At 44.1% G+C, this 72,089-nt stretch overlaps 3 protein-coding genes across 3 annotated transcripts; all 3 read left to right on the top strand.

Annotated features, from left to right (window-relative positions):
- The first annotated feature begins 11,943 nt into the window (after positions 1–11,943).
- Positions 11,944–17,951, top strand: lman2 (lectin, mannose-binding 2). Its single transcript, XM_084468990.1, has 8 exons — positions 11,944–12,149; positions 12,887–13,005; positions 13,345–13,462; positions 13,960–14,042; positions 14,576–14,737; positions 15,644–15,758; positions 16,038–16,157; positions 17,049–17,951. Exons 1-8 carry the CDS (start codon positions 11,954–11,956, stop codon positions 17,207–17,209), a joined length of 1,074 nt encoding a protein of 357 aa, XP_084325116.1. The 5' UTR covers positions 11,944–11,953; the 3' UTR covers positions 17,210–17,951.
- Positions 17,952–18,743: 792 nt separating this feature from the next.
- shtn3 (shootin 3) lies at positions 18,744–39,611 on the top strand (the record flags this gene model as incomplete). Its single annotated transcript, XM_084469174.1, has 22 exons — positions 18,744–18,788; positions 20,287–20,347; positions 27,018–27,112; positions 27,310–27,460; positions 27,997–28,094; positions 28,331–28,412; positions 28,956–29,050; positions 29,818–29,964; positions 30,274–30,378; positions 30,882–30,977; positions 31,440–31,589; positions 31,636–31,823; positions 32,056–32,266; positions 32,592–32,661; positions 34,519–34,708; positions 35,124–35,194; positions 36,861–36,964; positions 37,490–37,504; positions 37,794–37,871; positions 38,156–38,306; positions 39,035–39,341; positions 39,503–39,611. The coding sequence occupies 22 exons, from the start codon at positions 18,744–18,746 to the stop codon at positions 39,609–39,611; spliced, it is 2,619 nt and encodes an 872-aa protein (XP_084325300.1).
- Positions 39,612–45,062: 5,451 nt separating this feature from the next.
- thoc3 (THO complex 3) lies at positions 45,063–51,004 on the top strand (the record flags this gene model as incomplete). Its single annotated transcript, XM_084469593.1, has 6 exons — positions 45,063–45,242; positions 45,570–45,726; positions 48,075–48,279; positions 48,781–48,942; positions 49,403–49,503; positions 50,668–51,004. 6 exons carry the CDS (start codon positions 45,063–45,065, stop codon positions 50,829–50,831), a joined length of 969 nt encoding a protein of 322 aa, XP_084325719.1. The 3' UTR covers positions 50,832–51,004.
- Positions 51,005–72,089: the final 21,085 nt, after the last annotated feature.

Genomic DNA, 72,089 nt, shown 5'->3' with positions numbered 1-72,089 from the left:
ATATTAAACTGATATTAATGGGACTACTGGTGGCTAGTGTTTTCTAGGTCCTTTCTTTCTCAACTGGTAGAGCATTGCATTAACAACGACAGGATTAGGAGCTCTATTCCCACTGGGGCAACCCGTGTTATGCATGGTATTTATGCAATTTATGTGTCCTCCGAATGGATGAAATGGATGAACGAATACGATACTTCTTTAGGGAGAGTTGTTTTGAGGGTATTGTTCATTTGACACATTTTATAAATAACTGCATCTTATTTACATTGTAGCTTAGGCCAGATGTAACATGAGAATGATGCAGTCATGTGGCAGACCTGTTGCTAAAGCTTGTTAGCTAGTCATGTGTTTTGTGGGAGTGACATTGGAGGGAGGCCTGAAGGAAGGAGTTGGATTTTTCTTTTATACTTTCAAAAATTGACCTTTGGCTAGATTATTCTCCAAATTGCCTAACCTAGCTTTAATCTCAGATCATATTATATTATCATAACTCTCTCTCTCTCGTCATCTTGCGGCTCTGAAAGCCACCCACATACATCGCTACTATTGCCATGACGTCTGCAGGGGCTTTAGCTTGTAGAACAGTGTGTGTGTGTGTGTGTGTGTGTGTGTGTGTGTGTGTGTGTGTGTGTGTGTGTGTGTGTGTGTGTGTGTGTGTGTGTGTGTGTGTGTGTGTGTGTGTGGTGCTTGCGCATTGGCCCGCCTGATGTTGGAATGACCAAACCAAATACATCTCCTGTGTTTCATGCTCCATATTAGGCAATTCATCAACCAGGCCGCAATCTCCAAAAATGTGCTGCTCTGCTGACAGAACCTGACAGATAAGATTACATGATCCAAGGAGAAGCAGCTCTACGGTGTAGTGGTAAATCCAATATGTGTCAACACAACCTTCTCCTAAAACTGTTTCGTTGTGAAAAAACCCTCTTTTGATAAACATCAAAGATAAACATCAGATATTGTGGCTGGGTCGACACTGGCTGGTTTGAGCAGCCTCACCTGGGCCCCGTTTCCCGAAAGCATCGTTAGCCTAACGACGTCGTTAACACCGTCGTACGATCATCGCAGAATTTTCGGACCGTTTCCCGAAAGCATCGTTACGTAACGACGTCGTTAAAACCCTCGTAGCTAACGACGCCTACAGGGGTACTCGTTAAGCACTAGGATGCATCGTTACTATAGCCTCAGTGGAGTCACCAGCTGGACATTCCGTGTATTGGATGTGTTTTATTAAAACACGTCATCCAATACCACTGAATATCCAGCTGGCGCTATTTCGCAATACCCCAAAAACAGTGGTTCCCGCATATAGGCCTATATTAGGCCTACTCGTAGACTACTGTTAGATTTAAACAGCAAAGACAGAAACATGTTAGAAGTCAACACAAATATAATTTATTGCAGCAATTTAAAATTCCAAAAATAAATGTACCGATGAAACGCCACGTCACAAGGCAACCCTATCACAAGGCATATAATAAAATCAAATGATTCCGTTGCTCGTGTGGGAGGTCGCTTGCGAGCGGCACTTGTCTCCCTCTGATTTTAATTCAACCATCGTGGTTAAAATGTCCTCATATTGATCAATGACAGAAGACATACTGTATATGAATCATGCTGAAACCAGCGGGTGTCGGATAATTTCTGCAGGCGTTTTTTGTTGCGATTGTTTGACATAAAGCACTGTAGGCGCGTCGGTGAGGCTGTGATGAAGTTCACTATTTATTGGACCGTGTCTAGACAGTTACGAACTCCACTGACCTTAGTGGAGTGCACAATCGCCAAGTTGAGAGAGTGGTTTTCTGTACGTAGACTGCTGCGGGAAACGGTGCTGCGATGCGTGCCATTCCCGCTTACATTGCCCGCACCATCATACCCCCTGCCCAACAATATGGGCAGGAATCGATCTAGACCAGCAACAGCAATAGCCGTGTCAATGCCTCTGCGTTTGAATGATAATGAATTAATGGAACGTTGCATTTTTAATGTTGACACCAAAGTTTCTAGAGAGTGCGCGGCGCGTCAATCACTGAATGAATGAATGAATGAAACGGAATGCAGGAATCAGAGAAAGTCTGCCCTCTTTGCGGCGCAAAGCATGTTTCAGAAATCAGCACATTTAAATAAATGCTATAGGCCTAGTTGTCACACAGACACATGCTATTTTTTATTTTTGTAATATGGAATTATTTCAGGGGAGAAAATGCCGTGGAACAATGTACGCACGGTGCGTTCGGGATTAGGACTGATATAGCATATGTCGGCCTAGACCTTATAAATTGTGTTTTAATATTTGTAGCGTTCATCTTAGTCTATTCTTTTCGTAGGCTTCTCTGCTGTTGGCCTTGATGGGGAGATATTTTTTTGCTGCCACAAAATATAGTTTAATCCAACAACATTCCTGCGTCTCCCCCTCCTACGGAGCCCATTTCAGCACCGTGTGAGTAGACAGCTACAATCCTACGACGTCGTAAGAGCAGAGCACGCGCGTTCATGTTAAGATGAGTTTCGGGAAACGCTCCCCTAAAATTAACGATGCTGCGTGAGATCCATCGTACGATGGATCGTACGAGCGTGGATCCATCGTTATCGGGAAACGGGGCCCTGGTCTGAATGGAGTCTGGGGCTGGGTGAGGCTGCACACCTGTTGCACATTGCGTAATCAATGTGCACAGGTTAATACAGCGATCTCCACACACCCCCAGATGGCAACAACACCAGGCCATGTATCATTACAATGAACCGGATTCCTAACAACACCACACCACCACCACACTGCATCCCTTATCTGGAGGAGCCAAAAGGAAAAGTCACCTAGGTGGCGTGCAACAGACATTGCTACACTGGCATCCAATGTGGGGCTCTCCAGACCGCTGGGGACCCAGAATTGCTGTCCAGGGACGCACTTGCCACCAGCTGGACAGCCAGAACCAGCCCTTTCCCCAGAAACGTGGGTGGAGGACAGGCGAGGAAGCCCAGCATTCGCCACAGGAGACTGTTTGCGGCTCGACGCCCCTGCATCCAGCCTGCAGCAGCCAAGGCCCAGCCAACCCTCGGGATAGGCCCTCTACCCAGTCATCATCCACACACACACTCCCAAAATAAAGCCATATAAATCCCCCTTCTGAAGGGTTGAATAGTTATAAAGTCTGACCTCATGGCTCAACATCATCCGGTCACTTTTTGAACAAGTCAGGGAGACAACTAGAGCACAAAAAAATAACTACAATACCAGTCATTAGGATTAAAAATAATATATTTAGATAATGAAGTTAAATGACCTAGCAAGCTAGTCATGTGTTTTGGGGGAGTGGCTTTGGATGGTGGCCTGAAGGGAGGGGTAGGATTTTGCAGGAGGATACGCTAGGATTTAATTCAGTAAAGACATTCTAGGTTCTTAGGTTAGGGTGTTTGCTTTGAGCTGAAAAGCAAGAAAATCTGGTGTCAACAGACTATCTGTAGACATTCCGGAACAAAATGTATAACCCCTACCTAAACTATTAAATTGTATATATTAATATAGCATGTATTGGTCAATTTCATGGATTCCATGTATAAATAATTCAGTTTAAATTAGCTGACAGTGATTAATGACCGCATTAGTAGGAACAATTGAATTACCCATTGTAACATACCATTCTCTCATCATAATTCCACAAACTGGCCAACAGCATTCCCTGATGGGTTTATATGTTTATGTGATGAAGCCACATTTCATATCAACTTTACATGATAAAAGGAACCAAAGTCATAAATAATTAATCCAGAAAGTACTTTCACAGAGCCCATAAAACATGAATATACATAAGCCGTCAAATCCATAATTTGCAGTTGATTCATTTAATCAGAATGTGGAGAACGGAGAGGAAAGAGCCCTTTCTTTATTCTCCTTTTCTATTTTTTGTTTTAGATATAGAACATTATGCTGATTATTTACCTGTTTTTCTAGTTCACACACACACACACACACACACACACACACACACACACACACACACACACACACACACATTCATACACGCACACACACTAACATTTTTAAAGATTGCTGCATGTTCAATGAATATCCTAATATGGTGCCTGCACCACAGGTGGTGTGTCTGGTTTGGTCAGCCAAGCCAAGGCACGTGCACACACTCAAACACAAACTGGTACACACATGCAGTGGTGCCAGATTAAGTGCACCATTGAATTGCCTTTGTAGCTTGATGGATAAAGTATGACAGTGCTGCTGCCAGAGATGCGATTCGTCTGAAGCCTTCCAGTCTGCTGGTCCAGTCTGTACCGTGTTATGGAGGGGATTGGACACCTGTCACCCAGCCAACAGACCAGAATCGCAAAGTGCTCAGCACCACCTCACTTAGAAATGATCTGATCTACAACTGGGAGAACTGCCAAATGGTTGTAGCTGCTTGTCTCTAGCTGCGTCGCAGCCCCCGGGCTGTTGCGAAGGATCTCTATGTGCGATGTAATTTACACTAGGTCTGCTAATAACATGCCTCTCCGGCATGCATCTGGCTGAGGTAGAGCCGTTACCCAGATCAGTGGGTGTGAACTGTGAACAGCTACACTGATTGCTACCGTGCTGCCATTTCCAATGCTGCCACTGTATACTGTATTGATACAATATAGATATGATATGTATAAACAAACAGCGCTGATACTACCATTCAGTACTCATGCAGAATAGGTTTCTGATAGGACTCATGCAAAGGTTTCTGATGTGTGAAGGGATGAGATGTATTTAATTTATACCTGAAAATACATTTGGGTGTCTCAGAAGAAATACAGGAAGGTATAGCAACAATTGAAAAGAGATCAAATAAAATCCCATTAGGATATAAGAAGAACGACAAAGTATGTACAAATAATTGTTGTTAATATTTTTTATTTAGACCTTTAAATTCCCATAGGAACATAGGCCATCGATGAGGCTCTTCCATCCTCTCCGCTCCAGATGTTGCCACGACAGCCCTTGTTTCTTCATCTCCTGTTCTGTGGTTCTTCTCCAGGTGGTTCTCGGTCTCTCTTCCTCCTGCCCTGTGGGTTCCACGTCAGCGCCTGTTTAGTGATTTCTTTCTTTCTTCTGAGTGTATGACCTATCCACTTCCATTTCCTCTTCCGGATTTGCATTTCTATTGGGTCTTGTTTGGTGAGCTCCCACAGGTTGGCATTAGAGATGGTGTTGGGCTGGTATATTCCCAGGAGGTGTCTGAGGTACCGGTTGATGAAGGTCAGCAGCTTATTGAGTACGGTGGTGGTAATTCTCCAGGATTATGAGCCATAGAGTGGTCTTTACGTTTGAGTTGAAGATTTCAGTTTGGTCTTGACTGTCAGGTTTTTTGCCTTCCAGATATTGTTTACCATGTTGAATGTTGTCCTTGCCTTTCCAATCATGGCTTGGACATTGTCCTCCGTGCCACCTTCTACTGAAATGATGCGCAATACGATTCGATACGCATTACTTTAGTTTTTAATGAGTTTATTTTGAGTCCGAGCAGAGCAGCAGGTTCCTCCAGTTTTCCAGATTTTTCCTGCATCTGTTGATGTGTGTGAGCCAGTAGTGCCAGATCATCAGCCAAATCTAGATCTTCTAGCTGCTCAGTCAAGCTCCACTGTATGCCAGTTTGTCTATTGTTGGTTGTTTCCTTCATCAGGGTGAAAGCAGGCACCCTTGCCGCACACCAGTCAGGACCTCAAATGCCTGATATACGTACATCCTTGAAGGACTTGACATCTTGTCCCTTGGTAGGTGCTCCTTATGATGTTGATGATCATTGCTGGGATCCCATAATGAGCCATCACTTTCCACAGCATTTCCCTATCCACACTGTCAAAGGCTTTTACATAGACAGTTTACATAGACAGAAGAGTTCCATTCGATGGACTGCTCGATAATGATCCTAAGGGTGGAAATTTGGTCTGCACAGGATCTGTTGTTCCACAGGATAAGAAGAACCACAAAGTATGTACAAATAATGACTACAATTAAATGTAAATGCAGAATGTAAAGTAACAGAACAAAATGAGTTCTAGTGTAATCAAATCTAATACTGTCTACCTGCTACCTGATGCACAGGGCGCTCTTTTATATATTTTTCTCACCCAAAGTAATTTGTCTTGTCAAAATAACCCCAGGTACCATAAATGTATATGCGGCGGTGCACTGTGATGTCAATTATTCCTCTGTTGCTATGTGGCAACTAAAGCTAAATAAAAGCGCATCATTCTGACTGATGAGCCGACTCTTCCACGCAGCTCACAGACTAGAAAGACCACTTATAAATCCTCTCTCCTCTCCTCCTTTATCTATCACTCCCTCTCTATCTCTGTGACGCATGTGGTGGATGTGACATAACCTTCTGCTGTAGATCTTCAGGTCATTACAAGGATATCTGTACAGACTCATGGTAAGACTGTGGTCACGACCTGACAGAGCATGAATTGAGGACCTTCTGGGAGGTGCAACTTGAAAATTCCCACACTTTTCTGTAATTTTATACAGTTGACTTTTTGCACTGCATAATATTTATTGGATAGTATCTAATTATTCACTACATGTATGTTTCCTATTTCAATAATGCAGAGAGAGAGAGAGAGAGAGATAATAGAGAGAGAGAGAGTCAGCAATACAAAGACAGAAAGAGTGTCAGTTAGTGAGAATAGTGAGAGAGACCGAGAGTTAAAGAGAGATCGAGAATGCAGAGAGTTGGAGAGATCGAGAATACAGAGAGAGAGGGGCATAGAGAGAGAGAGAAGAAGAGAAGGCGACTCATACATATATATTTCATACATAAGTCAGGGTCTGTTGTGTCTAATTCTCCTGCTTGGTCTCTGCAGTGAAAAGAGCTTAAATGTCAGGAAGAAAAGGGGAGTCAAGAGTTCCTTTCCCTCTGCCCTTCCCTCCATTTATTATTCATGCATTCCCTCTTTAACCAGGGCAATTACGGGGTGTTGGCAAATGTGCGGTTTGAGTAAAATAAATTAATTGAGAGCTGTGGCTGCACACAGAAATTACCTGTAACTGGACATTAAACACACAACAGAGAAGGGGAGAGGGTGACGGTGGTGGTGGTGGGAATTGGACACAGACAGTAGTGTTCTGATTGATATTCTGGGGCACTGTTGCACTGGTGACTTTTCTTTTGGCTCCTCCAGATAAGGGATGCAGTGTGGTGGTGGTGGTGGTGGTGGTGGTGTTGTTAGGAATCCGGTTCATTGTAAAGGTTTGATAATGATACCTGGTGTTGTTGCCATCTGGGGGTGTGTGAAGATCGCTGTATTAACCTGTGCACATTGATTACGCAATGTGCAACATTGTGTGTGTGTGTGTGTGGGTGTGTGTGTGTGTGTGTGTGTGTGTTTGTGTATCGGTGTGTGGGCAAGTGCATGCGTGTGCGTGTGTGTGTGGCTTATGGGCACTTCAGCACTAAGTGTCCTTGAGTTGTGGGCAGGGTATGGCTCTTATTTGACCAGCTCCTCTGGGGGTTTACACTCGTGGATTTTGTAGGTCATTTGATCATGTCCTCTAAGAGACACTCAATCTTTAAAGGGCTTCTATGTTGCCACCCAGTCTGATGTTGATTAGTCATTACAAGCCCTTTCAAAATCTGCCCTCGGGTGACATCACACATTGGAGGTTCCAGCCAGATGTATGACGGATAGATCAACCTGCCAACTTACTCAATGGACTGTCCCAGCTGGTAGGCCGGTGTAGCCATGGGTGGATACTCCCATTGTGATGTCACTATAGGGTAGCCTTTGAAATGGTTGGAAAACAGGGTCCCTCTAACATGAGTTTCCATAGCCTTACTGTACAATCATTAATAAAAGACTAGCATGGAATTCACGTTGTCAACTGCAACAACTCCATTTTGAATGGGAACAATTGTGTCTGACTTTTGTTAAAAGTAGATTAATTTGCGAAAACAAATTTGTACCACTGCACCCTGCAAGATTAGTTTATCTTTGCATGCCTGTCGCTATTGATATCGCTCTATGAATATCTCTCTCATATCCATCGCTCTTGCCTCTTCTTGCTGCCGCAGGGATCCAGTGTTTAATTCACCTGTAATCTGCTGGTTGTCCTGTTATGGCAACAGACGCAAAGGCTGTATTCCAAAATGATGTCTATCACGATGTGCTTTGCGCTTCCTGCTATCAGATATAATCTTCGATATCCTTTGAACCCGCTGTTCCAATTGTCAGAAGCTTGACATCAAACTTAATCGGCAGCCGAACCGGCTTTAAGACCTAGGATACCTAAGTGTATCCTAACAATTCTCCAACCACCTCATCAGACATTTACATATCACGCTGCCATAAGGCCACATGCAAGAAAAAGGATTAGCAACAGTATGTCTTACTGTGCGTTCACACCAAAAGACACATTTGTCGCCTGGTCGCGTTGTCGCCCAAGTTTTGCAGTGCGATAAATCATAATCCGTCGCTGTGCAAGTTTTATCAGGCGAACTTTGTCGTGCCACATCTTTTGCCCACCAACGGAGCTTCATGCCAATTCATTCTCAACCATGGCCGGGATGACCACCATTGCATGTCTTTACCTGTTGTGGAAGAGGGAGCGACGTCGGAATGCCCGTTGTTTATGGGTTCATAATATCATCCGGAGGCACACACGGCTTTTGGCCGTGATATTATATATTATATTATATAGATATTTCTATATTATATTATATAATATCATATAATATTATATCTAGAGCTCCGGGAGTCGCAAACGGCAACAATCACTTTCTCCTCCATGCTGCGGTTCACTGCGGAGTACAGGGAACGGTTGGCCCGGCCGGTTGAACGCTGATTGGCTGTTACGTTATGTCACTCAGGGAGTGAACGCTGATTGGCTGTCATCAATGTCATCAATTACTTCAACTCGAGCAAAAGTGTTGTGCTGCAAATCCTTGTGAATGCACTCACCCGTGACAGGGCATTCATGCCGCACCACAAGTAAAGTCTTGCTGCAGGTTTTTCTAGCGACAAATGTCGCATGATTCGCGTCTCTACGTTGACTTTGTGGAGTCGTGTTGCCCCGTCGCTTTTGGTGTGAACACACAGTAAGGGTTTGTGTTTGTCAGGTTATCAACAGTCTTAGCAGCTCATCTTTCCCTTCATCATCCTCCTACAGCCAAATATCCTACATCCTCCTACAGCCTCCTACTAACCCTACTCTATGTCGGGCAACAACAGCAGGGATAGGTGTTATGTCGCCGTAAATCTGTTCTTTGGTCTTGTGCACATGCCATGGGAGGTTCTGCGACTCATGAGAAGCCTGTTGTTTCATATCGTCAAGGTGATCCTGAAGCTCTGTCATCAAGGTCAAGGTTTCGGCTCCATAGAGAAGAATGCTCTCTACATTAGGCTCTGAAGAAGACCAGCTTTTGTGACTGAGATATTTGATTGCCAGGTGTTGTAAAGATTGCTACAGGTCGTCCACGTTTGTTCTGTCAGGAAGACCTTATTACTGTCAGCAACATAGAACCCAAGGTTACTGAAATAACTGACCTCTTTGAGTCGTGGGCCTTTGTTGCAATGTATTGGCATGGGGCTTTCATACTCATTGATGGTCATATACTCAGTCTTCTTTGCATTACAAAAACTGACCGACCTGTCTGATGTTGACATGTCGTGCACATCACACAGGGGATCAGCTTCAGGGGCGAGATATCCGCATAGTCGAGAAAGGTGAGATGCAGGCTTTGCTAAAGTCTTGATCGATTCTGCTTGATGATGATCCTTGCGTACAAGACTTTGCCTAAGGATGGGGTCCACCCCATACCAAAGAGGAATGATGCTAGGTTGTCTCCCTGAAGGATTCCTGGCATTGTTAGGAACTCCTTAGTTGGACCATCCATGACCTTGACAATCTCATCTTGTAGTTACAGAGGATATGTATCATGATATTTTTGTTGAAACTATCAAATACCTCTGAGAAATCTATCCACCTCTAATCAGTCCTCCAGCTGTCCCAATCAGTCCCAATTCCACTTTGCTCCTTCAACGCGCTATTGCTGGTGCGAGGGGGTGAAGATTGAAGGCTCAAGGGATAAGGAAAAGTTTTTGGAAATGAGCCAAGGACAGGTGGGAAGTAGCTTTGGCCTTGAAACTCTCCTCCTCGCACATAAACTACACAATAACCCAGTAGTCAGCCAGAACCAAATTCTCCTAATCTCATTGACTTGTCTTCAGGGGACACCCCTAATGTTTTCAAACAGACCTCTGCCAGTTCCTCATCTGTGGGCAATGGTGGCAGACTGTAAACATGTTGCTATCCCATAACGCAAATTGTTTACAGAACAAATACAGTGCTACTCAAGTAAGTACTCCATCGAAGATTCCAGAATTATGTAATGATCAATTCATGATATTTTTCACTTGCCAATCCACTTCTGAAGTAAGTATTAGTGCACACACATGCTCACACACACACACACACTGCAGGTTTTTAATTTTGAAGATTTATTGTTGCTGGAGAGTGTGTGTGTTTTTGTTTGTGTGTCTGTGTGTTCTGCATTTGTATATACAGGTATGCTTTAGTGCAGGTGAATAAATGAATATTCATGAGTGTGTCCTGAAAATACATTTATTTACCAAACAGAGCGGTGTGTAGATCATGTCAACCACATGTCAAATATATACTTGCATTAAGTATATGGAAGTTGTATTGTACATTAGCAGTAAATTACAATTGGTTTACAGCAATGCGTCCCCACCCTTCCTCCTTCTCCTCTCACTTAAATAAGTGAGAGTAGGGTTTTGTGTCTCTCTCTCTCTCTCATTGAATGAACATTAGAGAAAGTCCTTATATTTTTTCCGATAAGCAGGACAGGCAGAGCGAATAAATAACATAATAACATAAATGAAAACAATAGAGTGTTGCAACAAAATACATACCCACATAATGCAGTTTAATTATGCTGCATCTTGATGGTCACGAAAATCCAAATGTGTGTGTGTGTGTGTGTGTGTGTGTGTGTGTGTGTGTGTGTGTGTGTGTGTGTGTGTGTGTGTGTGTGTGTGTGTGTGTGTGTGTGTACGTTGTGTGACCACTGTCTGACTGACATGTTATTGTTAGATTTGAATAATAATTATCGCCAACATTTATATAATATATTGATGTATTCCTGATGTTAAGAATATTTGGAATATAATAACATGTAACATTATAATATTATATCCCTAATATTTGGAATATTTATATTTATCCCTAAATCCCTTAGTTCCATTCGTTTTGTGTTATTCTTAGCATTCTATTGCCACCTAGTGGATATGTGGAAAAGACTGTAGGCTTAAATTGTGATGTGCTTGTCTTTTATTGGTGGACGAGTTGTTACGCTATGTACATGTAAGAAATCATTTCGTGTGGAAACATCAAGAGATTATCGGTACCGATAGCACCAATAAGTACTATGATTCTGCGTTCGAGTATCAAGTTCAAGTTCAAGGAGTCTTTATTATCCCCGAGGGGCAATTCTTTGTGCAACAGCAGGTAAAGTATGGTATCTGATATAAAAGAAAATTAACATTAAATAAAAAAAATAAGAATGATTAATCATTTCAGTTTCAGTTGAATTCAGTTGCTTTATTTATTTCTTCAATTATAGATTTATTAACTTATGTGTTGTTGTATATTCATATTTTGATATATTTTACTTGTTTTACTTCTGTTTGTTGCATAATTTTTATTCCCTGATTTGAACAACGATGCACATTTATTTTATTATATAAATCATATAATATTACATAATACAAAATACATTACATAAAATAGTTTATATTTTACTTAAACAGATATATATATATATATATATATATATATATATATATATATATATATATATATATATATATATATATATATATATATATATATAATTCAGTTGATGTGCACACTGAGCTGCGGTCCTCTACGGAAGATAATAAAGGGAGCACCGACATCATGGCGGAAGAAAGCAGGAAAAGAGTCAAGTCAGTCTGTTCGCGACATTATTCCCACAACATGGCAAACTTCTCGACATTTCTAAGGACTGCAATGCTATGTTTGATACTTCGCACGTCGTTTGTGCACGGTGATATAACAGACGGGAATCAAGAACACCTGAAGAGAGAACATTCCCTCACGAAACCTTACCACGGTAAGATGGAGGATGAATTGCGCTTTGAAGCTTGTGATCATGTCTTAATCGTGGTATATTTCTTCTAGTTACAGTGAAAAGTAAGGTTATCAAGTCACTTATTAAACACTTTAAGTCTCTTGGAAATGTAATACACTTATACGTATATAAAGATCCAGGGCTGCCAACTTTTGGGTTATGGCCGGAGTGAGATTCTGTAGAATCTTGTAATGCATAGGCCTTCCTTATAGCAGGGTCCGCGGGTGTAATTGTTGACCGGGGGGGGGGGGGGGGGGGGCGGGGTGCTAGAGTTTATCCTGCTGTCTCACTCTACCGTCGGGGAGTTTGGAAAGGAACGAACGCGTCTCGGCTTTTTTTTTTTTTGACGTGAGAAATTGGATGTGTGGCGTGTGTAAACAGGCAAACGCGTGTGTCACACGGTGAAACCGTGAGTTGGCCGCTCTGAGATCAGTGATGTCTAGTTTCAATAACGTTGCCAAATAATAATGTCTAACTTACTGCATTGTGGACGTTCATTCTTATTTAGTTTCGTTTTTTGATCCTCGTTACGGTCCTGTACTTTCTGCTGTGACGCCCTCATTCCCAGTCTAGGATGATTGTATAAAGTACACAGAGTAGATCGTATTTCCTTGTGCACTTCCTATGCAAATTCAGGTGTCATATAACCTGAGCGGGGACTGCCATGGTGAGGCCTAGATGGGAGCAGGATGTCTGAAACGTCTCTGTTTGTCTTCTAGGTGTCGGCAGCTCGTCGTCCAGCCAATGGGATTTCTGGGGCAGCACTTTAGTGACGAGTTCGTATGTGCGGCTGACTCCTGATGACCGGAGCAAGCAGGGCTCCATCTGGAACACAGTGGTGAGAGAAATATGAAACAACCAGCAGCGTATACACTTTACAGCTATTTCACTTGTTGTGTCTCATTGAGATGAAACATCTCTTTTTACAATTGAGACCTGGCCAAGAAAGCGTAAGCATACAAAACATACAGTAAACAACATAAAACGCCACAGAAGAGTTTAAAGCAATGTCAATTGTAGTAGTATGCTTAACATTGTGTGTCATTATAATCAGATTTATATAGTCTAGGTCTATATATATAAATTAATTCAGTGTATGCCGGTAGTGTGTACTGTCTGTTTCTATGCTTTTGGGGGTTTTGTGTTGATAAAAACAGGTTTCTCCTCCCGTTTCTAGCCGGTTCATCTGAAGGACTGGGAGATGCATGTGCAGTACAAGATTCATGGGTCGGGGAAGAAGAATCTCCATGGTGATGGTATCGCCATCTGGTATACTAAGGAGAGACTGCACCCAGGTAGAATTATTAGGACACCCCTACCCGCTTCTCAATTACATTTATCTGAAATCAATGCCAGTCTCTTTGCATGGAAGTGACTTTGTTTGTGTAGATATGCGACCATATGTGAGGTTTTCACCCAGAAGAAGAAATGGTTGGAAGTACATTTTCACCACTCTCATTGTCGCAGCTTGACAACTACCATGTCTTTTTTGTTTTAATTCATCATGTTATTTTGTGTGCTCATTGTGGATGGGTGTTCGGCCTGAAACATCATCCTCTGCTCCACTTGATTGTAAAGTCTCAACTATACTTCTGCGTCTAATAGCTGCCCGCGGTACACTGGGTCTCTTAATTTGTTCCTTTTTTTCTCGGGTTGTCTTTAACGCAGTAGTAGAGAAACAGATTGTACTATTCATCACAGAAGTATAATTCAGGCTCAACATCTTAGCAGCTCTGCTCCAAAAGTCTCTGCTCACTCACTCACTCTCACTCCATCTCTGCCTTCATCCTAGGCCCTGTGTTTGGGAACCAGGACCATTTTGTTGGCCTGGCTATTTTTTTGGATACCTTCCGCAATGACCTCCATGGGATGGATGTAAGTGTAAAGGGGGGTTGGCCTGACCTCTGACCCCTGACATTCTCTTTGCAGGCCCCATCTTTTCCCACAATGCAGTGTTCCACGGGCTGGCCGTGTTTATAGACACTTATTCTAACGATGACTCGACGGATGTGAGTTGTCTCTCAATCTGTATTAGGACCTCTTGTCATCTTCAGTTGGGGTGTTTTCATGTGGACTCTGATAAGCTACTTTTTAAGGGAGTTGCTTATGATTTGCCCCAATTATTCAGGCGTAGCCATGTAAAGTTAAAGCTATTTTACATTTGGATATTATTGCATCCCTGAAGTGGCTAATTGCATATGCTAATCTGGTGTGTGGTGGACCACATTTTCCACCATTTTTAAAGTTAAATTTAAGATTTTAGATTACAACTTGGATATAACTCTTTATCCTATAAGAATTTTTGTGTGATGCATTCCTCTTCCTGTACCTTATTCTCTACCAAGCTGTAAAACCTATGCACTCAGACTTGCTTTGTTGTTTTCTGTCTGTCCTCTGGGGGATACCAGCGGACCTTCCCCTACATCTCGGCCATGGTGAGTAACGGTAGTGTGGGCTACGACCACGGCAAAGATGGCCGCTCCGCGGAGCTGGGAGGCTGCGCTGCCGAGATCAGGAACAAAGACCACGAAACCTATCTGGCCATCCGCTACTCCAAGGGCAGGCTCACTGTGAGTGGTCCTCATCACTCTGATCGAGCACCTCCTAAACAAACACAGCCATTTACATGGATCAGACATTTACTTATTCAAAACCACTTACAACTGAAGCTATGAACAATCAGAACAGAAACTGCAGTCCGTACACACTCCCAATAACAAGTGCTGCACAACCTTAGCGCGCCGAGAAGCATGTGCCGTCGCTCTTAGCGAACGAAAATCATGATGGAACAGCAATCACATCTTTCTTATCAACCAAAGATGTGGGTAGTTGTTTGTTCTTCTCTTGATAGAAAATTTACCGTCCAGTTGTTAAGTACTGTTGCGATAGCGTATTCAACAGACCCTTCCACATCAGCTGCAGCCATCTTGGTTGTTGGCCACATATTTGATAAACAATGAGAGAAAATTAAGAATGAGCTCACAGATTTGTCTGGTTCCAAGGCTACACCAGAGTGAACATTCGCAATAGGAATCAGAAAGGTTAATATAATTATTTTCAATAATTGGTGGAAGTGCATAATAGTCTGACGGCTGGTTTTCTGCTGTTCTCAATTCATTACTAGAGCACAAATCAACAAAGTGCATTTTGAGTGCGGGTCTCAGTTACAGATGCAGTGCCGGTCCTTCTTTACTCAACTAGAGAATAGAGTAGATAGGTAGAGAATGGCATAAACACTGCCAGTGTTAGTGGTTCGACTCCCTGATGGCGAATAAGGTTATTGAAAGAAACTTTGGGTAACCTCATCCATCAAATGCCATTTACTTGTTATATTTATTAAGTCTCATTGAAGCAATAAAAAACACATATAATGAAATGTATTACCCATGTATGATGTGTTTTTATAAATCTAATTTGAGTATTCAAAAGGAGAGTCTGTAAAGACTGACTGACCTGAGCGGTGTTCTGCGGGGCAGGTCATGGTGGATGTGGAGGATAGGAACGAGTGGAAGGAGTGCATCGACATCGGAGGAGTCAGTCTGCCCACCGGCTATTTCTTCGGAGCGTCAGCAGCCACGGGAGACCTGTCTGGTAGGTTCAGAGTAACAGAGTGAGGGATGGACCGATGGATGGATTAATGATTAGGTACTTTATTCATCTCTGAGGGGAAATAACGAGCTGTGAATGAGGGGAAGTTGCTATACCTTGCCATACCTCAAACATTCTTTAATATTTTATCATTCATGCTTATGTCCATTTTTAACTGCTTATTATTTATTTAATATCCTTGACAGTTGTTTTCCTTCATAGTTGTTTTCCTACATTTCCCACAATGCACCTCAAATCCAGTCTCTTTCTTGGTGTTTTCAGACAACCACGACATCATCTCCATGAAGATGTACCAGCTGATGGTGGAGCACACAGCCGAGGAGGAGAGCCAGGACTGGACCAAGATCCAGCCCAGCGTCAACCTGCTCAAGTCCCCCAAAGGTAGGAAACCATCCCTACTGTCCATCCTCCTTTCCATTCACGACCTCTCGAGTGCCTGGTGATCTAACTCACCACTGCTCCAGCCACGTTGGCGGTACGCAGCCGCTACAGGTTAGATTCCGACCTTAGGTCCTATGCTACCCTAGACTGGGTAGCCCAGCCCATTCTGCCGGCGATTTGAGTTCGCCCTGCAGAAGGGTCTGGAGAAGAGCAATACATTTCTTTCTAGCGATATTGGCTGGTTTAACAGAATAACGACAGGGAAGTGACTGCAAGCAGCCAATTGTGTACAGAGTCAATTTAACGCCGCCCGTTTATCACGCCTCTTGTGCTGAAGAAAATGACAGCAGCTTCCCCATACCAACGTGCAATCTACGATTGAGCTTGGTCTGCCAATAGCCAGGCAAATGCTACCCGCCATTCTATTTCAACAAACAAAATATAACAAAATATTACAATAAAATGTCCAGCTGATTGATTCAAAGAACTTATTGCGAGGTGATCACTTGTCACCTGCGACATCTTATGTTATTTTCCTGTCCCTGTTTCTAACCCCAATCCCATTGCAATTACCTGTGACTCACCAGAGATGGTGCTGTTTCTGTGTTATACTGTCAGTGTAGAGATACTCTTTTACACCTACTATTTTGTGTGCAAATTTGGACGTTAACGTGTTCCTTTTTGGCAATTGATCTGAGCCTTATTCCATCCAATGCCAATTTGATTTAATCTAAAATGCTTCATTAATGAGACTCTATTTTCAAAGGGCCTTTTAAATGTCATGTTATTGTTTTATTGTCCTATCATAGAATCTGCTGAACGCCTCAAGACAATTTCTTGTTTACCGTAAAGGACCATTTAACCATCAATGAGTCTCTCTCTCGTTCATAGACAACATTGACGATCCCACCGGAAACTTCAGAGGCACGGCTCTCACAGGCTGGAAGGTGTTCCTGCTTCTTCTGTGCTCCCTGCTGGGCATTGTAGTCTGTGCTGTGGTGGGAGCTGTAGTTTTCCAGAAGAGACAAGAAAGAAACAAGCGATTCTACTAAAGGAGAGCAAGGGGAAGAGTGGGGCCTTTTCAGAGAGGTTTAATTTGTGAATTTGAACTCTTAGGCGACATCAGATTCAACGCTTTTAATGTGATGGTCTTTTGTGAAGATTGTACAAATGTTTATATTGTTGCAGCACTGCGCTGAGAGCAGGTCCTGCTCACTTCCGGTCTGAGAGAATGGGAGTCTGTGAGAAGCTTGATTGGATGAACAGAGCTGTCAGCCTCCACATAACCAGTGACACCATTTTTTTTTTCTGTTTTGCATCTTGATTGTTTTTTGTTTTTTGATTGTTGGGTTTCTCTTATTGGGCTTTCTGTCAGTCTGAAAGCATAAGGCGCTGGCACTTGCTGACTCTTAGATTTTGTTTTTTTTGGATGCTTTTGATGTGGTTTTGGCACGTATTCTCTCAACCAGCTGAAATTCTGAACCCTAAAACAAACCTGCACCACCAATAATAACCAAATCTTGGTTTTACTTACATTTTTTTTGTTTTTCAAAAATAATTTCACCCTGAATAATTGGAACATCTAAATGTAGGGCACTTCTGTCCAAGTGTAAGAAAAACACGGTCAATAAATTTTGTTAATGAAATAATCTTTGATCTTCAATATAGCATATTTTGACATTGTGGAGAGTGTTTCAGAGCATGAACAGACTCTGTTCTACGTTGTATCTCTGACAGCTCCAGATCAACTTGTCAAGAGTGTCTTTGCTTTTATCCTGCTCACAAGAATACTTTGTCTATGGACACTGAGACAGTGAACAAATGTGTCTTTGTTTTTTTTTAAACTGCATTTACTCAACAATGGATTTTTGTGATTCTAAAGGTAGCCATTATGCGTCTTTATATGTGGCTGTTTCATTTACACTGGAATGCTTCAAGTACAGCCTGAAATATTTACGGACCACTAGATGGCGATCAAGGCACATGAAGGTAAGGTTTGTTCTTGCTTTACAGCTTTTTATCTGGTGTATCAATGATACAAATGTGCATACATAAGGTAAATAGCGTTATTTTATTTATTAAAATAATTTATCTTTTGGTGTTGTAGGCGAATACTAATTCATTCTTAATCAGGTATCATCTCACAATCGTAACGAACGTTTTGACAATTTAGATTTGTAAAATTCAATGAAGGCCTAATTAGCCTGCATTTTCGGGCCTGGCTCCAACTGTGTTTTTTTTTTTTTTGTGTTACACTAAACCTGCTGGCTGCTCTCCAGGCGGCCCGGCTCTCCGGCTGGTCTCAGAGATGCGCAATAAAAGCTGAATTGGGCCGAGAGGAGAGGGGCGGGTACTTAGGGGAGCCAGATGATGATGCTGTGCACTGAAGGAGGAGGAGGACCCTGTATTATCTCCGCCGGTGGGCAGCTGCTACATCACTAGCCCATGTGTTAAATATGTAACCACGATTTAAGCTTAACACCGAAACATGCCACTTGGATAATACTACTGTTTCTTGCGCTCAGACCTGCATCTTGGGGTGATCTTTTTTAGTAGAGTAAGCTAAAATATACCGCCGGTAGACAGATGGAGAACTGCGAGCAGAACGGAGACCCCCAGATGGAGACCGAGGTGAGCGCCGAGATACCCAGAGATAGCATTTAGCTCCCTCTGCTGTAATTGTCACAAATGTAATTTAACATGTGCCGATTGATCGTCTACATCAGTGTTAGCTAGGCTTACTGGAGGATAATTTAGGCCTAGATTCAAATTAAACCTCTTTTTGCCAGCCGGTGTGAATATGGAGAGATGGATGGACCCCTCCCAAAATGTGTTGCTACCCTCGCCGTTTCAAACGAAACTGAGATTACATCGGACATAATAATTAGGTTCCGATTTACAAGTTATTTATTTCTCATTTCCAAAATGGGGTTTGTGTTGGACAATGGATGATGGTGAAGGCAAGGGTTTACTTCAATGTTGTTTGATGCGAGATTCTCCTGTCTTCATTCAGTAAAAATAAATCAAAGGAATAATGCAGTCGAGGCAGGGGTGGAAAAAAATAGAACCTCATCCTCCCATTATTGACCCTTTTGATGGTTTTAAACGTGGTACAGAATCCCCTCTAGATTACAATAGCTAATTACATATTCAGTTATTTTGCGTAGAACCAAGCGCGCTGCACACAGTGCAGACAAGGCCCCAGCGGGATTTAAACCCATCCAGCAGGGCTCTGACCGTAGACCTCAGCTGGGGAGGTGACGAGTCAATCTGAACACACACACACACACACACACACACACACACACACACACACACACACACACACACACACACACACACACACACACACACACACACACACACACACACACACACACTCACTCACTCCTGTCAGATATTGATCGAATGTGACCGTTTTGGGGTTGGGGGTGAAGCAGGTGTGTGACTAAAGCTTTGATGAAAGACCCCTTGAAAAAAAACACTTTTAGAAAGAGAATATGTATAATTAGAATACGTTTACAATTAGTGTTGTATTAGGCAAGACTATGGGAAGATAAAGTATGAAAACAATGAATGGTGAATAAGTAATACATGTAAATTCTATGTAAATGTAAAACACCCATCGAAACAGCTACACGTGTTTAACTCAGTCATTTACAGTATGTTCACAGTATGCCCTCTATGTATGTTTTAATTTGATCAGTGATGGAACACCTTTTGGCAATGCACTTTTAGTTTTTTCATAGGACTAAAAGACTAAAAAGTTTTTATTTAATTGTAATTAAGTTCAAATTAAGATGTATTAAAAACAAAGCTCCACAGCTTTTATCTTGTAAATCAGTATACTTGTTTTAAGATCTATGCACACTGTGTGTGCCTGCAGAAATCTGTGTTGTATGACTGCTCATCAGTACATTGTCCTGTTTGTATGTTGAGCCATGTCAAAGAAGATTTTCTGTTACGACAGACCGAATCTGAATCTGAATAATTTAGCAAACTGCTAACCGCAGTTGTCTAGTCAAATGCATTCAACATGCACCTGTCTCTGAACTCTGCATGCCGCAGCGACCTGCGTGGGTAAGTGTGCTAGTGCGAGGCTAACCTGTGTGATGTTGTGTGCCAGCAGTGCAGCAGACTGGTGGAGGAGAGAGATGAGGCGGAGAGACAGCTCAAACACATAAAGAGAGGTGAGTTTCTCCTTTTCTTGGGACGCAAAGGCAACTTCCTCCATGCAAGCCATTTCATTCGACCCCCATCGCTCTGATGTAGTCACAAATAACATTCATACAATGCGACTATTGGACCAATGAAATCTGCAAAGTTCATGAAATGAACATTCAGACTTTAAGGACCACAATGATGATGCGAGTTAGTGGTGGGTCTAAGTCTAATGGTTACGGTGTTAGACTCTGAACAAAAATGTTCTGGGTTCGATCCCAATATAGGCGTCCTTGAGCAAGATACCCTTAGCACCTCCCTGCTCCTTTATGATCTGCATCTGAATACACTGTCACTCTGGATAAAAGCAGCATATAGATGCCAAAACAATTTATAATGAGAGAGACTTGTGATTGTTGGTGTTACAATGTTGGTGTACCTTCAATATTTCTTCAGAGCACCGACCACACACACACACACACACACACACACACACACACACACACACACACACACACACACACACACACACACACACACACACACACACACACACACACCTCTCTCCACCCTTGCACCTGTTCCCACACCTCTCTGTTTGTGACATCGCCAGCGAGTGGCCCTCTGAATGGTTACATTTAGAAGGAGCTTCTCAGTTTCCATGACGACCCCCCCCCCCCCCCCGCCCCCGCCCCCCCAGCCCACTCCATGGCACAGAGCCAACCATAGCCTCCCATTTGTGTTTTGGCACGTGTGAGTCTCTTTCCACCTAGCAACCAGGGGTGGGTGAGGAAGTGTTAGATGATTTGACCTGCACTATTAACTATTGATCGGGACACACGGGACAGTAGACTGAGTGCTGCGATGACTATCCTACAAGGTAAGACAACGCTGTACCTATACTGGGTGGGTCTTTCTTAGACTTGGAACTATTTGGTAATTTAGCAGACACTGTTATCAGAAGGGACTTACAGCTGAATTTTAGATATGACATTAAGGAGCCTGTAGGGTTTAACGCATGTGCGTGCATGCGTATGTGTGATCAGAGAGGATCCGTCGTAGGTGCTGTCATGATCTTAACTCTAGTGCCAGTTGTTTAAACTGGGGTAGCCAACCTGTATGCCAGATTCCAGCTTCCTGCAGTCACTCCTGACACTTAGTTGCTGTTGTGCTTCAGAGAAAACTGTTTTTAAAAAAGTTAATCGGTTTCATGATCGGCTTCCTGAAAAGGTGATCAAGGTGAAGCTGTGATATACAGGATAGTCTCATGGCTGCGGGTGTTCAACTCCCAGCCAAATGGGTTCGATCCACAGTGTTTGCAGACCGAAGTGTACCTGCTGGCCCCCTAGACCTGCTCCTTATGCATGTATCTGAGTTTACCGTAAGGTTCTATGGATGAAAGGAACTGAAGACATTTTGTAGGTTAAGCTGAAGGATGAACAGCAGTTATGATAGTGTATTGCTGACTTCATACATAATTAATCTGCCTCAGTTTATGTGATATCCTAACTGTTTTGGTTTAAATGTAACCAAAGTCATTGGACTATTAGGATGAGGGTGAATAAAACTGTGCTCTGTATCTGGTGCTTTTTAACAGTGACAGGCCCACTCGGTTCTTGCGGTGGTGGTTAGAGAAGGAATATGGCGGTTCAAGTGACACACTACAGACCAGTAGGATGAAACGCTAGTCACTCCCCTTGAGGGCTTGAGTCAGCGAGAAAAAAAACAAAAAAAAACAGCCATCCTTTGGTTCCATTCCTCCTCGGCAGCAATCATCCCTCTGTGCCGTCACACTCTTACGTCCCATTCTTCTATTCATCCTCTCTCATTCAGTCACTCCATTTCCCCCGGGGCCTTGGGGGACGTCATATTATTCTGTTGAATTATTAAAGTCTCCGCCAGCCGTCAATTATTCAGCAGCAGAGTCAGAGAGGTGGAGCCGGTACCGGGTTCATTATGCACTGGTAATAATCATGGACTTCAAGCATGCGCATTCATTTCCGGCTTGCTCCTCCATATTATTTGAGGGACTTCATTTTGTGGCAGCGAATGAGACGGGTGAAATTTGACTTAGACGCAAACCTAATTTGCATTTGAAAAGACTGAATCATCTGATATCCGTCATTGTGAAGACTAGGCGGAAGTACACATTATTGTGTTAATATTAATTTGGAAATAAGGCACTGATGCTATGACGTGACTCGCTGTGAAAACAATGTTCGTCTGGGTGACAGACGAGAACAGCGATGTTGACGCTATAGCTTCGCTTTAAATCTACCTTTGCACCATGGATGTAAGTCGATAATAATGGTTTTATACTGACGCAAAAACAACCATTTAGCCTATTATACACAAGAAAATTACTTAAATCCCTGAACTAGATCCCAAAATATTAGAATGTTTTTGGTCGACAATGGTCGACTTCTTAGTCAATGAACAAATGAGGCCATGGCGTGAAAACGCTGAGTCAGGCTGGCCTACTTATGTATCTGCTAGGATGCTGTGCTGAGACGATGATGGGTTAGCTCAGTTTAGCTCCTGCTTTGCGCTGTCATTGCATCACATCCATCTCTGTAGGCCTGTTGTGAACTACAGAGCTAACTACAGAGTCATGCTCACACACTCATCTGCATCTGACATTTCTTTTGTTATCCCTGTCAGTTATGCTTGTCAATGTAAGGCACTTTGCAAATGTATTTGAAAGGTGCTACATAAATACATTGTACTTATATCCATGTACTATATCCAATAAAAGTGCCATCATCGCACCACTGACCCACCATCCCAGTCATGGATAATATTAACAATGCTAAAAAGAAGGTAAAAACTAAGATGATTGTAAGATGATAATATTAATACAGGGTTTAGGTTCTCCACTGATGCTACATGAATCGTGACAGTTTGATAACCTACATGCTAGTTACTCTTATTCCTCCCCAAGCTCCTGTTTCGCTTCGGGATTTGCTACAGAAGAAGCCTTAGTTATATTAGCTTCAAGAATTAGGGCTATTACACACACACACACACACACACACAGAAATGTGCGCACACACTCGCTCATGTTTACCGTATTGTATAGCTGCTGTCAATATATGAAACAATCTAAACGTTCATCTGAAAGCAAAACACTTTTGGCCGACCTTCACGTATCCAGTATCACATATTTCGTCAGTCTAGTCTGCGTCCAGATATAAAACTAAACCTCAGCCTACAGCTGAGCGGATGGTTATTAGTTTGAGTGCCATGCCTTCCCCTCCTATTATATGTGCTTATACGTGCTTGAAGCTACAGTCCAGGGGTTTCTCTTAGCTAAACCCCTCATAGAAAGAGCCATGAATGAACGTCAAATCCGCCAGCAATACATGCTACAAGCCAGTGACTGCCATGCGCTTCAACCGGTTTGACTCTTGACAGTTTAATGAGAACAGAACCAGATGCCGGCGTAAGTGATTGAACACTTGATGATAGCCACAGGCTAATCCACATGCATTGTCAATGGTTATTTTTATTCATTCTCCCAAAAGATCTGGATTAATTCTGAAGAGAGAGAGTATCCGTGCATGTGTGTGCGTGCGTGTGTGTGTGTGTTGGTGCGCAAATTAAAGTCAGCCTACTGACTTTAGATATCCTTGAAAGAGTTTGATTTATGCATACTTGCAGTGCAGGGAGCAGCTCCCTGCTACCCAACTGGGCCAATAAAACAACTCCTCATCCTCTCTGTCCCTATGGAACAGCTGCCTGCACCAGTGTTTTATTAAAGTTTAGGTCTTAGAGGGGTTATTTGACAGGTGAAACTGCTGGTGTAGACAGTAATGTAAATCCAGAAAATTAAAATATAAAGACCGAAGCCAATTAGTTACCTCGTAACGTTCCCGATATAGGAAATGACATCCACAGTTGCAATCCCCATTGACACCATTGGGTATAAACACAATATAGATGCTACAAGATTACATATTGAATGAGCTTGATGAGCTTTGCATATATGTTCATATTGGTACCACACATCATCTTCACATAAGAAAGTCCACTTTGTGACTTTTGGTGATTTTTTGGACTTTGCTCCGAATCACTGACGCAGAACCATATAATGCAAGCTATAACGGCGTAGGGACCCACGTTGTACCTACAGCGGCTTTTAGTTATTTAACAAGCCTCTCTGGCCCAGAGTCCACCTGGTGCATGCAGGCTGACCCTATGACTTGTGTGCTGGCGGTAGTGTGTTTGGGCAGGCGGAAGATGTGGAGTGCAAAGGACTGTGAACAGCGGCTCAAAGAGCCGTCTAAGAGCACCGCCGGTCTACATTTTAACATTGAATCGCTCCACAAAGTCCTCCATCTAACCATTAAACATTCACTCATGGATGAAAAATGAATTATGCTTGCTGAGCACGGAGCTCTCCTTTTCTGGTCTCTCTTGCCACCCTTCATCTTACCATCATCTTAGTTTGATCTCTTTTCCTTTCTCCTCCCCACTCCTGATCCTCTCAGAACTCTCCTCTCTCTCTCCGCTCAATTCTGCTCTACTCCTTTCTCTCTTCTCCCCTCCTTATTTCCCCCTCTTCTCCGTACTCTCCTCACCCCCCCATCCTCCTCCGATGTCCTCTCAGCTTTCCTCTACACACTTCTCTTCAACCCAAATCTCCTCTTCTCTCCACCCCTCCTCTCCTCTTCCCCCCCTCATCTCCTCCTTTCATTTCCTCCCCTCTCATCCTCTCACCCATTCAGCTGTCGGTCTGTCCACTCCTAGAGTGTATGTTTCCTGTGTGAATATTTGATGGTGGAGCTGAGGATGAATGCCTTGTTAGGAAGGTCACTAGGTTAACAATTCACAACTTAAACACTCTACACTTAAAGCTTTTTCCCACATTTGGCTGCAGATTCTGGTCCTCCGCTGGTTGGCATTGTGAAATCGAGCGTGGATGTGGCCTCTCTTCAGGGAGCAGTCTTGTGTCTTATTAAGCAAGCCTTGAAAACGCTGCTTAAAGGCTCCCCACGCGCAGATCCTTAGGCCGCAGTATCAGTCTGTTAAACAGCCGCTGTGCACCCCAGGTTAAACACGACCAGGCTGTTGTTCCCACGCTCTCTGTTTTTCATTCATTATCCTTTATGGAAGCCTTGATTTAGAATGGTTATGAACAAGAACCAGTTGATTCAAGTGATTTTAATTAAACTTTGTGTATTATCTATTCATGAAAGAAAGATTATTTTTTTGTATGGATATTTTAATGTTGACAGTGGGCTGGTGGCATCGGTTGCACTAGCTTCAGATTACAAGCTACTCCACCCATGCATTATGAATGCAGCGCAGCTCAGCACTGGCATACTCTGTTTTCGTGCGTGCATGTTTGATTTTGTGTTCTAGTCTATATTACCAAAATAGAAACAATGACACTTCTGCAGTAACCAGTCCAAGTGGCAGCCAGGTGTTACTATCAGCCAGCATGGATACCTGGTCATCATGTGTCACCAGACTTCAAAACAACTTAATTTGTATGGTTCTTAATCACAGTTACAATCTGAAAGGGCTTCATAGTCCGGTCCTAACCCTAGGCCCTCTTCAGAACTTTCGCAATAGGTGTTAGCGTTGAGTTTAGCATAACACTGTTACATTGGCATACACACAATAAGGCAAGCCAATTGTATTAAGGCATTAAGGCAAGCATTAACCATGGCCCAATACTGGGGCACTGGCTACCCTGCTGTTTGTCTGGTTCACTAAGGGCAGCAAGGCGGTTACCATGGCTACATTGACCACAACAGGGCTTAACTCGATCTGTGGTCTGACGGATAGGGTGTTATTATGGGAAATTTTATATTTGGGAGGTGAAGGATGATTAGGATGTGTGGGCAGAATGACTGGTGTGTTTGCTGATGATGTCAATTGTTTTTCTATGAGAAACTCTCAATTGGAGAGTAACGCATTATGTTTCTTATTCCTAGCTCTACACACAATCAATACAGAACATTACATTTCCTCACAGACCTGCAGTATTTTCTAACCCCCTAAGTACCAGCATATAAAGTAATGAAACCATTAGATCAATTCACTGGCTTTGAGTTGTGCAGTGTGTGAAGTGCATCTTGAGTATTCCAGTGATGGCACCCTAGGTGGTTCTGTGTCCCTCTACAAAGTAGGGATGTGAATAACTCAAATTTTTCATGGTTGAATAATCAGTGGGTGGTATGAACGAATAATCGATTATTCGATGTGTGCCGACATTCACAAAGGCAGCCATGGATCATCGGCAAGAAATCACTTAATATCTTGAACACAAAAAAACAAACTTTAACAGTGATCAGTGTTTGTGTTGTATGCATATATATTAATATTTATGCTTGTGTATTGTGTATATTGTTTTTCTGTACATGATTAATAATAATAATAATAAAAAAAACTAATAGTGCTACAGAGCCAACATTAGTTCCGTCCGTTAATTCTTGTTTATTTGAATGGGAAAAAATGTTAACGGTCCAAATGTTGAAAATCAACTTTGACCCTCAGGAACGAATAATCGAATAATCAAATATTCTGACCCATCCCTACTACAGAGCAGTAGAGTAACTCTGAAATGTATGTGTGTGTGTATGTGTGTGTGTGTGTGTGTGTGTGTGTGTGTGTGTGTGTGTGTGTGTGTGTGTGTGTGTGTGTGTGTGTGTGTGTGTGTGTGTGTGTGTGTGTGTGTGTGTGTGTGTGCAGTGTCTCAGATGGTGATCGAGGAGGTGAACGTCCTGCAGACTCAGCTGGAGATCGAGAAGTCATGTCGGGAGAACGCAGAGGCCCTTGCCACAAAGGTGACTCTCACACACACACACACACACACACACACACACACACACACACACACACACACACACACACACACTACAGTTCACATAATATACTCTAATCTAAAAATGATTGGAGCATGTATTGTTTTTATATTCATAGCCTAATTGTTTGCATCCCAATGATGTTAACCTCTTGACATTATGTCCTCTGTGACCTCCAGCTGAACTGTGAGAACAGGAAGTTGAAGTACCTGAGCCTATCATCTCGGACCAGTCTGGACGAGATGCTGCCCTGCATCTCCCTGGAGGAGGTCTCAGACACCTCTGACACCAGCCCAGACTCATTTACCCACTACCAGCAGCAGGTCAAAGGTAGGGACTCAAACACATGACCAACAGTCGGTCAAAGGCATGGACTTGAACACTCAATGAGCAGCAGATAAAAGTTAGAGGTTTGAACATAACCTGACGCAGGTCAAGTGTTGGGATTTTTTCATAGGGGCTCAAACATATGACCATCAAAACTTCAAAGGTAGAGGTCAATTCATGATAATCCCTACCAACAGCAGGTCAGAAATGTGGTTCAAACTCACTAACAGGTCAAAGTTAGGAGTTCAAACATAAGACCAACATTACCAAGAGTAAGTCAAATATCTTAGCAAAGGTAAGGTACCAAAGTCAAAGGTAGAGGTTTAAACACATAACCAATAGTAAGTCAAATATGGGGATTCAAAAGAAATACCAACAGCAAGTCACACACAGGGATTTAAACCCCAAGTCAAAGAAGGATTCAAAGTGAAATATGAATGCTTCGAGGTAAGAGTTGAATATTTAAACAGGATCATCCTCAAATAAGAGCATTTAGGTTCCTGAGAAAATATGAATTCACCACTTTCTATACGTTGTAGAGCTTCGGGAGACGGTGAACACACTTCTGGAGGACAAGAAGGAGTCTGTGTGTCAGATCCACAACCAGCAGAGACAGATAGAGGAGCTCACTGCACAGGTAAGCACTAAGAGCAGTCCTAACCAAGTAGAAAAAGGTTCAACATCAGCAGAACCTTAAAGTCATAATTACCACAAAAAGAAGTCTTGGCATTTTCTTACGTAATACAAATATTAATTAATTAATATTAATATTAACTACTGACACCACAATTCAAATGGTTCATGATCTGAATCAATGCTTGATGTTTTGGAAGATTATGATTTTGTAAATGTGCAATATGATTGTGTGTCCAGTCGGAGAGAGAGCAGGCGGAGATGAAAGAGCTTCGGGAAACTATCGAACAGCAGAATAAAACCATCAAGAGGTTCAATAGAGGTGAGTCCCTCACACCAAATCACCTCAGACTACTGGAACTGGATCAACACAGCTTCATAACACTCATTAGATTAGATTAGATCCATACAGAGTCCTCCATAGCTATGTGTTTTACGTCCTCTTCATTATCTGTAATGAAACGTGAGATTCCTGTTTAATATCTATGGGGAAAGGATTTAAATAAACTTTTAATAACCCTATCAGGAGGTTAGGAAGTACCCAGTTTCACCAATGACCCAAGTTTACCCAATGCCCAGTCTGCCTGAAGGCACCCTATAGAGCTAGCTAGATCATGCTATCTTACCCTTACCTGCTCCTTCATGTCCAGTCTACATGTCATCCTAGAGCAAGATATCTAGATACAGTATATATACTTAATATCCAATCTGCCTGTAGCCATCAAGATGTCTAACCCCTACCTGCTCCTTAATGACTGAATGTATGTATTCAAATTCACTGAAGTTGCTGTGTATAAAAGCTGCTGCTGAATGACTAAATAGTAAATAGTGGGAAACATTTGAACCAAATGCTTCCTGTGTGTAGTGTCCATGATGGCAACCCAGGAGTTTGGGGGCCTCAGAGACCAGCTGGACCTGGAGCAGAGCCTCAGGGTGGAGGCAGAGACCTATGCCCACGAGGTGAGACCACTTCCCTGCATGATGATAGCGTGAAGTGTGACTCCTTGGCTCCACATAAACATATAATGACCCTAATAATCAATGGAAGATGCTCCACTGACCAATTTGGCAAAAACCTCAGGTGTGATATTGCGTTTATAGAGTAGTTCTACAAGCGCCATTTATCAGTTAACAGTAATAAGTGACAACAGATTATGATTTGTTTGTTTATTGAATCATTTATTTGGCTCACAACACAAATAGTTTGGCAACTGGACTGGGACTGGACTGTTGCCAAGCAATGCAAGCATTTTCCTGCACATTAGCTTGCTACGTTGTTAATGTAGGCTATTGAACGGTTATTAGAAACACCTGTAAAGCTGAATTATACATGTAGAGTTAAAGTCCCATTGCTGTTATACTCAGTAAGCATTGATGCACTACAGTAGATATAGCAAAACTTTCCATAAAAGTCTACAATATGTGCCCAATAACCTGTCTTACCCACTTCCCTCTTACCACCTCATTTGTATACTTTTTAACCTTGTTTCATGACATGCACAACATGCACGTATATAGCCGTCGAAGTTTAGCAGTAAAAATTGCAATGTCACTTGCACTGGTTGTAGATATTTGGGGACGGTATATAACAAATTCCCTCCATTCTTACCCCTTTACCCACTTCAACAACATGAACGCATATGCACACACACACACACACACACACACACACACACACACACACACACACACACACACACACACACACACACACACACACAATCCAGATGCTGGTGAAGCAGAAGGAGGCCAACAGGCAGAGTGTGATCCTGATGCAGAACGCAGAGCCCAGCATGCAGCTGCTCAAGGCCCTAGAGGACATTGCCACGGTTACTAAGACGCTGGAGGACGAGAGGCTGCAGCATCAGCAGAAGGTACCGTCATCATCTCTATCATCCTCATAATTACACTATCACTTTCAGAACTATCATAATCACCATGGTCATCTCCAATATAAATGCAGGTTGTGTTTGAGATGTGTTAAAGACCGGGCATTCAGAGTGCATCATACTTATGGAACTGAAACAACCGAAACCCATATTTAAATAGATTTCTATATGTGTGTGTACGTGTGTGTGTTTGTGGGGGGTTGGGTGCGTGCCTGGGTGTGTGTGTGTGTGTTTGGTGTGTGTGTGTGTGTGTGTGTGGGGGTCTGTGTATGGGTCTCTTTGTATGTGCTGCAGGTGCATGCACTAGAGGCTGAGCTTCAGCAGAGTGCCCTGCAGGGGGAACTAGAGGCCCTGAGGAGACAGGTGGACCTCCTGGACGAGGAGAGGAAGGAAGTGGAGGTTCGGCTGGAGCAGGAGAAGAAGGAGGTGCAGGGACGCCTCGAGCATGCAGAGAAGAGAAGCCAGGAGTTGGAGGAGAGAGGTGAGAGGGGAGGAGAAGCACAGATCAACACACGTATAAATACGGAAGTACTAGTACGATAAATACATGGAACACTGATATAAAAGGAAGACACACAGACACACACTTGGACATACACACACAAACACACACACACAGTCAGACATACACACTCTGAAATACATACTCAAGTTCCCTCAGGCGGCTCCCGGTGATCATCCAGGGAAATCTTCCTTCCTCGTGTCCCGTTCCCTTTGGATGGAAACTCATTTAGTGTGGGACAGGGCGTCGGCATTGGCATGTTCCCGCCCTGGCCGGTGGTCCACCTGAAACCTGTAGTACTGCAAGGAAAGGAACCGACTCATCACCCTGGCTTTTGTATCCTTGGCAGTCGCCATCCCCTTGAGTGGCGCATGGTCCGAGTAAACTCCCACCCCACTAGGTAATAGCGGAGCTTGTCCAGTGCCCACTTTATGGCCAGGGACTCCTTCTCAACGGTGGAGTAGTTCCGTTAATTGGGGAGGAGTTTCCTGCTAATGTAGGTCACCGGATGTTCCTCACCAGCCCGGATCTGTGACAGTACCGCTCCACGCCAGACCCACCTTTGACGCATCTGTGTGGACTAAAAGGTGGAGAGTGGAAAGTCTGGGGTTATTAGGAGGAGCTCTGAGCAGAGGGCTTGCTGAAGGAGACTGAATGCCCCCTCGGCTGCCTCCGACCAGGTTACGGGGTCTGGCAGAGCCTTCCGCGTCAGATCGTGGAGGGGGCTTGTCAGGGTGTCGCAACCGGGAATAAATCTCTGGTAGTAGCCTACCAGACCCAGAAAGGACTTCACCGGCTTCTTGGAGGTGAGGCGGGGCCAGTTGAGGATGGCCTTGACCTTGGGGTCGGACGTTGCGAGGGGACGCCGAAGGGGGTAGGGTGGGATGCGCACCGTGACTCCTGCTGTCCTTTGGATGACGTGTTGCCGACCGTTGTTCTCCCGGATACCTCCGAAAAGATGTCCTGGTGCTGCAACACAACCTCGCTGAGGTCCTGCTTCTGGGCCTGGCCTGAGGTCGTCAGGTATGCCACGCCAGTTGACCGGGACCAAGGGGATGGGGACTGGTGGGGTTGCCTCGGCCCTGCACTGTTGCAGGAGTTTGACGTGGTATTCCTGGGTGGGTTTGTGCCTCCCCGGCTGCCGCACCTGGTAGTTTACCTCTCTGGCGCGGTCGACCACCATATACGGCCCCTGCCACCAGGACCACCGGGACGGGAGAGGGGCAGTTAGCACCGCGGTAGCATACCCGAGCCTGGGCCTGCTCGGCCTGTTGGAGGTGATCTCGGACCATGGGCCAGACCTGTGCCATGCGTTTCCCATACCTGCTCCATGTGGTCCATGGTACGATGACGGGAGGGTCGGCAGGCGTCCTATGCGAGGTCGAGGAGTCCCCTTGGTCTCCGACCATAAAGCAACTCAAAGGGGGAGATCCCTGTGGAGGCTTTGGGTACCTTGCAGACTGCGAAGAGGACGTGGGGAAGTTAGCTGGTCCCAGTTCTTCCCATCGGTCTCCATGGCCTTCTTAAGCATCTGTTTAGGCATTTTGTTAAACCTTTCGACGAGCCTGCTTCAGGGTAGCAGGTGGCATAGTCCACCATGACCAAGATGTACCGATGGCCCCGGCTGGCCTTGGGAGAGGTCCCACAATGTCTAAGGCCAGCGGGTCGAAGGGTACCTCAATAATGGGCATCGGGATCAAAGGATCTCAGGGCAGTGCGCTGGCACTGCGGACACGCCTGACAGTACTGGGTGACTTCTCTCTTAACTCCGGGCCAGTAAAAGAGGTCAGGTATTCTGCCCCTAGTCTTTCCATACCCAGGTGAACCCCTAATACATAGGAGTGGGCCATGAAGAGGACTTTGCACCACTAACTGCGACTCACGACTACCCCCCCCCCCCCCTACTGCAGACCCACCCTGGTGCTGAAGTGAGGGTGAGGTAGGCTGCTCATGTTGTGGATAAAACCAACATAATAATACTCAACAACTTGATGAGTATGATCAAGGCTTTATTGTCACTATGCAGAGTAACGGCAAAACCTGAGTCGTCAAAGAACTCCCGAACAGTCGTCAAGACCCGAATTATATTCCCATTGTGTTGTTCTCCCAGCATGCCCTTGGCCAATCACAACGCTCTAAACCACGGGCCTTCCCGTTCCCCGTTGTCCATAATACATTCAGTAATATAGTAATTTAGCAAGAATTACATAAAAATAGGGTTACATATTAAACATTGTAGTTACATGAAGTTATAGATTACACATGAATTATATGAAGTGAGGTCTTTGATTAAAGTCCATTCATCGCCTTGTTTATAATCTGATCTTAAATCACCATGACTCATCACATGTGTTTAAGAGATGAGCCCTGTAAAACCAATATTAATTTAAACAGTAAAACATGCATTGTAATAGTTAATAATGCCACTTTATTTGTCTGTGGCATTTACAGTCATAATCATAAAGGTGGTACTGTCTGACTTTTAGTAAAAGTATGGATTGAGTGAAGTCAGTCAGTTCACTCTGCCAGAATACACATCACAAGAACATATGGAGGAGGAACCGCAGGAGGACGTCTCTTCTCACTCGGACGTGAGCCAGTCTCTTTCAGGGACCACTAAAACGTAAATGAGGTGGGGCTTTCTTCTTTTGTTAGCACGTGAATGAGCGACATTTTGATTGATCAAGTTGATCAAGGAGAGCCAGGTAATATCAAGTGTTTAACATTTGGCTTCACTGTAACAATACTTATCTTATATGATTGTATGTTTTATACTTAAAGTTAATCTTACTCATACTTATATTCTAGTGAACTGAGAAATAGGCTGATATCATTTACTAGAGGAATGCCTGTCTGGTGGTCTCCGGTCAGCCCAGGACCCTCTGAGGTGTTATGAATGACAAAGGGCCAGGACCCTCCCCAATCTGTTGACCCGGTTATTTTCTACTATTATTCCAAAAATATGGAGATATCCTTTTAAACCTTCATTATTTTCTACCATACTCACCGACTCCCTGGCCTCCCATATCATCATACAACACATTACAGCCCAACATTAGCTGTTACCATCTCAAGTTAGCACACTCTCTCTCTCCAGGCATGTGAACAGTTGACCTACATATATGGCCTATATCTAATGTACACATGCTTACACATACTCCTGAGAGCATAGATATAGGTATAGATGTACAGATATAGAGCATCATATATAGATAATGGAGAGAGAGAGAGATTATATTTTTAAGTTTGTATATATTGGATTTGTATTTTATTAAGTAAATTTACGTTCCCCTCGCCGATAAAGCATTTGGTATTGGATTTTATTATGATATGAATAGAGAAATATAAGTAAGGAGTGTATTTTTCACAGATTGGATTAGCCAGAGTTATAAAGTGTTTAAATTACATGAAATTAGATGAAATTACACATCAGTAATCATGAAACAACTTGATGTTAACGAACATTGTAGTACCTTCCATTCCATCCCATTTATTTAGACACTTTTGTCCAAAGTGAATGACAATATGTGCATTTAAAAGTTAAGATACAATCCACAAAATGCAATACAAGTTATCAAACAAGCCAACTGCTTCAAGTGAACAATATAGCAACAAGGGATAGAGATTTTTTTCTTGTCTTATCTTTATATTTGACCATAAGCTAATTTTAGAATGTGGCATATGCTATTATTAATTTCTTTGAAAATTGCAGCCCAGAAATGAAAGAAAGCCCGTCTCTGTTTTATCTGCTGTACTAAATTCCATTACCTCCGCTTCCATTGGTGCACTGGTGAGCACTGTGATCCTATTGGTCGATATCAAGGAATATGTAATACAGCAGTTACGATTGGGCCAAGAGGGGTAGCTGGCCTATTTTTATTACTAAGCTAACAGTGTTTCAGCTGGGACTCCTCAATGGTAATTAAACCGCCAATAACATGATTGTTGGTGCCTTGCTTGGCCCCTTGGGGAAACCCCCATCTTATTGGATGAAGGATCGGTGGCAGTAAAACCCACCCCCTCATTTGCCTCTCCAGTACGGGAGCTGCAGGAGGCCCAGAAGACAGACGGCTCCTCCTCTGCTACCGTGGCAACCAGCGACGGAGCCCCGCCCCCGCCACCTGGGGTCGCCCCTCCCCCCGCTCCTCCACCCCCGCCCCCTCCTCCCCCTCCGCCGCCCCCGCCCCCTCCGCCACCCCCTCCCCCCTCCCGCTGCAACCCCCTCAGGTGAGGAGATGGCTCATTCATCTAACTCATGAATCAATCGCTATAGGGTTGAATTCATGTATTGAATTAATGTACTAAACGTGGACACACGCAAGAAGGACTACATTTAATCTACAACTATTTAACGAGTGGCCATATATACATCTTTCTGATCTTTTCATCTTTTTTTATACATCAAATGTGGTGCCAGAATTAACTCTGTTTCTGTCTGTATCTCTCTCTCCCTCTCTCTGTCACTCTCTATTTATGTCCCTATTTCTATGGCTGTCTATCTGTATGTCTGTCGGTCTGTCTTTCTCTCTCTCTCTCCATCTCCATCTCCATCTCCATCTCTATCTGTATCTCACTCACACGCTCTCTCTCTTGCTCTATCTGTATGGGTTTCTCTCTCTGTGTCTATATGTCTCTCTCACAGCTCTCTGATAGCCATCATGAGGAAAGGTTCAAAAAATACCAAGGGATCTCAGAAGGCTGAAGAGACCACAGGTAGGTTAAGATCATCAGAACTCATGGTGGATAACATGTTCTTGGCCGTCTCGACATGTACGGAAATGTCTCTTGTAGTGAGTAATTCAAACTGGCCTTTTGTTGCCTCGTACTGTCAAGGGTTTGTCATTTTTTATGTTTTTAAGGTCCTTTGCTTATGTTTTATTCTTTGTTTTATTCATGGTATTTGTTACAGTAGTTTGTTTTATAATTAGGTGAGTGCTGCATGCAGCTCTCAACTATTGTTCTTCTTAGGCTTTATTCTTTCTTTTGTTATTATTCTCTAACATTTTTGGGACCCTTTTCCTTCCACAATTATTCACCTAGAGTCTCCATTCAACTATTTAAATGTTCATATTAGCTTGGAATTGCGCGCTACCATTCAAAAATTTTAAATATTTTAAACTTTTTGAGGATAAAAAAAAACAAAAACAGTTTAACTTCATAGCCGCTTCGTATATTTTCAGTTGGTATTCCGTTTAGGCTAAAGCGTGATAAGGTCACGCACTCTAGATTGGGCTAGAGCGGATCATAGCTTTTTTGATAGCCACACTTGTGGCTATTACCTTCATTACATTTATCACATATTTAACCTAGAATCACAATGCTAAGCTTAAACGGTTACAGTTTAAGTTTATTTATTTTATTTCTTGTTTCACTGGCGCTAAAATGATTCATCGATTGAAAATATGATAAAAAAAATAGAAAAAATATATATTAAAAATTATTATTATATATCAGGCGTTTGTGTGTGGGGACTGCCATTTATATGGCTAGAGGCTAGCAGTTTCTTACATATCTGATGTACTTCCAGTAGAAGCTAAATACTAATGTAAACAATCTTTTTCACGTCATGCTGTCTAAACAAACAAGGTCATATGAAAGAGACTCCAATGAGTCCAACGATGCAAGCCTCATCATTTTGTGAGCTTATCTCTTAACTAGATGTGAAAGAATAACGTCAATAACCCTTTTTCTGGTTCTCTAAGTGATGACACACATCAAACACACACACACACACACACACACCATACACAACTGTAACACTGACTTCATTCAACCATTTCAAACTTTATCAGCTTTAACAGCTAAGCTATTCTATATTTGATCTCAAATGTATTCAAAATTTATCACTTTAGCCATTTGTTTAACTCTTCAATTTATTTGTTTCCAACCATTCTAAAAAAAAAAAGTAATGGTGTGCATGTTTACATTGTTTACTCCATTTAGACTTTTTTTTTTTGGTTCAAATCTTCACTTGCTTTAAGTCATTCAGCCATTCAATCTTTATTCAAACTATGTGGCTTTATTAAAACATACTTTCAACCTCACTTTGCACTACAGCACTCACCACATTTTCTGCAGATAAAACATTTTCTAGTTTATTCTTGTGAAGCACTTTTTGGCATTGATCTGTGACAGGTGCTATACTGAATAAAAAAAATAAAGTTTATAATTATCCATCGAAAATACAAATAATATATGATAAAATAAAAAAGTAGAATAAAGACAAAGCAAAGATGCAGTGTGATGTAATGAATGGCTAATGTAATTTGTAATGTTATGTCCCAGTCGTATGTAGTTGTGGAGGGTGTGGAACATGATTCCGATGTAATGTCATTTGTAATGTAACGAGTTATGTGATGTTATGTGCCGCTGTATATAGCTGCGGCGGGCGGTGACGACGTAAAGTCGAAGGCCGTGAACGAGATGATGGAGAGGATCAAACATGGAGTGGTGCTGCGGCCCGTCAAATCCAAGGACAGCAAGGTGAGGTTTCGTTTCCATTCCGTCTTCATTCACCGGTTAGAGCAGGCCTCTCTTCCTGTTGATTACTTTAGCATTTTTATTATCTTTGTAGCTATATCCCTTAGAGAGTAAGTGAGGGATCACTTTTTTAAGTTGAAAACCGTCCCCTCTGGGGCTCAGAAAGTGTTTTGTGTGATCATTTCCAAACAAGTTTGCTACTTCCGTCTGCAAATCGCTTTTCCTGAGTGGTAGTAAGAAAGTGAGACGTGTTGTTTGACAACGTTGGACAATGGCCATCACACTTGCTCACATGGAACCCGATATGTGTGTCTTTTCTAAAACTTTAGCGTTTGTCACAACTACTCAGATGGCATTATTTGAAACATTTAGACTGAAGTTAGCTGTTCTAGAACTAGCTGTTCTTTTTCCAAAATCACAACATTCTGTGTAAATAATTATATTCGATAATAGATTATATTATTATATTAGAGGTTTGTGTGTTGGGCAGAAGGCCTTATTTTTCTACTCTATTCTTCTCTTCATCAGAGGGCGGCAGTAAACGTGAGTAAATAAACGTCTACATCAACCACCACTGCCATCGTGATTGCATGAGTGACCTCATTGGGTATCGCGTGTCACTTCCTGTGACTCTAGGAAACCCAACTCACGCACACACATGCACACTTGCACCGCACTCTCATTCTATCTCTCACACACACACACACACACACACACACACACACACACACACTAGTGACAAAGACCAATATTACTGATGTGGTCAAGGTTATGAGGCTGAGGGGAGATGAAAGCTTTTGACTGACTCACTTCATCGTTTGTGTTTTCCCAGCAGCCTCCAGTGGCTGAGGAGAGTCCCCTAGGAGCCAAACCCCAGGAGAGTGCCATGGAAGAACTGATGGGCATTCTAGTAACTCATTCAGTACTATCTGACTGGCTGGCTGGCTCCCTTTTTATCTGTTTTTATCTGCCTGGCTGTCTGTGTATATCTGTATGTCTGTTGGTCTGTGTATGTCAAGTCAAATTACTTTTTAATGATTCAAGTTCTATGTGTATGTCTGGGAATTGCCCTACGAACAGACATGAAACATTAGCCGTCACTAAATATGGGAATATTTTCCGCAGTATAAGAACAGTGTAAAATCGGTGCCTGAAGAGCTAAAGTCCTGCTCCTGGTGGTTGATTCTCCTCCAGGAGACGGTGAAGAGGAGTCCTAGCCGTGGGTCCCAGGAGCAGACGGCGGCTGCTGCTCCTCCTGCCCCGGCTCCTCCTCCTCTGGGGAAGAAGGACAGCGAGCTTGAGGTCATCCTGAGACGCAGACGCAACCGAGCAGGAGAACCAGGAGGTACAGCTCCTCTTCCTCCTCCTCCACCTCCCCCCTCTCTCTCTCTCTCTCACCTGAATGTCTCGCTCTGGAGGTACAGCACCACCTCCTTTCTTTCTTCTTCTTCTTCTTCTCCTTCTTCTTCTTCTTCTCCTCCTCCTCCTCTCCCTCCTATCTTTTGCTAGACTAAACAATATGCACACTAACATGTGCATATTATTACCACATGTCTCCAGAAGGGGGCACTGTATGCCATGTAAAGGGTTCCTGTGAATCAGTTCCAGGTCTGTGTAATCAGACAGATCTATTATTCCAACCATCGATTGACCTCACTGAGCGCAATAAAAACTGCTTACATAAGCAAACCTCTACGACAGACTCATGAAAGAGGGTTATATTATGGCCTATTAAAAGAGCTATAGTACGTTATCGATATGCTAATGAAACAAACTTGCTGTCGTCGCAGAAAGGCAAAGTTTCAGAAACAAAATGCTCAACGGCCGCCCTTTTAAGGACGCCACGTCATAGAACGCCGACAAGCACTGTTCCAATGGCTACACAACATTACATTTCCCCTAATTTATCCATATTTTGGGACATAAATGTTGACAAAACTCCTTCTAAGAGTTTAATAACATCAGAAATAGAATATGGCTCAAGGTGCTAATGGTATTGATTACTGGTTGGTGTTTGTTGCAGAACCAGAGAACCGTGTTCCTAACAGCTTCCTCCTCCTCCTCCTCTCTCAGGTGAGAAGGAGGGTCAGATGGTGCACGTCTCCTCCTCTGACAGCCTGAACGGGAGGAGGACCAGCTCAGATTCCTCTGGGAAGGAGCCAGACAGCGCCGGGGGTCTTGGGGCCCCCGCGGACCCCGCCGGCTCACGGGTCAGCCCTGAGGGACGCGGGCCTGGGCCAGGCCCCGTGGTGCCCAGAAGAAAGAGCTCTGACACTGGGAAGGAGCCCAGAGGAGCCTCCTGGCAGGAGAGAAGATCATGCACCTCCTTACCAGAGAATGAGGCCCCGGAGTCGCCCGTCAGCAACGGCTGCACTGTCAGGTGTGTGTCAGGCATGTGTGTGTGCGTGTGTGTGTGTGATTTTGAGCGTGTGTATTTAAAGGTCCCATGACATCACCAGGCGTGGTATGTCATGGGACCTTTAAAACGTATCTGCTGTTGTCTATCCATAAACAATGACCTTTCTCTCCTCTGTGCCACAGCGGAGGTGAAGATGATGAGAAGAGCAATGGAGTCGATTCTAGCAGCAGTACACACCTTGCCCCGCCTCCTTGTGCTCCAGCCAATGGTAGCCCAGAAGCAGAGTGCTGAGAGGTTCACTAATCTGACCACTTCCCCCTATTGGAGACCGTTGTCACCTGAAGCTTCACCATACCTACCCTTAAAGTAAACCGTTTGACATGGCACAAGGCCTCCGTTTTCCTTAGTGACAGACACGTGATCTTGTACAACATACGCAGACACTAGAGTTGTTTTTTTCTGGTTTACGCACACTGTGCTCTGTGTCACTTTTTAACTTCAGAAATAATCTACTGTACTGCTTTGAGTTCCAGCCTCCTTACTTCTTCCTCCTCTTGCTCTTCTTCCTCTTCATTACAGTTAGGGCTGCACAATTAATCATGTATATACACAATATTGTTTGTTTGCAATCATGTAATTTCGCAATACTGAAATCTTGACTAGACTCAACCAAGAACACTTTTGTAGCTGAACATAATTGCATATTAAGACGCTACAATCCTAACAATACGCCGGGAGTTCTGAGTTAAATTTCCATAATTTGTTATCAAGCAAAGAGGCGCAGCCCTATTTGTAGTAGACATGCTTTTATAGTTAACTTGCTATTGCTCTAATTCCTGCACTCTTACTGATTCTAATGTGGGACGGGTATGTGCACTCACATTTCTACTGAGGTATGCAAATTATAGATAGAACAACAGCAGGGATCATTTTTTTCCTCAATGCGCAAACACAAGAACAGTCAGTTCCTAATGCGTTTAGTTAGAGACTCTTTAATGGTGCAAAGTTGTGAACATCAACAAATGACTTGTGAACTCGGTGATGACGTGACCGCAGTGGAGAGCGTGATCCAGGGAACTCCAGGGAGCTAGGTTTCCATAGTAGCCTGAGTTATTTATGCAATACAAAACATCAACAACATGCCACTCCTTCATATAAGTCTACGCCAGAACATCCTCTCAGTCTATTGAAGGAACATTTGGGGAAATTCAAGTTTTGAAAGACCTCATGGAATCTCAACAAATTGCAAAAACACGCATGTAGGGTTCCAGGGATCAAATGTCCGGACACGCTGTGGCACCACTGAGATCCCATGACGTGGAAGGACCAATGAGAAGCTGTGTGCGGTGACACAGGTCGGGCTCACGTGACATAGGAACCTTCTCAATGGACTTCTGCGCTAAAAAAAACACTTGTGTGTGTCGTGCCACCTCGAAACATCTCCACCTGCAGGATCCTTCTCCAATATCGAGCCACGCTCCTTTGCACGTCTCTGACACTCTTGTGGTCCCCCCTGTGCTCTGTCGGTGTGCGTTCCACCACTCTTTTTTTTTTTTCCTTCACACTTTTTTTGTTGTTGGGGGGAATGCAACTTTTTAACAAACCGTCTTAACTAGTATGCAAATGAATTATTCACATTGGCACATTTTTATGGATACAGTACTTTCACATTTTGATTATTTGTTTGTTAATTGAAAACATGTTTTTGTGTGGAATTAATGAATTACAACGATGCTGAATGGATGTTGTTAATAACTGGCTGCCTATAGAGCCCACCTGAACCCCAGTATATAAGAACCACCGCTTCACTCTGCCATCAATGGCCTTCCCCAGCGTCCCTTTGCCCGTGTAGTGAGCAGCATATCCAGGTCCTACTATGGCCTACTTGAAGCCTTGACGCATCTAGCGTTCGTTTGGGACATATTATATCACCTGCATCCCTATCACCTCGCCGGGTTGTGTGAAACGCGTGTTTGAGATTTAACAAAGGAGTGCTGATCGTTTGTTTTCTAAAACGTGGATGTTCATTAGAGCACCAAGTGTATTAAATAAAAAAATAATATAAACCATCCACTTTCATTTTTTTGAGCCATATGACGAGGAGATGGCTGGTTTCACCATCCTGCTGAACACCTGGAGGCGCTGACTTTCCCGCAGCCTGGTCAGGGCCTCTTCAAACCGCATCTGGGAAGCAGAATCAACCCTCTCAAGGGCCAAGAGCCTCTCCAAGGCGTCTTCCCAACTCTCCAAGAATTCATCCCCACTCTCCGAGAAGTCATCCCCACTCTCCGAGTAGTCATCCTCACTCTCCGAGTAGTCATCCTCACTCTCCGAGAAGTCATCCCCACTCTCCGAGAAGTCATCCCCACTCTCCAAGAAGTCATCCCAACTCTCCAAGAAGTTATCCCCACTCTCCGAGAAATCATCCCCACTCTCCAAGAAGTCATCCTCCCGCTGCCGCTTCCGCGACCTCGGGCTGTCCGAGGGACTGGTGGGGACACGACCTGGGGGTGGACCGGCCATGCAAGAGGCAGGAGACAGGGAAGAGGAGCTGGCAGTGGTGCCATTCACCGGCAGTGGTGCAGTGGGAAGGACAATGCAGGTATCTGAGTCATGACAAATAACCATGTTAGCACAGTACTTGCAAACACAATGTATGTTACAGACTGCAACTTGAGTGGTATGCTGTGAATGAACCACACAAAGCTCTGAGGTAAAACCCACAATACAGAATTCCACCATTTATCACCTCTTCACTCTCCACCACATTATGCAAAACACTTTCTATTGTTTTCTGAGAAGCTGTCGGCCTATCCATTGTCTACTAAACCACCAGCAGCAACACACATTTTCGCCCATAGACCTCTGAAAAATAAGTCCCGCCTCCGAGGCTCCGGTTCCCTCGGTCAAATGTCTATGGGAAATAACATGGCTTTTTTTAATGATCGTACATAACAAACTCTGTAGGTGGCGAAGAAGTAAAAGCTGCGCCAAGTTTTGAACTACACACATTTCGACCGGCTTTTTGGATTGTCGGTGCCGTTAAAATAGCATTTATAATCGTTTACTACTTTAACGGCACCGACAATCCAAAAAGCCAGTCGAAACTAGATGGGAAATGTGTGTAGTTCAAAACGTGGCGCAGCTTTTACTTCTTCGCCACCTAGAGAGTTTGTTATGTACGATCATTCAAAAACCCCATGTTATTTCCCATAGACATTTGACCGAGGGAACCTGAGCCTCGGAGGCGGGACTTATTCTTCAGAGGTCTATTTCCCACCTAAAGTTTTGTTTTCCAACAAAAGTAGGCTAACACGTTCCTCATTCTTCATATTTGGGTACTGTAGGTCAGGCCAGGTCAATGTGAAATAATACTTCAAATATATTTTTTACAGAAACACTGACATTTGAAGTAGCTCCGTTTACATTTCAATAATATTTAGCCATTTCGCCTATTTAAATTTCAACAAGTGCCGCGTTTTTCTCGAGCCACGAGGGGCAGTAGCAGGCTAGTCATTTGCTACATTCGCCTCAGCAAGATCGTGCAATGCATACATTGGTGACCGGATTGAAGCAGCATTGTAATCGAGTGTGTAAGACCATTAAATACATTAAAACTACCAACGGGGTACAAATACAAAGAAAATACATTTCAACTTACGATCAATTACGGGAGAAGCCATATTTGTTGGTCGTGCTGTTCACCACTCTCTCCTCGGTGGACTCAGCAGCCCGAGTGGGACAGGTTTTGTTACGACCCAAAGGGGGCGTGCCTCGGTGTAATGTCGCAAGGAAGCTGGGAGATTTCCCACTTTGCAACTCGGACGGGTGGGGTACGGTGCGTCCCGAATCAAATGCTTTATGGTCACGAATGACTGAAGGAATAATTTGCTTGGTTCTATGGTAGAAAATAATGAAGGTTTAAAAGGATATCTCTGCCATATTTTTGGAATAATAGTAGAAAATAACCGGGTCAACAGATTGGGGAGGGTCCTGGGCTGACCGGACACCACCAGACAGGCATTCCTCTAGTAAATGATATCAGCCTATTTCTCAGTTCACTAGAATATAAGTATGAGTAAGATTGACTTTAAGTATAAAACATACAATAATATAAGTATTGTTACAGTGAAGCCAAATGTTGATATTACCTTGTGAAGCCAAATGTTGATAAACACTTGATATTACCTGGCTCTCCTTGATCAACAAATGTCTCTCATTCACGTGCTAACAAAAGAAGAAAGCCCCACCTCATTTACGTTTTAGTGGTCCCTGAAAGAGACTGGCTCCCGTCCGAGTGAGACGTCCTCCTGCGGTTCCTCCTCCATATGTTCTTGTGATGTGTATTCTGGCAGAGTGAACTGACTGACTTCACTCAATCCATACTTTTACTAAAAGTCAGACAGTACCACCTTTATGATTATATGCCACAGACAAATAAAGTGGCATTATTAACTATTACAATGCATGTTTTACTGTTTAAATGAATATTGGTTTTTAGGGCTCATCTCTTAAACACATGTGATGAGTCATGGTGATTTAAGATCAGGTTATAAACAAGGCGAAGAATGGACTTCAAACAAAGACCTCACTTCATATAATGCATGTGTAATCTATAACTTCATGTAACTACAATGTTTAATATGTGACCCTGTTTCTATGTAATTCTTGCTAAATTACTATATTACTGAATGTATTGTGGACTGATGGGCAAAAATAACATTACATTACGAATATAGTCAACTCTGGGTCCAAACTTAACGAACACAACACACCACACATTCAAGAAGGTCAAGATGACCCTCGAGCCCCCCTATCAGTCTGCGGAGAACACTGCCACAGCTAGATGGCGAGGACACACATATCACACAAAAAGACAACACAACCCGGAGGCTCAGGGACAAGAGAACCCTCGATAACCCACACAAAGTCTAGCACACACACCTGGCTAGGAAAGAACTATAAGTTTCACATGCACCGGATCACGGGGTGCTCTTCTGAAGCAGAACTTCCACGGAGGCGAAGCTCCAGACGACCTCAGCGCTGTTAGGGGACGTAGAATATTCGATCTCTCACGCTTTATGAATCAGTATTACCTTTGCCACTTTACTCAATAAATCCGAGGTCCTCGTGCTGACAGACTTTATTACCTCTCCGTCTCATTTTATCTGGTCAAGTAACTAGACAGACTGTTTTTCCCAACATGACAACGGGGAACGGGAAGGCCCGTGGTTTAGAGCGTTGTGATTGGCCAAGGGCATTCGGGAATTCTTTGACAAACGACTCAGGTTTTGGCGTTACTCTGCGTAGTGACAATAAAGCCTTGATCATTCAACCTAGTCCTTTTCGACCTCTCGTATTTTGTTAGAGTATTATTATGTCGGTTTTATCCACAACAGTTCCAGGCTTAAAACTCTTTATATAAAGATATTACGAAAAGTCAATGGAGAAATTGAATGGGAAATTCACTGGGCGGTCACTGTTGCGCTCCCAAGGCCCCCCTTGAAGAGCGTTTGGGTTGCCAAATTCAGCGCCTCTAGTCCAAACTATTGAATTAAAATTGAAAACGCTAATCTATTATCTATTTTAGTTTCGTTATTATAAAATGTAATTGTTTGCATAAAAAACAACCAGAGAGATTAAAACGATTTAATAAATAGTTATAATAATAATAATAATAATAATAAATAAAAAAACATTTCCCGTACTTTTTTCAACCTGGCAACCAGACACCATTTCAAGATGGCGTCGAAGTACTACCAGGAGATGCAGGACAGCTTCAGAAACAACAACAAAAGTAGAGAAATCCCTGCACACACAGCTAAGGTGCACTCCGTTGCGTGGAGTTGTGATGGAAGGAGACTCGCGTCGGGATCTTTTGATAAAACAGCGAGCGTGTTCGTCTTGGACAAAGACCGTTTGGTGAGTGACTGGATGTGCCTTGAGCTCAGCATGGTGGCCTATGTGGAGTCTGAATGAATGAAACGCCGCTCTACATATTGTTTCTAATACTTGTATTGTATTTTGTATCTGTGCATTGTCAAATAAATGCTTTGTTAGTTGTGTAACGCATCCTGGAAATAGTCCTAGTGGGAAGTTATCTCTACAATCTCCAGTATTGTTAACGGTTTGATCGTGTGGTGGGCAGTAACGTTAGTCTCAAATGGGTCTGAATGTATGCCATTGTGTAACATTGTTTTTAACATTCGTGAATATTTGTTTCAATGGAAGTTCTAATTTGTTTCTCAGGTTAAAGAGAATAACTACAGAGGCCATGGAGACAGTGTGGACCAGCTGTGTTGGCATCCAACCAACCCCGACCTGTTTGTGACCGCATCGGGAGACAAGACAGTCCGGGTGTGGGACGTCCGCACAACCAAATGCATCGCAACCGTCAATACGAAGGGTCAGTCAAGCTATCAACCTCCAGATAATAGAGATCATCATGTGGTTCATGTAGATAATATCAATCAATCAATCAATAACCTTTATTTTCACTCGAGAGACACTGAGGTTTCCCTCATTTACAGTGGCGACGAGCATACACTAAACACAATTACAAGGATATCCTCATCATCATCCTCATTGTAATCCGCTTATCCGGGGTCGGGTCGCGGGTTTCCGCGTTTCCCCCTTCTGAGGTGTCGGATGGTCTTCCAGAAACACTTTGGTGCCGACCGAAAGTCCTTCTCCATGTCCTCTCCGAACTTCTCCCACACCTGCTGCTTAGCCTCCGACACGGCAGCGGCTGCAGCCCTTCGAGCCCGCCGGTACCCTGCAACTGCGTCAGGTGTCCTCTGGGATAACATACCCCGGAAGGCCTCCTTCTTCAGTTGGACGGCTTCCCTGACCACCGGTGTCCACCATGGTGTCCGAGGGTTACCGCCCCTTGAGGAACCTAAGACCCTGAGGCCACAGGTCACCGCCGCAGCTTCAGCAATGGAGGCTTTGAACACCGCCCACTCCGGCTTAATGCTCCTCCCAAGGAATGCTAGAAAAGCTCCGCCGGAGGTGTGAGTTGAAGATCTCTAGGACGGGGGCCTCCTCCAGATGTTCCCAATTCACCCGCACTACCCGTTTGGGCTTACCAGGTCTGTCCAGAATCTTCCCCCAGTCCCTGATCCAACTCACCACCAGATGGTGGTCGGTTGACAGTTCCGCCCCTCTCTTCACCCGAGTGTCCAAAACATAAGGCCTCAGATCATCTGACACGATCACGAAATCGATCATCGATCTTCAGCCTAGGGTACTCTGGTACCAGGTACACTTATGAGCACCCTTATGTTCAAACATGGTGTTAGTTTTGGACAATCCATGACTAGCACAGAAGTCCAGTAACAAACGACCACTCGGGTTTAGATCAGGGAGGCCGTTCCTCCCCACCACGCCTCTCCAGGTGTCTCCATCGTTGCCCACGTGGGAGTTGAATTCTCCCAGCAGAACTACGGAGTCCCCTACTGGAGCCCCATGCAGGACTCCATTCAGGGTCTCCAAGAAGGCAGAGTACTCTGAACTGCTGTTCGGTGCATACGTACAAACAACAGTCAGACTTTTCCCCCCCACCACCCTTAGGCGTAGGGAGGCAACCCTCTCGTCCACCGGGGTAAACTCCAACACCGCGGCGCTCAGCCGGGGATTTATGAGTATCCCCACACCCGCCTGGTGCCTCACGACCTGGGCAACTCCGGAGAAGAATAGAATCCAATTCCACGTAGCTCTTTCGGGCTGTGCCCGGCCGGGCTCCGTGGCAATCCCGGCCATCAGACGCTCGCCGACGAGCCCTCCGTCTGGGCCTGGCTCCAGACAGGGGCCCCAGGCTTACTCCGGGCAGGGTCTCTCCTCCTCTATTATGTTTTTTCATGGGGTCTTCTTGAACCATTCTTAGTCTGGCCCCTCACCTGAGACCACTCTGCCATGGGAGACCCTACCAGGAGCACATGGCTCCAGACAACACAGCCCTCAGGTTCACAGGGACACGCAAACCTCTCCACCACGATAAGGTGACGGTTCCAGGAGAGGTCAAATTACAAGGATAACTATTATATTAAATATATGGCGATTAAAAAAGGCGATAAAATATATCTAAATTATATACAATACAAAAAAAGCAAGAATAAAAATAGGATGAAATACTAAATGAGAATGAAATCAGCTAAAACTGTTACAGTGGGATGTGTACAACTCAGAAATCATAGATTTAAATAAACCAAAAGTAGGAAGAGCAGTCATTTTTAAGTTGCTCTGCAGAGCATTCCATGAGTTAGGAGCAATGGAAATGCAGTCATTCCTAGACTGGAGTGAGCTCTGGGAACCTTTAGGAGGAGCAGCTCACTGGACCAGGTACAATACATCTCTGTGTCCCAGTCCAGCATGGTCCACATGTAAGGTGGCTGTTTCCCAATGAAAGCTTTAAAAGCTTTTAATATGGCACAGTATATTTGCATAAATTGGTCCCCTTTGCCACTTTTACTGGTGAAGGTTTGATTGCTTTGCCAAGAAACCTTGTCCTCCTAAGCTGTACTGAATACAGTGCCCAAACATTCATCTGATACCAGGGAAGAATAATAATTAATCAAAGCAATGCCCACTAATCTAATAAAAATGCATATGTAAATCTTTGTGATAATCAAATTAATGTAAAAGATGTCTTCTGCTGATCAAATCACGTTTCTTGAACTTGTCTCTTGATTGTTTAAATTATCAATCCATGACGCCAAAGATAAGCTTAGGAGCAAACCTTCTTATTTGTTTCAGGTGAGAACATCAACATCTGCTGGAGTCCTGACGGCCAGACCATCGCCGTGGGCAACAAGGATGATGTTGTGACCTTCATCGACGCCAAGACGCACCGCTCGCGCGCCGAGGAGCAGTTTAAATTTGAGGTGAACGAGATCTCCTGGAACAATGACAACGACATGTTCTTCCTCACCAACGGCAACGGCTGCATCAATATCCTGAGGTAACCCTGGTTTATAACTCTAACTGTAGATTCTAACCTTAATCTATCCTAATGCAAGGGGGTGTGTTTAGTTTATAACCCAGTAGTCGGTAACCCTGATCCCAGTTTATGAACCTAAGCCTAGTTTATGTCCCAAACCTATCCTGAGATAAATGTTGTTGAGCCTAGTTTGAAACCCTAACCCTAGTTTAAAACAATAATAGTTAGTCTATTACCATAAACGTAGTCGCTTAGCCTATATCAGCGACTCAAGCCTAGAGCATAACAAAGTCTAATTTATAACCTCAACCCTAGAATCATATCAGTAGTTCTTAACACTTCAAATCCCTACCTAACCCTAACATCATTATCCTAATCTTAACCCCTTTACTGTTATTTTATGGATTGCAACCTTGGAAATGGTGTTCATTTTTTAATTACTTAAACATTGAATTTTATGCCATTTGGTGGACATCCACAGCCGCAAATGTGTACATTTTTAATATATGTCCCCCCCACTAGTTACCCTGAGCTGAAGCCCATCCAGTCCATCAACGCCCATCCCTCCAACTGCATCTGCATCAAGTTCGACCCCACGGGGAAGTACTTTGCCACGGGCAGCGCTGACGCCCTGGTGAGCCTCTGGAACGTGGAGGAGCTTACGTGTGTTCGCTGTTTCTCAAGGTCTGTTAAACCACATCTGTGTGTGTATTACTGGGTTTTAGATGTGACTGTTGGAAAAAAAATTGTGCTTTGTTCCCTTTTGGATCTTAAACAAAACTACATACGTTTTTATGATGTAATTCACTGTGCCACTCACAAAAGGACTACAATCATTGAAGTTGTGTTTTCAGAAGTTACAAATATTATTTCGACAGATGATTTAATTTTCATTGAATTATTTGAATCACCTACTATTTACATAAATAAAAATGTCTAAATAGTACTATTTGTACTATTTACACAAATAAGTATAAAAATAGTTGTAAGTAAATAGTTTCTAGTGAAAAGAAAGTTATCCCCATGGTTACCACTGTGTTTTGAATAGCACCCAATGAAGTAGAACGTAATAATAACGATTCGAAAGGCTTCCTCTCAGAGCAGATTTTCAGCTAATTACTCCATGCTTGATCCCTCCCTCCAGGCTGGACTGGCCAGTGAGGACGCTAAGTTTCAGCCACGACGGGAAGATGTTGGCGTCAGCCTCAGAAGATCACTTCATAGACATCGCCGAGGTGGAGACCGGTGAGTCGTCAATCTCCACCAGCCTGGATCACAATGACCTGTATATCAAACACACCTTTTCTAGATCACACAGATGAATATCAAATTGAGTATTTAACATCCTTAAATATTGTCTTTTCATAAAACCTGTTGGACAAGCTGTCGATTGAAACAAACCAATTGAGCAGTAGAGGAATTAGTTTTTTCTTATTAGGATGTAAAATAAATATCCTAAATTTCTTTGGCATCGTTTTTTGGGTAAGGGGATTGGATGACAAAATAAGGAAGGTTGAAACTTGATAATACGTTTTTAATAACTTAGGCTTGTGCACATTACTACGGCAACAGCAAGATTATGTGCATTGCATTGTCAAAGTTTAATTTCTGTGGCACCATGCACCACAATGGAAGAAGGCTCAATCGTTCCAGTCAGCACACATTTCTCTCCATTGTAAAAATGTCAACAGTCCCTTTTACATAACATTATGGCCTCCAGAGATTCAAGATTCAAAGTTTTATTTGTCTCATGCATACAAGTATGCAGTGAATTGTGAAAGTGACAATGTTGCAGAAGCGGTGCAATATAAGACAAAAAGATAATAAATATGTGATTTTAAAAAGTAATAATAAGCAAATGGCATTAATAAATATATAGCACTAGTATACTATAGCAGCATGTATACAGTGTAACACTGAATGAAGTAGAGGTGACTGTATACAATGTCTGTCAGGTACATGTAGTGTTCTTTGTGATTGTCAGAGGGTGTGTGTGTGAGACTCGATGGGGGCACTGGCTGGCATTGATGTTTCTGAAGGCCTGGGGGAAGAAGCTCAGTCTTAGCCACTCTGTTCTTGTTGCGTGGCAGTGAAGGCGTTTGCCTGACTGTAGCAGCTTGAACAGACCATTTTGAGGATGTTGGGGATCCCTCATGATCCTGCAGGCTCTGGTCCTACACTTAGTGGTGTCCAGGACATGGAGGAAGTAGGTGCACCCATGGTCCATTATGCATGGCATACCACCCTGTGCGGAGCTTGCCTGCCCTGGGCTGTGCTGTTACCGTACCAGACGGTGATATTATGGGCCTGGATGCTCTCCACAGCCCCATAAAACTAGTGTTTGTGAAACCAGTATCTAGTTGGTATTTGAACCCTTCCTGATTGGCTGCTACTCGTTTTCCATCTCAGGAGAGAAGCTGTGGGAGGTGCAGTGTGACTCCCCAACCTTCACCGTCGCCTGGCATCCCAAGCGCCCCCTGTTGGCGTACGCCTGCGATGACAAGGAGGGCAAGTACGACAGCAACCGCGAGGCGGGAACCGTCAAGCTGTTCGGCCTCCCCAACGACTCCTGAGCAGCAGGAGTGCCGTCGACCGCTTTGTTCAAACCTCAAGTCTCGATTTCTTTTACCATTAGAAAGAATCCTGACGCGTTGTCGTGTACATAATCACTGGAGGGCTGATCCATATTTTTTAAGAGGAGAGGGGGAAATATTGCTGATTTTATGGAATGCGGGGGAGGGGGGAGGGGGGGAGGGGTGTCCACATCTTTCCCCAATATCAAAATTGATTGAAAGATGTCGATGTGGAGTAAATTTGTAAGGCTAGCCGTAACGGTTTCTCACCACCAGAGGGCGCTTTAGTATCATTGCGGTGGGTTTCTAGACAGTTTAAAAAGTGTTCAATGTTGGGTTTTTTTTGTAAAATATTCCATTCTTTTTTATAGAATAACAAAATAAAAATGTTTGATTTATACATAACCTGTTTGATAGTGATTTTCTTGTAGACTTGTATTTAATGTGTTTGAGTGCTTAGACATAGTTAAGGTGTTTGCTATAAACCATTAATTTGAAACGGAATGGGACACAGCTGGAAGTATTTATCAGGAGAGATTGGGACTCAATGATGGATCTTCACAGGAGATGTTAGAAAAAGATTGCTCTAAGTAATTATTGTCGCATCTCAACGTCCCACGGCCTATTGTAGAGGAAAAGCCTGCCTTGTTCTTATGAAATAGAATAGAAAGAAACACGACAGTTTTAGCATAGCCTACATGGCTCAACATTAACATGCTTATTAAATCTTTGTTAAAGGTTAATTTCCCAGACAGACTCGGTTCAGACTTGGTGGCTCCACCCTCGAGTGTGCCAACCTTGTATTGTCACAGGTTTGATCTTATGCGTTATGTGTTTTACTCTCCTCCAACCCGTTGCCCTGTCTGAAACCACAAAATAGCCTGTACAAATATTTAAATAATAGAACATACATTTGTATAAATAAATATACATCAATCATGATATAAATGATAGGTCTATAGAGTGCTACAGTCGTTTACTGTCATTTGTATGTGCTTTCCCATAAAGAGCACAGCCGCAAACTGCATAGGAATGCCGCCTTTTTTTACACTCTTTACAAAGGGTATCATAAATATTCATATTCACGTTTCAACACCTGCTTTGGCAGCAGGCCACCCACTGAGCGATATGAGCAAGTGAGGTGATAACTCAAAGCAAATGTGGCGTTAAATAGATAAATATCACCTCATACTCCGTTCCATTCTACCATTCATCACCCGAAGCCTGACGTGTGATTCATTTTATATTAATTTGTAATTAATGTGTTTAGAGGGCTGGGTGATGCGTCTTTACACAGTTTCAGACTTGAGAGACTTTAATATCAACCCAGAGGTTGGTTAACAACATTTTTCAAGTTACAAGTTCTTGTTCATGTTTTACCAAATAACCTTAAATCCTTACTTCAGCTCCAGGATTTGATTTTCAAATGGAAACAATGACAACAGAAAAGGTCTAATCTGTAATTGGGACTCATTTCAAGTATTATTAGAAGTAGTATTTATTCAAGTATTATACAGAGATGCATTTACAACAACCGGCCCTCTCTCTGGGCCCGTTCCAATTCTAATTATGAAAACCATAAAACGACTGAATCGATACATTCATAACCAGCCTCCATCCAAAGGGTGGAATCCCTGGTTAGTGAGTAATCACTGCAAACGTGAGCCGACTACTGATCATAAATTCAGGTAATGACAGGTCATGACAAGATGTGTGTGTGTGTGTGTGTGTGTGTGTGTGTGTGTGTGTGTGTGTGTGTGTGTGTGTGTGTGGGGCGGGGGGGGTGGTTAGGGTATATGATTGATTATGATGCCACACATTTAACAATGTCTATTTTATGCATCTGCAGAACATTGTTTAGATTGAGTGATTTTAATCGCATTTAAAAAGGAAAGGAAAACATTTTATATAATTGAGTATATCTTTTCCCTATCCAATGCTGTTTAACCATCTTGCGTAATATTGAATCTTTTATTAAATTAGGTCTGTAGCAGGGACATCACTTCATGACACCGTTCCTTAATGTTTAACCTAGAGAGTTCAAAGCTACCCTTGTAGAGCCGTCGGATGCAATGACCTCAGAAAAGTTATCCCTATTTTTCCCCCCAACCATTAGGACACATATGAGAAGCAGTTGACCTGTGACCTGTATGAAGCCAGATTCACCCAGAAGCATGTGCTGTCCTACCAAGATGTCCCAGACAGGTGAAGATTCACATACATACAGATGCTGTCCCTTCCCGGGCAGTGCTGCTGATGTGTACCAACCTTAGGTTTAGAACGGGTATTTTTTGGAGGGGGGAGTTTGTTCCATATTGGAACAAACATTGCACTTTTTTTCAATTTTTAAGAATAATTGTGGATTGCCAATTAAATATTAAAATGTCTGAGTGAGACCTTTTGGTAGGACACAAGTCTTTTGGATAAAATTGCAATAATTTGTATTATATTGGCATTGAATTTCAGTATAATATTTCAATGCAACACACTTTTCATTGCCAATACACCCAATTGGAGCTGGGTGTCGATCACAATAGGGGCTTGGTACTACACCAAGAACTCATGCCAAAATAAATATCATCCTTTTCTGCGTGTGTGCATGCCTTTGTGTGTGGAAAGAATAAAACATTTCCCCGCCGTCATCTTTCTCTTCCCAGGAGAGGAGGCCCTTCATGTATGAAGGTACCAGGCCCTACAAGTGTCAGCAGTGTGAATGCGGCGTCGCCCAGGGGAACTCCCTGCGAGATTCACACAGTTGAGAGGTGGTAGACGAGACCCAATGCTGCGTCGACGAGCAAAAGCGCGACAGAGTTCCGATTTGAACGAGCTGTCTATTGATATCATGTTGACATGTGGCATGATAGCCTATTCCATCGCCACTACCACCACGACCGCCACCGCCACCGCCACCACCACCGACCGCCACCACCTCCACCACTACCACCACCGACCACCACCACCGACCGCCACCACCTCCACCTCCACCGACCGACACCACCTCCACCTCCACCACCACCACCACCACCGACCGCCACCACCTCCACCGCCACCGCCGACCACCACCACCGACCGCCACCACCTCCACCACCAACCGCCACCACCTCCACCACCGCCGCCACTACCACCACCACCACCACCTCCACCACCAACCGCCACCACCACCACCTCCACCACCACCTCCGACCCCGCCTTGACGTGCCGGAGGCGCCAGAGAGTCGCGTTGTATTGCCGACCGCATTTGTCCTAGAATGCTGCCGTCTCCCAGACCATCCTGACACCGGGGTCGGAGGTCTGTCCAGAGGGGGCCAGACCCCCCCGGAGTCAGGCGTTCCGGCCATGGTTTTGTGTGTGGATCCATTCGCCACGGGACAAGCAGAGGCCGTGTCGAGTGACCAACCGCTAAATACGGAAGACACGAGTGTCAATGAAAACAAGGGGCTCCTCGGTAGCGCATGTCTAATTCATCTGACATCTCGGTCAAAGGAATTAAATCGGACCTAATAATTATTTCCAGTAGCAGTACCTTCACGTGTAAAGTCCCAGATGTATTGTGCCCCCTTCCATGCAAAGAATATTAGCAGGCAAACATCTTAAAGTAGGCCTAATGAACTTCTAAAGCCCAGTTCAGACCAAAGATTCGCAACGCAAAGACTTGCAACGAGACAGTTTTAGAACGTCGCAGGGGAAAAGTTGCAGCAGTGTGAACTGGTCGTCGCAAGTCGTCGCAAATCGTCGTAAGGCGTTGCAAGGAGTCGCCAAAGATTGAACATGTCAAATCGCCAGGTCCAGTTTTAGAACGCAACGATGTGGCTATTTCTCTTCAGCCAATCATGACACAGCACAGAACAATTTAGGCTTATTAAATAGGCCTACAAGTTGGAGATGCTAACGATATTATCTTTGGTTCCAGAACAACGATTGTAGATAATGTTAGGCTTGAGCTGATTCATTGACATTATTTTAACGGGACCACCGTTACCGTTACCGTTACACGTTAGCCGTTGTTATGGTTACATGCTGCCAGTCCGACGTGCGCCCATTCCGACAGTCCTGTGCACGTATGCAAATTAGCCATGTGCGCCAAACAGAAGAAGGGCCCTATCTTGCGCCCGGCGCAATTTACTTTCTACACCGACGCATGTGTCGTTGCTAGCACCCGGCGCAAAGCTGATTTTCTCCCGCAGCAACCAGGCACCACTTGCATGTTAAATATTATGGAGAGAAAAGTATATTCCAGGCTTCCAAAACAAAATCTAGTTTTAGGGTAAGTGATTGGTTAAATGATTTGGGAAAGAACAGCTGATACAGCGGTAAGTTAGGCCTACTTTTAAATCAATGCATCTGCAAACACCGTACAGCAAACACATGTTCTTGACAAAGACATCGTGTACAAGCCCATTACTTTTAGGATTGATGAGTATTTGATCGTGAGAAAACATAGTTTTACCGCGAGTGAGTGTTTAAAAGAATGAATGAATGCGTGTCATGCTTAGTGCGCGTGTGAGTGCGCGCCCATCTGTCTAAACACACGCAAATTAAACACGTCAGTGTATGAGAAGGAAATCGAGTCAGTCGACCTGCGATAAGCAGCTGATTCTGAACGAACTCGTCTTCGAGATGGACGTGTTCTAACGCATTTTTAATCAATGAAATGTTAACACAACAGTATATCCGACCATTTAATTTTCTAAATTTGAGGTGAAGCCGAGCTTCCCTTGCAGTCGAGAAGTCTCCACTACGAAAGAATGCAATGTATCCAACTAGCGGGATCTAAACAAACTAAGCTCCAGCGAATTACTACAATGCAGACGTAGTGGAGAATGGCGAAACACAGCAACTCTAATCTACTCTCAACCAAAATAAAACTAATCGCAAACCTAAGTCAGGTTACTATTTAGCAGGATGGAAGTAATGCTGATGCGGCTCTCAGCTGTGCCAGAGCGTTCACAGTTGCTAGGGAGACCACCTGCCGTCGCCGCCCGGTGCAGCGGTGTGAACTGCCCCGTTTTTAGAACGTCTCAGCCCGTCTCGCCGCAAGGAGTTGCGAGTTGCAAGCAGTTGCGTCGCGAATCTTTGGTCTGAACTGGGCTTAAATGTTGACTGTGGTGGGGGGGAGGCGATCGTGATTGTTGACGGGGGGGACGGACGGACCGACGATCGGGATTGACGGGGGGACGCGTGTTTTTTGTTTTTTTGGCCGTGAGAAATTGGATGTGTGGCGTGTGTAAGCAGGCAAAAACCACCGGTGCACCGTGCAAGTTGGCAGCTCTGAAATGTATAAATCGAATTACGTGGGAGCCAGAGGGAACCAAGCTCCCAAAAAGGCAACAAAGTCAAAAAACGGAGGGGGTCTCTCATATATCTGAAGGTGTCTGCCATATTTGGCATTGTAATTTCATCTTAAACAACGCTCATTATCCATCCCCGTGCGGTCTTAGCTATTATTAAATAATAATTGGGTATAATAATATATATATATATATAATTTATATATAATAATAATATGGGTGCGGCTTATTCTGCTTTTTTAAATACATAAATGAAAGGCTTGCGGTTTATCCATGATGCAGCCTGTATGCGGGAAATTACGGTAGGCCCCGACAGGGCGAACCGGACCCCGACTTGAAGCGGCGGTGTCTTCTCCCTTAAGGGGCTTATTTTAGATAATAACCGGCGACGTTCTATAGGCTACATTATTACACGGCTACTTGCCGAAACGAAAAAATAACTTCACACGGTGTGTGAAGTTGTGTGAACCACGTGACTCCTCATTCTCAATTTGAGAATGTGCTACCCGAATACTGCGATGAGTTCAGAGACCCTATTCGGCCCATCCGCAGCTTACAGTCTCTGGCTAATGGAAGCGGCCTTGATAGGAGTGACTTGCCTGCGCTGCAGAAGCACTGCCAGACCATAGGGAGCATTGCTGATGTGTCTGAGGAACAGGCAGTGCAGATAGAGAGAAGGACGCGGGGACAGCACAACTCATCACTTTGGTTTGCTGCACGGGCTGGAAGAATCACAGCCTCCTCAATGCATTGTGTTTATGCAACAGACATTAGTTCACCAGCACCCTCCACCATAAAGAGGGTTTGTTATCCTACACGTGGGCTGGGAACAGCAGCCACCAGTTGGGGCATCAAACATGAGGAGACAGTGAGGCAGGCATACACTGCCCAAACAAAGGATCAGCACACCGATCAACAAGTGGAAACTTGGGTTTTTTGTCAACCCGGCCTTCCCACAGGTAGGAGCATTGCCAGATGCCATTGTTACTTGCACTTGTTGTGGGAAAGGCTGCATAGAAGTGAAATGCCCCGCGAAGTACAAGGACAGCACAATCCTTGGTGCGTACTCATCAGATGACCGCAACTTCTGTCTGCATGCTGTTGATGGTCAGGTGCACCTCAAGAAGAACCACCAGTACTACACCCAGGTCCAGACCCAACTGTTTGTAACAGAGAGTGCCTACTGTGACTTTGTAGTGTGGACATTGAAGGACTGTGTGATTCTGCGCATAGCTCCAGACAAAACATTTTGGAATGCACGGCTTCAGAAGGCACAGGACTTCTTTGTGAAGGTGGCTCTCCCTGAACTTGCGGTGCAATATTTCTCGATACCACCTACCTCCCAAGCATCACCTGGCCCCAGTGTGCGCCTCCACCGCCACCGCCGACCACCACCACCGACCGCCACCACCTCCACCACCAACCGCCACCACCTCCACCACCGCCGCCACTACCACCACCACCACCACCTCCACCACCAACCGCCACCACCACCACCTCCACCACCACCTCCGACCCCGCCTTGACGTGCCGGAGGCGCCAGAGAGTCGCGTTGTATTGCCGACCGCATTTGTCCTAGAATGCTGCCGTCTCCCAGACCATCCTGACACCGGGGTCGGAGGTCTGTCCAGAGGGGGCCAGACCCCCCCGGAGTCAGGCGTTCCGGCCATGGTTTTGTGTGTGGATCCATTCGCCACGGGACAAGCAGAGGCCGTGTCGAGTGACCAACCGCTAAATACGGAAGACACGAGTGTCAATGAAAACAAGGGGCTCCTCGGTAGCGCATGTCTAATTCATCTGACATCTCGGTCAAAGGAATTAAATCGGACCTAATAATTATTTCCAGTAGCAGTACCTTCACGTGTAAAGTCCCAGATGTATTGTGCCCCCTTCCATGCAAAGAATATTAGCAGGCAAACATCTTAAAGTAGGCCTAATGAACTTCTAAAGCCCAGTTCAGACCAAAGATTCGCAACGCAAAGACTTGCAACGAGACAGTTTTAGAACGTCGCAGGGGAAAAGTTGCAGCAGTGTGAACTGGTCGTCGCAAGTCGTCGCAAATCGTCGTAAGGCGTTGCAAGGAGTCGCCAAAGATTGAACATGTCAAATCGCCAGGTCCAGTTTTAGAACGCAACGATGTGGCTATTTCTCTTCAGCCAATCATGACACAGCACAGAACAATTTAGGCTTATTAAATAGGCCTACAAGTTGGAGATGCTAACGATATTATCTTTGGTTCCAGAACAACGATTGTAGATAATGTTAGGCTTGAGCTGATTCATTGACATTATTTTAACGGGACCACCGTTACCGTTACCGTTACACGTTAGCCGTTGTTATGGTTACATGCTGCCAGTCCGACGTGCGCCCATTCCGACAGTCCTGTGCACGTATGCAAATTAGCCATGTGCGCCAAACAGAAGAAGGGCCCTATCTTGCGCCCGGCGCAATTTACTTTCTACACCGACGCATGTGTCGTTGCTAGCACCCGGCGCAAAGCTGATTTTCTCCCGCAGCAACCAGGCACCACTTGCATGTTAAATATTATGGAGAGAAAAGTATATTCCAGGCTTCCAAAACAAAATCTAGTTTTAGGGTAAGTGATTGGTTAAATGATTTGGGAAAGAACAGCTGATACAGCGGTAAGTTAGGCCTACTTTTAAATCAATGCATCTGCAAACACCGTACAGCAAACACATGTTCTTGACAAAGACATCGTGTACAAGCCCATTACTTTTAGGATTGATGAGTATTTGATCGTGAGAAAACATAGTTTTACCGCGAGTGAGTGTTTAAAAGAATGAATGAATGCGTGTCATGCTTAGTGCGCGTGTGAGTGCGCGCCCATCTGTCTAAACACACGCAAATTAAACACGTCAGTGTATGAGAAGGAAATCGAGTCAGTCGACCTGCGATAAGCAGCTGATTCTGAACGAACTCGTCTTCGAGATGGACGTGTTCTAACGCATTTTTAATCAATGAAATGTTAACACAACAGTATATCCGACCATTTAATTTTCTAAATTTGAGGTGAAGCCGAGCTTCCCTTGCAGTCGAGAAGTCTCCACTACGAAAGAATGCAATGTATCCAACTAGCGGGATCTAAACAAACTAAGCTCCAGCGAATTACTACAATGCAGACGTAGTGGAGAATGGCGAAACACAGCAACTCTAATCTACTCTCAACCAAAATAAAACTAATCGCAAACCTAAGTCAGGTTACTATTTAGCAGGATGGAAGTAATGCTGATGCGGCTCTCAGCTGTGCCAGAGCGTTCACAGTTGCTAGGGAGACCACCTGCCGTCGCCGCCCGGTGCAGCGGTGTGAACTGCCCCGTTTTTAGAACGTCTCAGCCCGTCTCGCCGCAAGGAGTTGCGAGTTGCAAGCAGTTGCGTCGCGAATCTTTGGTCTGAACTGGGCTTAAATGTTGACTGTGGTGGGGGGGAGGCGATCGTGATTGTTGACGGGGGGGACGGACGGACCGACGATCGGGATTGACGGGGGGACGCGTGTTTTTTGTTTTTTTGGCCGTGAGAAATTGGATGTGTGGCGTGTGTAAGCAGGCAAAAACCACCGGTGCACCGTGCAAGTTGGCAGCTCTGAAATGTATAAATCGAATTACGTGGGAGCCAGAGGGAACCAAGCTCCCAAAAAGGCAACAAAGTCAAAAAACGGAGGGGGTCTCTCATATATCTGAAGGTGTCTGCCATATTTGGCATTGTAATTTCATCTTAAACAACGCTCATTATCCATCCCCGTGCGGTCTTAGCTATTATTAAATAATAATTGGGTATAATAATATATATATATATATAATTTATATATAATAATAATATGGGTGCGGCTTATTCTGCTTTTTTAAATACATAAATGAAAGGCTTGCGGTTTATCCATGATGCAGCCTGTATGCGGGAAATTACGGTAGGCCCCGACAGGGCGAACCGGACCCCGACTTGAAGCGGCGGTGTCTTCTCCCTTAAGGGGCTTATTTTAGATAATAACCGGCGACGTTCTATAGGCTACATTATTACACGGCTACTTGCCGAAACGAAAAAATAACTTCACACGGTGTGTGAAGTTGTGTGAACCACGTGACTCCTCATTCTCAATTTGAGAATGTGCTACCCGAATACTGCGATGAGTTCAGAGACCCTATTCGGCCCATCCGCAGCTTACAGTCTCTGGCTAATGGAAGCGGCCTTGATAGGAGTGACTTGCCTGCGCTGCAGAAGCACTGCCAGACCATAGGGAGCATTGCTGATGTGTCTGAGGAACAGGCAGTGCAGATAGAGAGAAGGACGCGGGGACAGCACAACTCATCACTTTGGTTTGCTGCACGGGCTGGAAGAATCACAGCCTCCTCAATGCATTGTGTTTATGCAACAGACATTAGTTCACCAGCACCCTCCACCATAAAGAGGGTTTGTTATCCTACACGTGGGCTGGGAACAGCAGCCACCAGTTGGGGCATCAAACATGAGGAGACAGTGAGGCAGGCATACACTGCCCAAACAAAGGATCAGCACACCGATCAACAAGTGGAAACTTGGGTTTTTTGTCAACCCGGCCTTCCCACAGGTAGGAGCATTGCCAGATGCCATTGTTACTTGCACTTGTTGTGGGAAAGGCTGCATAGAAGTGAAATGCCCCGCGAAGTACAAGGACAGCACAATCCTTGGTGCGTACTCATCAGATGACCGCAACTTCTGTCTGCATGCTGTTGATGGTCAGGTGCACCTCAAGAAGAACCACCAGTACTACACCCAGGTCCAGACCCAACTGTTTGTAACAGAGAGTGCCTACTGTGACTTTGTAGTGTGGACATTGAAGGACTGTGTGATTCTGCGCATAGCTCCAGACAAAACATTTTGGAATGCACGGCTTCAGAAGGCACAGGACTTCTTTGTGAAGGTGGCTCTCCCTGAACTTGCGGTGCAATATTTCTCGATACCACCTACCTCCCAAGCATCACCTGGCCCCAGTGTGCTTCGTGAACTACAGCCACAGACCGTGGTGGAGAGGCCAAGGAAGCAGTCTGCCCAAAAAGCACCAAAGCGAACAAACGCAGTGTGGTGTCTCTGTGCTGGACCAGAGGAGGGTCAAATGGTGGCCTGTGACAACCAGAACTGTACAATTCAGTGGTATCACTTCCATTGCGTGGGGCTTGTGGACACCCCTTCTGCTGACACTGCATGGTTTTGCCCTTCTTGTGCTGAATAGTGTTGATTGAGTGAGATTGTACATCCATGCGCATTTATTTTTTATTTCTTTATTGCTATTTTTAAATGTTTATTTTTAAATGCACATTGTTCTTTTGCACTGTTTACTGTTTCAACCTTTTGAAATGTTGCACTGTCAATTTCTATTTATTCAATTTATAGTTCTATTTCTATTCTAACAGTTCTCAATAATGTTACACCATATCATGTTGTTTCAAGAATTTATTTCAACACGAAACAGTAAGGAGGCACTCAAACAACACTTTTACACATATTTGTTAAGGCAAAGCAAACAGTGACAATCTTATCCAACGGCATTAGGTTTTCACCCTCACATTTGATGAGCATGTTCACAGGTACAGTGGAGTGTAAGAATTTAAATTTGTTGCGCACAACACCAATCACCCTCAACATGAATCCTGAGCTGTGCTATGGCCCTAGTCTCCTCCACATCTTTCGCATCCAGCTGTGCATGACCCCTTGTGAACGTAGGTACCTTAACTTCAGCACACATCATACCCACACTTTCCCTGATATTAAAGCCCCTATCTGCCAGCACAATGTCACCTGGCAACAGTTTGTTGAGGAAACCACTTTGCTCTGTTATACGTTTGTCACTAGTGCGCCCACCCCACCCTTGGGATATGAAAGAAATTACACCCTTTAGGTGTAAGGGTGTAATTAGGTACTTCATGGTGTATGCATGTTTATACTGAGAGAAAGGCTGTGCCCTTGCCAGTACATTTGAGGGTTTTTCAATAAACACCTCGAAACAATCCACAATGGCGGCTACATTTTTCCCGAACGATTCCACGAACTGGTGTGGCATACTCGTCAATAAACAGTCTCTGCTTGGTCAGTGCACTAATGGACACAGCCGTGCATACATCACTCCAAGGGCATGGTGAAAGGCATCACTGACTGTGGTCCTGTGTACCCGAAACAGATGGCTGATGTGCTTTACTGGCAGGTCTAGTCTGAGGCGCATTAGAGTCAACAGGACAAGCTGGAAGGGTGAGAGTTTCTTCATCCTACCTTGAGGCAGATATGGGGTGAGACTGCATAGAAGTGTCTGAAAAATTACATAGCTTGCAAGTCCTGTGTAATACTTCACTATGTTATCATCACCACTCAGAAAGTTCTCATTCATCCGGTACTCATCAAGCTCCTCCTTCAGCTTTCTGTTTTCCTCCAAAAGACTGTTGAGTACATCTCCTCTAGATGTGCAGAGTCCACATTCCAGGTCCTGTGCTGGGGATGGTGGTCGCTGGGGATGGCGGCCACTGCTCCTGTGCTGGGGATGGCGGCCGCTGCTCCTCTGTCGGGGATGGCGGCCGCTGCTCCTCTGTCGGGGATGGAGGCCGCTGCTCCTCTGTCGGGGATGGCGGCCGCTGCTCCTGTGCTGGGGATGGAGGCCGCTGCTCCTCTGTCGGGGATGGAGGCCGGTGCTCCTCTGTCGGGGATGGAGGCCGCTGCTCCTGTGCTGGGGATGGAGGCCGCTGCTCCTGTGCTGGGGATGGAGGCCGCTGCTCCTCTGTCGGGGATGGAGGCCGCTGCTCCTCTGTCGGGGATGGAGGCCGCTGCTCCTGTGCTGGGGATGGAGGCCGCTGCTCCTCTGTCAGGGATGGAGGCCGCTGCTCCTCTGTCGGGGATGGAGGCCGCTGCTCCTTTGCTGGGGATGGAGGCCGCTGCTCCTCTGTCGGGGATGGAGGCCGCTGCTCCTCTGTCGGGGATGGAGGCTGCTGCTCTGCCAGCGGTGGCACTTGGTCCTGGCGCAGGGTCCTGCTGCGCATTACATGCCGCTGATATCTCGCTCCATCTGTTGGCTTGACATCACTGTGGCCTAACCGCAAAGATGGTGTCCAGTCAGGGTGGTTGTTTTTTTTTTTTGGTTTTGTTTAAAACATTAATGGTTGGGCCATCGAGCATTTTCTAAGAAGCAACCGTTTGTTAGGTAGCTAGCTAGCTGCTAGAAAACAACTTCAGATGCACTTCAGGGTTCGCACCAACATAAGGTACACTTCGTGGCTTTAAGAGACGACAACATAAACAAATTTAAAGACATTTTTAGAGAACGTACCTGAGTGAAAATGCAGAGAACACACTCTTATCGACTGGGGAATGTTATCGAAAGTAAGGTCCTTTCTTCTGATTGCAGCCACCCAAGAAATCCGACGTCTCCTCGTGATGTCGGATACTTGCTCTCCTAAGTGCGTTCTCCATTTAGGGAACCTAAAAAACTGTAGCCCAGTTACGGTTTCCTCGGCGATCGTGTGAGGCATTGGAGCAGTTTTTAACGCAGCAGTTGCTTCCAGGCATTGTTAAAACAGTAAAGAATTTCAACAACCTCCTCTGCTAGCAGCTACCGTGTCAACAATAACGCAAAGCTCAGCTGCACTCGGAGGGGCGTACCTACCAACATGGCGGAAAGGGGAGGGGAGGGGGGGCTTACACGGCTTACTGTGCCGTGACGTCAACTCCTCATTCCTAAATGAGAACACACTTCGGTGTTTAGCTAGGCTAGTTGCACACGTCTTTTTTATGTAGACTAGCCTGGTCAAGCCCTGCGGTTCGATGAATACTTTTCTATTAGATGTAGGTACCCAATGTGTTCGCGTTATCCATACAGCATGGCCTTTTCATGCATTTTAATTGCCCATAGATAGGCTACACCAGCGGTCCCCAACCACCGGGCCATTCAGCTCTTAGCAGATCTTAGCTAGATTCCTGACCGGGCCTATGGCCGGCGGCGGAACCCCGACCGCGGAGCCCCCCGGCGGCGGAGCTAAGATCTGAATATTAGCCCCAGCTTGATGATTCGGATCTTAGATTATGTTAGGTGAAAAGTTTGGACCCCTGGGCTACACTATCCATTGGAAATTGACACAGTTTCTCGTCGGTGAGTTCGCCTTAGCACTACAGGCATCATGCACTTAGCACGTGATCAGCACCAGAGTTGTTGGTCGTAGCACATTGAGACTAGTGCCGCGGTCAGTCGACCGCCTATTTATTTTTGTTCTCCCGTCAAACGGCTCACTGTAAGTTCACCTCCGCACAAGTCTGTGCGCTGTGCACGCCCTGCTGGTTAATCTGCTATCCTCTTTCTTCCCCCTCCCCCCGCCTTCACTGCTTTGATATGAAAAATGGCTGAGGCAGGTGAGTCCTCCGAATCAAGTCGAGTATTTCAGGCCAACTGGTAAAGGAGTGTCACGGCTTTCAAACACAAACCATAAAGCCTATGGACGCCTCAGAACGGACTAGTCAACGCGCTGCGGCATCACTCGGGCAGGTTGCTGTGTGTGTGTGTGTGTGTGTGTGTGTGTGTGTGTGTGTGTGTGTGTGTGTGTGTGTGTGTGTGTGTGTGTGTGTGTGTGTGTGTGTGTGTGTGTGTGTGTGTGTGTGTGTGTGTGTGTGTGTGTGTGTGTGTGATTTCAAAGTAACAAACTCAAAGCCGATGCATGCGTCCAAATCTATTCGTTCAAAACCAAATAAACAACAAAAACAGCGTCCCTTATTCGGTTTAAATACTTTATTTACCGCGCCGTATTAATTCCCAAGTTTTGAAAAGAAAATAAAGTATTTGAAGCGAATAAGCGACGACACACTCACGAACACAGTTCATTCACGCAAGCAGGCACCCACTACAACCTGGAGAGGCTGTAAATGCTTTTAAAAATGATAATGGCTATAGACAATTTTTGACAGGTTACAAATTCTCCCAATTTACTTACTATTCCTCTGTACATATTTGTTTTTTCCTGCATTTTACAGATTTGTGAGGAGTTTTTCTGTATTACAAACAAAGATCTACTCGGAACATTCAGAGCTGCTGTAGAAAAATATGCGCCCCTACTGCTGAGTTTGTACCGCGCCCGAAAAACAGTTTGGCAAGGATCTGAAGGAGATACTGAGAAAGCTTGATGATGAGGTGTGTGCACAGTACAGTACCAAACAATACTTTTGCCCAGATGAAATTCAATCTGTTGAATTACAATTAGTCTTGCTATTATTAGAGCTATCTTTCAGTTTTTTCTTTTTTTCTTTGAGACCACCAACATCGTCAGACACGGCAAGGAAGCAGCCATGAAAGGACTTCCTGTGTTCCTACGTGAAGATCCTAATCTACTTTTCAAGCAGTGTCTTGTAAGTATTAATGGTCATTAATATACATTTTACAAGCATAGAGATACAATTGTAAAATGAAGATACTGTAATTGAAAATACTAGAAAATCTGAAAGTTTATTTCTGTTTCGCCCTCGGACTGCTTGACAGAGGGAAGGGAAGTTAATTGCCTGTCTTATATAAAAGCTTATTGGTTGTGAAGTGAGTCCCTCTAGCACATTTGACAGGGGTTTCAGATTATACCATGAGGAAGATGCTGCTTTGATATACAGGTTGTTGTTGGCAGATGTTAGACCGAGGCTACCTGCTTTGGCTAGAACTAGGGGGCTAGATCACAGCCATATCACTCACCACCTGTCAGGTCATTCTTTTGATACTAGTGATTAGGTCTAGGCCTCTACAGGCTACAAGCTATTATTTTTCTTACAGTCCGAGTCAAATGTTCTGGGCCACATAACTACAAGGGTGATATACTCTTCTACATTGGGTTGGAACCATTTCCTTGGTTTTGTGGACATTGCAGATTATGCTGGTGAGCTGGCATGCATCTCACAGGGGTGGATTATACCATAGATTATAGATAGATAGATTATACCATGAGGGAAGATGCTTTTATTGAGCTGGCTCCTCTTTGCTCTTTTATCTGTTTAAATGTGCGCTATGCATGATGGTGGAAGTTCAGTTTGTATTATTTGTTTAAATTTCTTGGTTGATGCTTTTGCCCAACAGAACGTAGAGTAGGTTTAAAGTTTAGGATCACTTTGAATGTTCTTGTTTTCAATGGAAACACACGAGTTATCCTGCATAGGAAATATAGGAGACCAAATCCTGTCTTTATTCATTTTTTCCAGATTCATATGGCGGTCTTATCATGGTAAACTAGCTCATTGTCAGGTGTTTAACAGCGACACACACTCGGAGACAGTAAAGAAAGACGGGTCCTAGCTGCTACGAGCGTTTGATGTGCTCTCACCGTTCTCATGCACACAATTGTTTTTTTAATACATAAATTAAAGGCTTGCGGTTTGTCCACGATGCGGCCTATATGCGGGAAATTACGGTAGTGTAGTTTACATAGTTTTCATAGTTATCAGCCTACTTGCTGCTGAGAAGACCAGAGTTTTTTTACAACACCCTCAGGGGTCGCATAGCTATTGGATCATGAGGAGATATTAGCTGAATGCTAGGAAATGTTATTTGTTTAAAGGTCCCATGGCATGCTATTTTATGGATGCTTTAATAAAGGTGTTAGTGGGCCCCTAATACAGTACTTGAAGACGTTTAAGAAATTCAGCCTTGGTGCAGAGTTACAGCCACTACGAGCCAGTCCCACAATGAGCTCTCCACAAACGTGCCGTTTTTAGAGGTCAAGGTGGAGGGTGGGAGTGTGGCCCTGAGCAGCTTGCAGCCACGGTACCATGCGCTAGTGTTTACAGTCGAACACTGAACACTCCGGGTGCTCGGGCAGGAGTCCTGGAGCTCTATATCTAAATAATATCATATTATATTTAGATATCTATATAATATATATTATCATGGTCAAAAGCTGTTTGCGCCTCAGTATGATATTATGAATCTCAAACGACTGCGACGGGTTCTCAGACGCCTCTGGTTCTTCCACTTCCACGTCAATATTAAGTAGGCAACAGACTCAACGGAGAAATGAAATGGAGGAGAAGGGGATTGTTGCCTGCGATTGTTGCCCGGGGTTGTCTGCGTCGGGTTGTTTGAGAAGGAATTGGGAACCGCGACATGGAGGAGAAAAGGATTGTTGCCCAGGATTGTCCGTCGGAGCCCCGCGGAACGCTGGCCGCCCCCGGGGCTGCCCGCCCAGCCCTGCTGCCACGGCAGCGGTCCGTCTGAGCCCCGCTGCCCGCTGGCCACCCCCGGGGCTACCTGCTGAACGCTGGCCAACCCCGGGGCTGCCCGCCCAGCCCCACTGCCCGCTACAGCGGGGCTCCGACGGACAATCCTAGGAAACAATCCTTTTTTCCTCCATGTCGCGGTTCCCAATTCCTTCTCAACCAACCCGACGCAGTCTAGTCTTTTCACCAAATGGGAGCTACATGCAAGCTTGCGTTATTGTGTTGCATGTTATGCGCCATGAAGGCCGCCTCATACCTCCGGATCCGGACTAAATTTGTCCATCTGTACTAAACGTTGTCTCCGGGACTACCCTTCATACCTCCGTCCGGTTTCAGTGTTATGGATGTTACGCAAAACAACCTCTAGAGGGCAGTGACTGTCGTGTATAAAATGACCGGCATCGACAATCACAAACATGGTATCTGTAGAGGAGATGATTATGCTCTGTGTCATCCGGCACAAAGTGTACATGGAGGTGGCATGTGGCACCCCTCACCAACCTGCAGATTCTCTGCTCAAAATTTAAATTCCAAAAAGTTTTATTGGCATAAAAAATATACATTTGCATTGCCAAAGCAGGTGTACAATAAAATTTTATTGTACAAGTATATAGTATAATATAAGTATAAAACGTTAAATACAAAATATATATACATATCAGTTATTATAGGCCTACTACTCTCGTGGTTGGGACTTCTGCCTCTACTGCCGCCTCGATCTCCGGTGGTAGTGCTCCGGTTTGTCCGGAGCACTCCGGATTCGTAAGCTCAGAGGCGACGGACCCACTGACGGACGACCTCCGGGACCAGACAAAAGCGTCCGTATCCCTATTTACCGTAGGGTGTGAATGGGCCTTTACACCAACAGCGGAACGGTTATCCAAATAACAAAGAACACTTGCGTTACAGTGTGTATTCACACACACATGTGGTGCTCGCACGGTCCTAGCTCATTGTCTCATTGGCGGGCCAAATTCTCTGGGCGGGCCAAGCAGAGAAAGGGGAGGTAACATGGCCCCATATGACGTCATATGGGGCCGGAAGCCAAATCGAATCGTTCAGCGATCCTTTTTTCAAAGACGGCGCAAGATAGCTACTTCTCGGTTTACACCTAACGCAATTTTTAGCTACTGGGGGACCATAGGGAGGCTAGGGGAACTCGACTTAATGTTAGAAAACCTCAAAGTGAAAATTTCATGCTATGGGGCCTTTTTAAATGGCTTATTAATTCATAGGGCTCCTTTTTAGGTATAGGCCCATTTGATTGTTGTTTCTGCTGATCAGGTGCACCAACCCATTGCAGCAGCAAATTTGATGATGGAGGTGTGATTGCTGCTCTGCGTCTGCATCACATAGCCCTGGGCAGAGCCGTATATGGAGAGTTCTGCCAACTGAAATCATGGGTGCCATCTTGTAGACCCAAGTCAGCTCACTGTACAACGTCTGCCAATGGAACGAAGATGGGATGTTGCAACAAATCGCTCATTATCATCATAAACTGTTTGTGAATGTTAAAAGGTTTCTCATACTTGATAAAATATAAACGCTTTTACAAATATATCACGTTGAACGTCTCGAGAAGACAGACAATTATGCCTACATCACCTACAGGGCTCCAGACTAACTTTTTGACAGGTAGCACTGGTGCCACCTAGCTTTTCATTTAGTAGCACCAAAACAAATTAGGTAGCACCATATTTTTCTTTGTAAAGCGTGTTATTAATACATGACCTTATGTTTATGAAAGATTGACAAATAAATAGATAAAGAATAAAAATAAAGATAGATAAACGCCTTAAATTAAGCACATAACATGGAATATTTATATTTACACACACACACAATTCTGTGTGTGTTTATAAGATACCTGGGCATGATGGCATTAAATAATTTAATTCTAACGGAAATTATAATTAACCTATAGAGCATTTTTCCATATAGTTATTATCATTTGGCTATATGAGACACACTCCTTACCTTCTGCATGGCCATGAGAATATTGGTTTTCCATCTTCAACGATACGGGCATATATAATCTTGCACTCTTTGGTGGATTTGTCAGTGGAACCGTCAACAAATCCAGCGGTCAACAACAAGACCGCTGACAAAGGCGGATGCGACTTTGTCAGCGGTCTTTCCCTTGAGTGTGTCTGCTATAACTCCCACAAATTGTGCACACGCAGTGTCGTTGGAATATGGGGTTGGGGTTGACGTTCAGTCCGTTATTCTTCATCATTTTGTGAACGGGAGTTACTCTTTAGCGATGTTGTAGGCGGTGTTAAACTTGATGATCATTTTTTCATTCTCCGCCGAGCGATTGGTCTCATCTATCCGATTAAATGAGGTGGGGAGAGACTGGGAGCTTCATGTGATGCAGCGGTCCCTGCACGTCTTGTGCTTTTGGCTTTCATTGTGTAATTTTAATGACTGAACTTTGAATTGTGTAGACCCATTTACAAAATGTGTTTTGCCTGCAACGGACGGGCCACATGTCCTGCAGTACACACACCATGGTTTGTCCCTCATAACGCAACCACGGGAACTGCGCCAGCCATTTTTGTTGAAAACAATCCTTTTTTTTTTCTCCCCACTGCCCCCCGCCTCTTTCGCCAACCTGTCACTGTCCTCTTCAGAATAAGAATCTGAGATTCTTTTTGCTTCCTCTGCTCACCCTTCTCCAGCACCAACAACAGCCTCATTTGTTTCCTCCTCCGAGACATTTTTCTTCTTAAAATCATCTACTATCGACCGCTTCATATCTGCTCGTCCTCCTGCAAGTAGCACCGGAGCGACCTCATTAAATTTTAACTCACACCTTAAGAAATTAGGTTGCATATGCGACCTAATAGGTCGCACTCTGGAGCCCTGATCGCCTATCAGTGGAGCCGCGTTCACCTTCTCCGATAGCCGTCGCCGTGTAGCCTACGATTACTTATTGAGACATTGGCTAAAAATTACAACTTCTTGGTTATTTATTTTAATCTAGACTATAAATATTTCCCCTAAACATCAAATGAACCCTTCTCGTAGCCTACTTAGGTGTCATGATCAGACTGTGTCTATTGTTAAAAGTCTGACTGATGACTAATGCCCAAGGGAAAAAAGACCAAACACGTATGATTTTGTTTATCAATTAAAGAGTTTTCTCTTTCATAAAAAATGAATCAGATGTTAGCAATATAAAAATAACTTTGGTTACTTCTTAGACTATAACTTATAATACATTCTGAATGTTTGCATTCAAATCCTAGCAGTACGCAATAATTTGTACAACATTTAAACAACAGACTCAGGAAGATCCTCCAACAGGAAAATTCATATTCAATATTCATATTAAAATATCAACAGTGAAATCAGGGAAGAGCCATTAAAACATCTCAAATATTACGGTAAAAGTATACATTTTGTATTAGACAATCTTTAATATCTTTACTTCTTACACTATATAGCGTATAATGCATTCTGAATACATTCTGAATGTTTGCATTCAGAGATGGTTCATCTTCAGTCCGTTTCGTTTGGTGGGTCTGCTGGGCGGTGTCGGTGGGGTGAAGACGAACAGTGTTGGGATGGAATTTGGCTTGAGCTTCCTAACACCATCAGCTCTGTGACTAACTGTGTCTCATCGAAGTGGTCCTACAAACGGAGTCAGACATTTTAATGCAATTTCAAAGAGAAAGTAAATGATGGTAATGGATTTTCACAGAATGGCATCTAACCAATGCATAGTTATTGCATGGATTACATAAGCGCTTTGGCACCATGCTGTTTGCACTAGACTCTAGACAAGAGTAACATAAATCTCTCCGGAAACATGAACTGACCATGTATTATCTATAACTCGAGAAATAGCTGACCAAGCAATGCTGCAAAAGGGCATTTGTTTGCAATATATCCACATGATTTCCGTGCAAAGTTAATCACAATCTTTCTGACATGCATGAACATAAACAAAGACAATGCAGCCGGTGTTTTGAAAGAATGCAGGGTAAAATGCGGCACTGCAGAAAGATAGCACGTCAAGTAGGCTAGCCTTGCAATGATGTAGTATTAATAGTTGTCATTATTCTAAAAATTGCATCGATTTTCACAGAATGGCATCTAACCAGTGCATACTTATGCATAAAAGAGCCTGGTGGAAAAATACAGACGGCAGATGCAGGTTGTTTGTCCCGGAGTTCAGTGCTAGCATTAGCATAAAAAAAGGCGCAAAGAGCTAGCGAGCATCGTGTAGCTTAACACTACTAGGCTAAGTTCAAATCAAATTCACTTTGGTTAGTACTTTTTTCGAAGCATGCCATGAATTGATGGGGTACATTAATATTTTCCAAATATGTTTTCTTTACAAAGTCCATGATAGAAATGTTCTTACCTCACACAACAAGGAAAAATTATTCGGCTTCCAGTTCATCCTTCTGACCCTCTGCTCCCACAATTTCCTCCTAGTAGGGTCCTGAGGGAAATGATGCAGACGTTTACCACGTCCGGGCCTTAGAGAGCAACCATAGGCTACACAACACAACATTTTCTTTCGAAAAGTAATGATATTACAGATATATATTCCTCTCTTGTAAGTTGTCGCACTTGCCTTGATAGCATGGTAATGACGATTGATTAATGTTTGGTCTGTAAGATGGCATACACAAAACACGTGACTACCTTTGAACCAATCCACGACAGAATTGTCCTGAATGTTCTAAACAGAGTTGGCGGAACTCTCTCTATATACAGCTGGCCCTGGGAAGAACTTGTGCTGAGGGAT

Source organism: Micromesistius poutassou, assembly GCF_964030765.1.
Source record: "Micromesistius poutassou genome assembly, chromosome: 6".
NCBI lineage: Eukaryota > Metazoa > Chordata > Actinopteri > Gadiformes > Gadidae > Micromesistius > Micromesistius poutassou.
The sequence above is the reverse complement of the archived record's forward strand: the minus strand, read 5'-3'. Positions and strand labels throughout refer to the sequence as shown.

Coding starts and splice junctions, on each gene's coding strand:
- lman2 (XM_084468990.1), top strand. CDS start 11,954: ATGGCGGAAGAAAGCAGGAAAAGAGTCAAGTCAGTCTGTTCGCGACAT. Junction 14,738..15,643: donor ACTCCAAGGGCAGGCTCACT/GTGAGTGGTCCT, acceptor TCTGCGGGGCAG/GTCATGGTGGATGTGGAGGA. Junction 15,759..16,037: donor AGCCACGGGAGACCTGTCTG/GTAGGTTCAGAG, acceptor TGGTGTTTTCAG/ACAACCACGACATCATCTCC.